Raw genomic sequence first — 72,089 nt, 5'->3', positions numbered from 1 at the left:
AAACTAAAACTGAATTTTGATTTTTTTATAAAAATAAAACCCACAAACGCATTTCTAATTACAGTCTTCTTCCTCAACGAATCGAAGGGCGGCGGGGAAAGGTCGGTGGCCGGAGTTCGTGAAGAACTCGGCCGGAAACTGGGGAAGTTACCCAGAAACCGGCGAGCTCCTCTCGGTTCCGGTGACCTCAACCTGGGGTCCAAACAGCACGAATCTGACGGGATTTTTACCCCTTCGCGTCCCAAATCACCACAGGAACTTCAAAACAATAACTACTTCGCCGAACGAGTAAAATTTCGTCGATTTCGACGAGTTTACCATAAAATCCGATGACATAATCGGAAAAACACAACTTCGCCGTTTCTACACCAAATTCAATGCTTCACATATGAAATTAAAGCTCTGGAGGTTTATAATCAGTTTATGAAATCAAAATTAATCAAACTCATATCAATAATCAATAAAATCGAAAAATAAAAATGATAAACTCAAGAACTCGCTGTAACATTCCAGGACTAAAACAAATCAAATAAGTGCATAATTCGATCCTACTAATCATGGCAAAGCTATTAACATCATTAAAAGCATCCAAAACAGTCCAGAAATCAAACCCCCAATTCGACTTATAAACCCTAGAAATCGGGTTTGAAAATTACCAGTCGTTTGATAAAATTGATGGCAGAAAATGATAGAGAGAATCAAGGGCTTCAAAACGAATATTCACACTTGTGATTTGGTGTTCAATAACACCTTTAAAATTGACTTTGATTTTCAGAATTCTCCAAGAACACATATTCAAGAAATTTTCAGAAAATCAAACCTTAATTTCTATATGATATTGAACTCTATTTTTGAAGTATAATATACCAAATCGACCAGAAAAACATGCTCTACAACATGGAAGCATCAAATCACATCAACAACATCATAAACAAATTTTCATAATTTAATTATCAAATAATTCGAATATAAATAAATAAATAAGAAAATTACCATGATTTCTGGGCAAAAACTGATGATTGATTCAGAAAGAAGATTTCGAGAGCTTCGTTTTGATATGCTACACACCCGAATCGGAGTTCGATAACGCCTTCGTTCATGTGTTTGATTCTCGGCAGCGTATCGGTTTTCTCGGATTTTCTCTGTATTTACGGTGTTTTAACTGGTTGCAAATGAATAAACGGAATAAACGAAATAAGAAATAGGCTATTTATATTTATAAAATATTGGATCGTTCTGGATCGTTTTGGATCGTTAAATTAGTTACTTAGTCGCTAAGTAACTATAAAAACGATATAATTCAATACCAGAATTGGATAATTATCAAAACCGAGCTTTTTATAAAACACTATATACGAAAATAGCGTAAAAATATCTCGTCTTTCGAGAATACGGGTTTTTGTTGATTACCGAAATAACTATCGTATCGAAAATCTTGCGCCGGGCCACGCACGGGTCAAACCGTAATCCGGATCGAAAAAGTCAAAACACGGAAAATGTCCGGAATTACCAGATTAGGTTAGGAAGGAGTTTTCGGAAGAGTTTCGGGTTATAAAAACGCAAAAACGGTTGAAGTCGGACGATTCCCGGCTTTATAAAATAATTTTGGTAATTATTCAGAAAATAATTAATAATTCATAAATCAATATAAAATTATCTAATAGTCCAAAAATTACCAGAAAAATATCACAATTATCTATATTTTATTCTGGACATATACCAATTCAAATACTCAAATAATATCACATTTAAACACCCAAACATCAATTCCACTTATCAGATAATTCACCAAAATTCACATAAAATCACATAAACAATTCCAAATAATTATAAAAATAATATCTGAAAATATGGGATATTACAATCTACCCCCCTTATAAGGATTCCGTCCTCGGAATCAGCAGAAGAAAGCACTAAGGGTTTTCTAACCACTTTCCAAATCTTGCAAACACAACTTTTCTCAAAATTTCTAATAACACTGCAATTCCTTATACCACACAGTTACCACGTGAGCTTCACTCTGCATTATTGTTCCATCTACATCTTTTGACCAATTCCTCAATAGAATCACTTTTACTGATCGCGAGAAAGAAGAATAGATAGAAAGATAGAGAGAAGAAAAGAAAGAAATATAGAGAGAGAAATAAAAGAACAGATTGACTTTGCTATATGCCACTGATATTCTAATCGCATTGCATTCCACTATCGTCCTTGGTAATTCCATCACATCGCCTTACTTTGACTTGACCAAGATAACTCAGCTTAACTTGATTGGCATACCTTCGAATATTTAAGATGATAAAATCATGGAATTTCAAAGAGAATAGAATTTCATATCATAACAGGATAGAATCTGAATTTGAGAAAGATATTATTGAAATAAAAGAATAACTGAGAGATCAATATGACCAAACGAACTTGGTATTGCGTTTCCAAATTAAGACACTACTAAAGGTTGTTAACCTTCATGTATTCACAATACACACAAGTGATGGCGTCCCATCCAACTCCTATCACACAGACAGGGATACCTTATGTCCCCTATAGTTAGGGTTGTTTATCTCAGTCAGAATAAAAGAATATGAAAGAAATTGAAAATCAAATGAATAAAGCTGAAAAGATTTCAAAGCTGATATTTCTGAAGGAAATGAAATCCAGAGTACAAAAATTCTGACACCAAATGAGCAAGTGGTGTCACATTACCAAGAAACTATCCACCAAATAAGAAAAGTGGAATTAATTATCATAACTTGACAGAGCTATCAAAACCTGAAAAAAATAGGCTTCATGACAGCCTCTGGCACATTTAAAACACATATATGATTGAAAATGAGTGTTAGGGAATATATCCTCTAACAATTACTTCTTTTGAGAGATGTCAAAAGGGAATTATAGAAAGAAAAGGTATTGCCAAAGTCTTAATATTTATCTTCAATTTGAACTCTCCAGTTGAATCGTCACCCACTTCTAGACACTTCTTCACGTTCCAAGGATATCGATAATCTCCATCGTCGTCGAATCGTAGTCTCGAAAGATTCCACAATAGAAGTTTGCAACTGCCAGGAGTTCCATCCAGCTGAACACAACCATCTCAAATGAATACGCCTATCTTAACTTATTCGTTGGTACTATATCCAATAGTCCAACTGGAACTCGATATGAGCTTAACGTCCTCACATAGCTATACACACTCCTACACACTCTCGTTTCTAGTTTACTATAACCTCAGCTCTGATACCAACCTGTAACGCCCCCAAATCCGGGGTCAGAGGATTTGGTCGTCACTGTGAAACCTCAATCTAAATTAACCTGTTTAATCAATAAATAAATGCCAGCGGAAGATATTTATCATTTATGACCCCAAACTAATCCAAGATCTTTTAAGGTTACAGTTCTAGAAACAAGATATCCAAATTCCACAAATAATTTTTCTCTTTCTTTTAAAACTCTTTTCAACAAATACAATTCAAAACTAAACCCACTAGTATAACTTCGAAATGAAGTATACTAGGCCCAAATAAAATATACATCTATAATATAATCTAATATAAATAACTTTACACAATAAAACTTACACTAGTCCGCAAACCCTGGACCAACCACCTTCCAAGAGCTTCTTCTTGCTTCCTCGAATTACGCGGCTAAACAGCAAGCTAATCCTCACTGGAGGTTAAATTTAAAAATAGGCAAGTATGAGCGAAAGAAATGCTCAGCAAGATCATTATGACATATATATGGTCATTTTGATATAAAACCGACATCTGCATTAGAGCAGAATATTTAAAATTATAATTGTTGAATCATAAAACTTTAGTTGAGGAATCCCAGATTTAATTCCTTAATTGTATTCAAAACCAATTTGATATTTTTGAGCGAGATGCTTCAGCAATACTTTGAATCTTAACGAGAATAAAACTCGTAAAACAATGCTTACGGAAATATCGTAAACAATAACAACAAGAAGCAATGATTATGGGATGAATCATAAACTTTACTCAAAACTGAACTCTTCAAATTAATACTTATTTTGTTGTCATATCCAATTAGATATCAATACGAACTTTGATGCGCACAACCCCCATACTGAAGTCAACATCAATCATCTATACTAATACCACCTTTGATATTTAACAACAACGTAAGTATCAGCATAAATCAGCATCTGAATCAAAACTGCATTTTACCCTTATCTAAAACAGAAACAGTTGATAAATCATTTATTCTATGAATATCAAAAACGATATGATAATTTGGATTAGGATCATCCTCCGACGGACGTACTATCACATGCTGATCAGCCCGTGTGATAGCACAAGGTCATGATTCGTAGAAACGTGACCCCAAAAACACGAGTACTCAAACAAAAGGCAATATACCTGCCTGTGGCAAAATTGTGTCATAATATTCCATATGGCACTTAGAAATAGCCCTCCGCTGGACCGTCCGTCCCGGTCACTTACGCAATTATGATCCAATCTTAAAACCTTTTATTGAAATGGGGTCATAATAATTGACACCTGAAATAATTTTATTTCCCCAATTTTTGGGTAGGAATATTCGCAACCAAATCACTTTTCTCAAAATCCAAAACATTTATAAATCCGATAATTGGATAAGTAAAATCACTTGACTATTCTTAACATAGAACAACAGACGAGTATTTGCATAACAGAATTATTTAATTTAGCGATATGTAGAACATTTATCTATTACGAACTGAATAGGGAAAGCAATACTTGCATAATAGGATTGAAGATAAATATCACTTGAACAATAAGTGATGATAGGGATACTTGCCTTTGGGTTTTAGCAATTAGTCATACTCGCAAAGACGCATCTATTCTGATATTCTGACTCAAAACATCTCCGTCCTTCTTTTCAACACTTTACTAATATGCTGCTCCTGCGATTGCTAGAAGCCAGACATCCAATACCATTCCATCTCATTCTTTATCCAATGTCTTGTCTTGATCAACTCGAATGATCCGCATCTATAATTAAAATATAGAACTTTAATTGTCTTAATTGATAACCACTCGACGAACTACGCGTCAAAAGCATATCGTCTACCCATACGATAGCCCACACACAAGGAAAACAGTCAAACACAAGACTTATGACCCACATATACACGTAATTCACATAGCACATAAGCACATAACTCATATATCACATAATTCATATCACATAAGACTCGGTTCATCAGAAGGGTTGACTCGATACGTTTAAAACTGAAATCGGGTCCAAAAATATGATTTATTGATCAATAATCGACTTAGAATGACTTGTAAAACAAGTAACCTTTTGAAACAAAATGATTTGGGTCTCGAAAGTATTTTAATGAAAGCGAAATATTTTTCTGAGTCTGTACGCGTTCGTTTCGTATTAAACGGACGAACGGTTGATTTATTATGAATTTTTAAACATTTTTCGGAATAAAAACAATCTCCGAATCATTAATAATTAAATAATAGGGCTCGAACAGCCGAAAATAATTTTATAAGAATTATTGAGCCTGGAAAATAATTCAAAATAATATTTTAAAGCTCGAACTATTTTTCGGAATTTTTAAATCAATTTTAAATAATTAAATCTAATTAAATAATCAATTAAAATTAATTAATAACTAATTAAATTAATTAATCAATTAATATTTAAATTAATTGACTAATTAAATAATTAATTATCAACTAAAATTAATTAACTAAATAATTTGGATTTATTTTTGAATTAAAATAAATTTTCAGAATTAAAAATAATGATTTTTAATATAAAAGAAAATAATTTTTAAAACTAAAACTGAATTTTGATTTTTTTATAAAAATAAAACCCACAAACGCATTTCTAATTACAGTTTTCTTCCTCAACGAATCGAAGGGCGGCGGGGAAAGGCCGATGGCCGGAGTTCGTGAAGAACTCGGCCGGAAACTGGGGAAGTTACCCAGAAACCGGCGAGCTCCTCTCGGTTCCGGTGACCTCAACCTGGGGTCCAAACAGCACAAATCTGACGGGATTTTTACCCCTTTGCGTCCCAAATCACCACAGGAACTTCAAAACAATAACTACTTCGCCGAACGAGTAAAATTTCGTCGATTCCGACGAGTTTACCATAAAATCCGATGACATAATCGGAAAACACAACTTCGTCATTTCTACACCAAATTCAATGCTTCACATATGAAATTAAAGCTCTGGAGGTTTATAATCAGTTTATGAAATCAAAATTAATCAAACTCATATCAATAATCAATAAAATCGAAAAATAAAAATGATAAACTCAAGAACTCGCTGTAACATTCCAGGACTAAAACAAATCAAATAAGTGCATAATTCGATCCTACTAATCATGGCAAAGCTATTAACATCATTAAAAGCATCCAAAATAATCCAGAAATCAAACCCCCAATTCGACTTATAAACCCTAGAAATCGGGTTTGAAAATTACCAGTCGTTTGATAAAATTAATGGCAGAAAATGATAGAGAGAATCAAGGGCTTCAAAACGAATATTCACACTTGTGATTTGGTGTTCAATAACACCTTTAAAATTGACTTTGATTTTCAGAATTCTCCAAGAACACCAAGAACACATATTCAAGAAATTTTCAGAAAATCAAACCTTAATTTCTATATGATATTGAACTCTATTTTTGAAGTATAATATACCAAATCGACCAGAAAAACATGCTCTACAACATGGAAGCATCAAATCACATCAACAACATCAAGAACAAATTTTCATAATTTAATTATCAAATAATTCGAATATAAATAAATAAATAAGAAAATTACCATGATTTCTGGGCAGAAACTGATGATTGATTCAGAAAGAAGATTTCCAGAGCTTCGTTTTGATATGCTACACACCCGAATCGGAGTTCGATAACGCCTTCGTTCATGTGTTTGATTTTTGGCAGCGTATCGGTTTTCTCGGATTTTCTCTGTATTTACGGTGTTTTAACTGGTTGCAAATGAATAAACGGAATAAACGAAATAAGAAATAGGCTATTTATATTTATGGAATATTGGATCGTTCTGGATCGTTTTGGATCGTTAAATTAGTTACTTAGTCGCTAAGTAACTATAAAAACGATACAATTCAATACCAGAATTGGATAATTATCAAAACCGAGCTTTTTATAAAATACTATATACGAAAATAACGTAAAAATATCCCGTCTTTCGAGAATACGGGTTTTTGTTGATTACCGAAATAACTATCGTATCGAAAATCTTGCGCCGGGCCACGCACGGGTCAAACCGTAATCGGATCGAAAAAGTCAAAACACGGAAAATATCCGGAATTACCAGATTAGGTTAGGAAGGAGTTTTCGGAAGAGTTTCGGGTTATAAAAACGCAAAAACGGTTGAAGTCGGACGATTCCCGACTTTATAAAATAATTTTGGTAATTATTCAGAAAATAATTAATAATTCATAAATCAATATAAAATTATCTAATAGTCCAAAAATTACCAGAAAAATATCACAATTATCTATATTTTATTCTGGACATATACCAATTCAAATACTCAAATAATATCACATTTAAACACCCAAACATCAATTCCACTTATCAGATAATTCACCAAAATTCACATAAAATCACATAAACAATTCCAAATAATTATAAAAATAATATCTGAAAATATGGGATATTACACCTTTTCCTCTTGTCTTTCTTGTGTAGATCTTTCAGCTTTTGCTTAAGCTATTTCTGAGTCATTGAACCAGTATATACTGAATTTATGTGAACTTGTTCACTCTTTTCAGTAATTAAGTTTGATCTAGGTGCTGAGGTAGTATCTTCCTCATTATTTGACTTAACAGTATTAGCACTAGGATTAAACTTAATGTCTTTATTTGAACTTTGTTCAGTTTGACCTTGGTATCTGTTTTTATTGGTTCTGTTATCTCAGTTTCTTTTCCACTTTTCTTATCAGAATTAGATCTAGCTGAATATCCTAATCATGATCCCCAACAACCATTCTCTAGAATTTCCTGAGTTAATTTTCCTGAGTTAGTCCAGAGTTTAATGACTTCTCTTTCTTTTGCTAGCTCCTTCTCTAGATAAGCATGTTTTTCTAGCAATTTTCCCTTAACATAAACAACATTATCTCTTTCTTTTTGAATTTCTAGCATGGAAAACCACTTAATTTCTAGGTGATCATTCCTTTTTTTTAACACAGAGTTTTCACTCTTGATTTTATTATTCTCTAAGGTTTGATCTCTAAAACTAACATTCAAAGACTTAAGAAATAATCTTAATTCATAGATATCATTAGTATCAAAAGCAAGAGTAGTCTGAGGTACCTTTAATTCAGCATTGTCAGCCTCAGCATCAGCTTTTGCCATGAGAGCATAATTGACTTCATCATCTAAATCTGATGAATCATCCCAGTTTCTCTTCCTTGAGATCAAGGCTTATTTCTTCTCAGCTCTGGATTTTCTGCAGTCAGCTGGAAAGTGTCCAATTCCATCACAGTTGTAACATCTCTCTTTTGACTTGTCAAGTTTTCCAGATCTTGATTCCTTCCCATCATTATTTCTCCTGTTGTCCCTCTTATCAGAGTTTGAGGAACTGGAACCTTTTCTGGAAAATCTTCTCCCTTTCTTGAAGTTCTTGTAGACCATATTCTTGAAGCTTTTAACTAGTAGGGTAGCCATCTGATCCATATCTTCATTGTTGTTATGATCACTATCAGTATCTGATTCATTATCATTATTTGAGTCATCATCAGAATTTGATGATTCAGTATCTGACTTTGCAATCATGGCTTTCCCTTTGGAGTAGCTTTTTCTCCTAGATTTCTCCTTTGGCTTCTGTTCAACCTTGAGTGCAACTGGTCTAGATTTTGATCCTTTCCTCTTGCTTCTTTGCTCCATCTCTAGTTCATGAGTTTTCAGGACTCTATAGATCTCATCTAGAGATATGATGTCAAGTTGAAAGTTAACCCTTATTGATGTGACTTTATAGTCCTACTTTTCAGGGAGAGCAAGTAGGAACTTCAAGTTTGAGTCCTCCAAATAATATTCTTTGTCGACAAGGGATAAGTCATTCAACAACTTCTGAAATCTGTAATAGATCTCAGTTAAGGACTCATTGTCCGTTGAGTCAAAGTGCTCATATTCTTGAGTAAGTACTGTCATCCTGTTCTTCTTGATAGCAGTTGTACCTTGACACTTTACTTCTAAAGCATCCCATATCTCTTTTGTTATCTTACAACCAATGACTCTATTGGACATAACACTATCAAGACTGTTGTGCAGGATGTGTCTGACCTTAGCATCATTCATGATAGATGAGATATCTTTAGGAGAGTAGTCCTTCCTATCTTTGTATATCATCTTCTCTGGTTCTCCTGCAAGCGAAACAGCTACCTTGATTGGTCTGTGAGGACCATCACAGATCCTGTTCAGATATTCAGGATCTTTAGCTTCCAAGCATATGGCCATCCTGACTTTCCAGATTAGATATTCATGTATCTTCAGGATAGGCACCTTGATTGCTTCGTACCTACTCATGTTGCTGCTTATCTGTTATGTGGCTAGGGGTGGTGGCTTCAGATTTAGATTCTCTGTTTCTTCTTCTTTGTCTGACATGGTTGATTGATTTTCAGATCTTAAACTGTTTGTACATTAACAGCAAGCTCTGATACCAATTGTTAGGCCCTTAATCAACTGTAGAGGGGTTGAATACAGTTAATACAATCAATTCGACAAAGCTTCAACAAAATAAACAATTTTTATATTAACTGATAAGAACTTATTACAAACGTATTCTCTCAAAAGGAAGAAAAAATATCCTTGAGAGCTGCTAGGTTATGCGAAAGATATAACAATGTCGCAATGCTTATAGCATGAACCTAATATGTGCTTTATATAGAGCACAGCTAACAATGTATAAGGAATCTTATTCTATTAACAACAAGGAAACCTATACAACTGATGTGACAAATACTGATTTCATCATCCGCTGATATCATTATCCGTCAATTACTAACATCAGTCGATGTCATCATCATCCGTCGATGTAATCATCATCCGTCGATGCTTCTGATAGTTTTTGTTTGATATCATCAATTGCTCCTAACAACTAATATGGCCCGTTCCTCCATAAATTCTCATTTTCTTTTGTTCTAATGATTTTGTACTCATGGTATAACTTTTATATCTTTTTGCTAATTAATATGGGGATATTATCAAATTTACTCTTTGTACCCCCATATTCGTTAAAATATCGTTCTTTCCAAGTTACCTCTATTAGAGTTCTATAAACCAAATATGTATAATTGTTGTCTTCAAAAATAGCGGGTCAGTTTAAACCCACATTTTTAAATCCTTGTAAAGTATTTAGCTCCATAAAACTGGTCATCATGATAAATTAGTTCTAGAGAGTTTAATCCTCTTGGATTCGAATACTGCAACTAACTCCACTTGGCTTCAAATACTACAACTATTTTTCTCTTTTCATTTCAGTTGTAAGAAACTTAACCCTCCAATGATTCTCTAAATACTTCAATATTTCATGGTAAACAATTTGTAATCTAGCTCAAGTTATCTACATCTTGCCTCCATATTTCTCATTTATGCTTCTTTTTTTGGCATATAAGTAGTGGTTGTTGTATTCTTATCTTAATCACAATCAAACACATAACTTTCTTCATTTTTGCTCTTATATCCTCGGTTTAACTAATCCCGTACACTCCATAATGTTTTTCAACTTAGTAGGGACGTCATGGATCATGCTTCTCAAGTATTAATACTTATTCTCAAAAGATCTTTTCTATCTCAAGAAAATCAAAGGACAAACTTATGAAATGACCCTCGATAACAAATTCACCTTTATCTCAAAGAGACAACCAATCAATATCACATATTTGACCAACACGAAAAGAGTTTAAAAATACTGGTCAGCCACCTCGATACCCCACGGTGGGATCAACTACCATGTCGAAAGTGTCGTTCACCTCCGGTCCTTGCCTGGACATAATCAGTGCCCCCAAGACAAGGCCCACCTAACATTTTATTCGTTGACCATGAGGACTAGTTCAGTATAAGAATCCCAGAGTAATATCTTGAAAGACGATACCGAAAATACGTACACCGTAAAGTTTACTCGTCAAGTCTGACACCAGCCAGCGCTCGTCAAAAAAACTATATTAGCCCGAACAATGAACTAATTAGGAGTCAAGAGAAATAAGTTGTTGGACGACACGAATAATGCACCGCCCTATTTTTCAATAAATTTAATCATCTTGAACGATGAGAATGATTGAGTTCAAACGAAATATATATAGTTATTCCGAAGTAATGGAAATAATCGAAGAAGCAAGACCTAAGCAAATCACGAGTAGGTTATTATCAAGATGATTGCAAGATCCAATCGCTATGAAATCCCTACCCAAATATTCATCTGTATTTTTATTTTAACTGGCCCAAACAATGATGTAGGGTGGTATCAAACTAAGTACCACATCTATAAAAATAGAGATAATTCTCTTGTATATAGAGCAGCCAATTAACTTCATTAGTATGAGATCCTTTCGGATATGCCCAATACAAATCCGTGCGGGCCCTAGCACAAAGTGGACAATATCATACTAGTGTGGAGTTATGGCTCGCTCACGGTCCAACAAGTGGTATCACACCCAAAGGTTCGGACCTGGATCTTGTGGGGTATTGGATTGCGGTAGTTCGATGTGGGTGGTTCCCCTCGATTCGAACGCGGTTGGAAAACTTGTCGGTTCCTTGCGGTGTTGCAAGATGTAGACAGATTAATCGCGATGATTGGGAAATATGTCAGTTTCTTGCGATGTGCAAGATGTAGATAGATAGATAGATTAACCGCGAGCAAGACCACATAATTTGTGATTCTTGTTTTGAGGCGAGGATTGTTGGGTGGTATCAATCCACGTAACACATCGATGAGAATAGAGATAATTCTCTTAGAGTAGCCAATTAACTCAATTAGTATGAAGACTTTTGGGACATGCCCAATACAAATTCGTGTGGGCTCAGTCCAAAGCGGGCAATATCATACTATTGTAAAGTTAAGGCATGCTCAAGGCCCAACAAATTCCACTTTCGATTGAACTAGATTTTTCTTATACCTTTCATGTTGAGGGGGTTGCTCAAAATTTTTTCCTTTTCCCGAAGAACTTCTGGTAACATAAAATTTATTCCAAGGCATGGAGGATGCCTCCATACAGAGTAGAATATCTAGAGAACTTCATGGCTGTCAGTAGAGAACTTTTCCAACATAAAGATATATACTCTTAGCGGAGAACATAGTTATCATCAACTGAGGGAAGGTTAACCCAAGAAAAAATAATGTATATGCATAAACCCGGGGCTTCACCACCATCTTATAAGTTAACATGAACATACCACATAATCTGTATCTTCTATATTTCATGTTAAAATGAATTCAAAAAACTGAAAATTTAAGCATTGTATTAACAATTAGAAACCTTTAACACCAAATTTTTAAATCCTTGAAGATGAAAATTATCGGTCCCTTCAATCAATTTCTCCGAAGTGAGAGTGGGGTAAAACTTTTGGGAGGAAGAGAAAGCGGAAGTCAAAATGGTCCAGATGGAGAAACATATAATATTGCTTTTTCTCATGAAGAGATATTTAGTTAGGGTCCTGCTGTAATGATCCCATCAGGCTTTGTGATTTAGACATGTCTTTGCGCCTAATGGATCATGGCTCTGGCAATGGAAATAGGGATGTAAATTTTTTTGTTGTATTACTTTGAGATGTTTCATGATGGTCCTCATGGTTGGTTTTTCTTATGGATCTATCTGAAGATCTATGAACTATACCAGCTACCAAACGTGATGCCTTGTCTAGGAAGCACCCTTGGAGCTAAGGGTCCATGAACAATGACAAGCTACCATCATTTAATAAATAATTCCGACTCCACTGAACTAAGTTTATCTCCTCAGGATAATAGTTGCCATTGTTTCTCCTACCCGTAAGCAACTCAAGAAGAACAATGCCAAAACTCCAGACATTGCTTTTAGGTGTGAGCAGTCCTTTACTCTTTACCTCCACCAAAAGGCTTTCCGGTGCCTGGACATATATATCAAACGCAAATATAATTACCAAGGATAAAGGGAGTTTTCAAATTCTGCTTGTTAAATATATGCTTTAGGACTGAATTTATATTTAATAGTGTGTTAAACTATTATTATTGTAAGACCCCCAAATTCGGGGTCAGGAATCTGGGTTGTCACGAGTTCCATTTTCCTTAATATCACTTAATCTTTAATCAAAATTACTACTGCATACTGTGACCCCTTTCTTTCACACATACACACACAGGTTAGAGTCTCAGAGAATGCACTGATACAATACTGAACCATAATAATATGTTGATTCAACAATCATTACATTCTTCCAAATATCTCTACAAAACATTTTACTGATTACTACTTCTAATTGAAGCGTAATTAGAAGTCCAATATAGACCTAACTCAAGGGCTATAATGATTCTCATAATTCAACTTAAACAAATCATGCTAGGATAACTAGCCTCCTAACAGCTTAATCCTTTACTTCAAGCCAATCGTATGGACTAATAGATATCGTCGACTTCCTTGCTCTTTTTCGATGGAACGGCCACATTGCTATCTGTGGGGTTGGAAGAATAAACAACAAGAATGAGCAAATAATGCCCAACAAGTTCTCCCAATAACTATCCACTTATATAAAAAAAGGAATATACCTCGATAGGAGTAATAGGGAAAAGAATCTAATCTTTATACCCTTTAGGTCATTCCTCAATATTAACATCTTTTATAAACCTCTAACCTTTATAATTCTCTAATAGTTCAAGTTATTAAAGAATATACTTTTCATTCCTCAACCAATTTATGACAAATCATTTCCCACCACTTAAGCTGTAATATAAATTAATCACAACAATTATACAATCCCTCTTTCAATAATCAATATCAGTACAAGATGTTCCATAACCAAACAATCTTAACAACCCATTATGTTGTTAGATTAACACAATCTAGTATTCTATTTATTGTCATAATTTACATGTGACAATTCAATTTATAAACATTTTAATAATTTCTTTTCCGAGGGACTGGGACTTTCAACCAACTAGATATGATTAAACAATGTTCAGTCGTTTCAATCATGTCCTTCCGAGGGACCGTTTTACTACTAGTATATGGGCAAGAACACTTTTCGAAGTTGACCAGGGCAAGAACACTTTTCGAGCTTGACCCGATGATTGACAGGAACACTTTTCGAACATGACCAAATCATCCTTTGGCAACACATGGGCCAGAATTAAAATGGCTGGACCGGCACCCCGGCCTCTTACGTAGAATTACCGTATTACCGGTATTCTCAATCCGCGGTACCGACGTTTATGCCGGCCGCAATCTCATTTTGAGAGTATGATGACCCCTTCCGGTCGCATCTGCTAAAGCATCATATAAAATGATCCCTGCATTAACCGAGTCCTTTGAGTTATCAAAACTCTTTATTATTATTATTATTATTATTATTATTATTATTATTATTATTATTATTATTATTATTATTATTATTATTATTATTATTATTATTACTATTATTATTATTGTCATTCATCTCATTCTTATCACTTTATTCTCATTGTTATGATTATTCACCTCAACCATCATTTCATTATTGGTTATCCATTAGGAAACTTTATTAACCAACGAACATTCACTAACTGACCAAGAAGCCTTAACAATTGCTAGATTAATTAATAATCTATTATATATTGATTCAAAATAATACTTTTTAGAATACAACCTTTCTTTGAATCTCAATTTAAAGGAAATCTCTTAGTCAATATTTGAAAATAATTAACTAAATAAAATAAATTTAATTAAATAGTTAATCCCAAGATGTCTTAATAAATGTATAATTAATGAAATTACGAATACACCATCTTTCTGAGATTGGGTTGTGATAATATCATTTATTATCCTCAATCTGACATTTAATAATATTAAATACCCCAATATCTGATCCTCAAAAAAAGAAATAATATACAGTCATATAATATTCAAAGGAACAATCTTATATTTATGATGACGATTGTTAGAAGAAAGATCGGCTTTCGGTCGACGTAATAAATACAGAAATAATCTGAAAATACTTCCTCATTTATTTGAGTCTACTTCACTTAATAGTTCTTCCCTATTCTAGGGATTCACAAGTCCTTAAACATATTGTACTTATGTAGTCATGCATACCTCAACAAAATCATCCATTCATATTTAGTCTACGCATATATATACATATGAACACTTTATGATGAACAATATCATAAGGTAGAGAAGTCAACAGTTAAGGATAGAAATCTTGCCTTAACGATGCGAATATAAATGCGACTGCAAATTCCCATGTGATTGCGAGGGTCATGGGTTATGTCGAGGTGCTATAACGCTGAAAATAAAGTAGGGTTAGCAACTAGTGCTAACCTATACCACTTAAACTATCACATACAATCCAATGCATAACTGCTATACACAATTGCCATTTCCACTAGTTCATGCTACATATATCTTAAAGGACACATAAGCATGTTATTTATACTCACATTGCATCCTATAACTTAGCGAAATCCAAGTTCTAACTCAATTGTATTCATTCACGCTTCCCGTCATTTTGCTTACGGTTTTCCATGGATGTTGTTTACTTCATCATTTTTATAAAATCGAAAAATAATCCTTTTAATCCAAAACTTTCACGAGGACTTTCCTAACTGACCCTAGCATGTCATACTAAAGTTTCAGGATTTTCTCAGTCCTTCTAAACGGTGAAATGATAGTCTCAAAACTACACTTAAGCAAAGTTTGGTTTCGCGAAACAACGTTCACTAAAATGGACATAACTTTTAAACCGTAAATGCGTTTTACGCGGTTCTTGCGCTCACGTAAACTACATGACAACCTCTACACATATACACAGCTAGATGGTCACAAATGGACAGGCGTCATTTCATGATCTCGGCAGTTTTAGTGGCTAACAAAAATTTGGCATTATTACGGCTATAAATATTCGATTTCCAAAATCAATCCATGTCTAAAATCAACCCAATCAACAATCACAAACCATAAACTAACCATTAACAATTAAATCAAGCTCATAGCAATAAAATTTCATAACACTCATCCAAACACATACTACTAAACAAATCCAAATCAACACCAAACATCCATTATACTAAGCTCTTAACTTATGCTAACACATAATCACCAAATCATCATCAAAACTTAAACTCAATATCAAGATTCTTGGATTCCATACCTTTCTTGGAGTGTTTTAGCCACCAAAAATCTTTGTACTACCCTTGTATAGCCTTAAACTATCTTGGCTCATCCACGGAATCAAGAAACAAAGGTTAGTTTCTTGGAGTTACTACTGGTCTGATTGAAAGAACTGGAAAAATCATGGTCTTACCATCCTTATCCGGATGAGGCTTATGAACAATAGTTGTAGATCATCTCAAGACCTTTCTAAAGAGCTATAGAACACAATATTTGAGTTAGAAATGAAGGAGATATAACAGTTTTAATGTGCTGGTTCTGTTTTGGCCGAGAGCAATGGAAATGGGGGAGGAAATGCTTTTTCTTTCTTCTGTTGGTGGAATAATGTGGTGGATGATGATGGGTTGTCTTGATATTTTGCTAGGTTAATAATAAACAAAGGAGTTAGTGGAAGATGATCTCACCATTTTCCATGTATTGGTGATTTGTGGTGAGATGAGATCATCCATAGTTAACTAGATAATTAACTAGCCATTCCTTCCTAACTATCACTTGGTTTCTTGGTTGATCAACCATCCACTTGCCTTGACACTTTCAAAGGTATTTGCAAGAGTCATTATTCATTTCTTTGTCCGGTTATCACTCAATCTCGTTGAACGTTTGGTTAAATACCTCAATGGTTTTATTGATAAAATCTTCTTGGTATTTTTAATACCTAAATTAATTCTCCTTTATAATCCTTGGATTTAAAATCCTTCATCTAAATATTAATTCCTTAAATCCCTTAATGTCTGGTGGAAATCTCGGGGAAAAATAAAAGTGCTCATTTTCGAAATCCGACAGCTTTTACATACATTTATTTTCACTCTCCAATACTAATATAAGCTTAGAATTTCCATAAGAGAACTCTTATATACGAGCGTATGATAATATTTCTTAATCAGCAAAAATATACTATTCATCAGGGTTTAAAAAAAGTACTATTCACTAGTGCTTTAATTATTACCAAAAATTGGGGTTATTATAATTATAGTTTTAGGATTCAATTAGGCAGTTTATATATTAGCAGTTATATATTTGTGCAGTTATAGCCACGTTATTAGGAGAAGTTATATTCCCTGTAGTTTAAATATTGTAATATGTTCATCTGTTAATAAAAAATATCAATATTTCTTCTAAAAATAACTTACAAATGGTATTAGAGCTCTCTTCTTAAGGGATCCGTGTTTGTACGTATTGGACAACTAATGGAAGCCGAATCTGGATTCTCTTCGATTGTTCCGTCAATGTTCGATGGAAATAACTACTAGACTTGGGCAATACGCATGGAGGCCTGTTTGGATGCTTTAGATCTCTGGGAAACAGTTGTGGAAGACTACGACATTCATGAACTTTCTCACAATGCTACGATGGCGCATATCAAAGCATAAAATAAGAAGAAAATAAAGAAATCAAAGGCTAAAGCCTATTCGTTTGATGTAGTTTCAACATCCATTTTTACTCGAATCATATCTCTAAAGTCAGAAAAGGAAATATGGGATTTCCTCAAGTCTGAGTACAAATGAAATGACAGAATTCGTGGGATGCAAGTGTTGAATTTGATTCGTGATTTTGAGTTGCAAAATATGAAAGAGACAGAGACAATAAAGGAGTATGCTGACAGGCTTCTTAACATTGGGAATCAAGTCAGTTTGTTAGGTTCTTCAATAGCAGATTCCAGGATTGTCGAAAAGATCCTCGCCACGGTTCCCTAAAGGTTTGAGGCCACAATTACTACTCTTGAAAATACCAAGAATCTGTCAAAGATTACATTTACAGAACTCTTGAGTGCCTTGCAAGCACAAGAACAGAGACGTGCAATGAGACAAGAAGGATCTATAGAAGGTTCCCTACCAATGAAGCATCAAGACGATGGGAAAAATAAGAGGCATGTGTACAAAAAGTATCATGTTTCAAGTGGAGAAGATTCTACAATAGGCAGCGAGATCAGATTCAAAAATAAAAGACTAGGATTTAGGAAAGATTATCCCCCTTTTCGACATTGTGGAAAAAAGGGTCATCATCCGTTCAAATGTTGGAGGAGACCTGATGTTAAATACAACAAATGTAACCATATGGGACATGAAGCTATTATATGCAAGAATGAAAATCAGCAACAAGGTGAGAACGCTAAGATGGCTGATCTAGAGGACGAGGATCTATTATTTGTGGCTACATGGTTTGCAAGTAGTGAAGCAAGTGGGAGTTGGCTAATCGACAGCAGTTGCACCAATCATATGACAAATGACAAGGATATTCTTCGAGATTTAAGGCCAACCAATATCACAAAAGTTAGGATTGGAAATGATGATTACTGAAGGGTTTTTAGCACATAAACGCAATAAAAAAGTAAATTTAAATCTTAAAAAAAAACCGAAACCCTCCGCAGGATCCATGCGAAAAATAATATTTAATTCGTAGTTCAGTATGTTTACCTTAAGAAGCTTTACGTTAATGGAAAGATGGAGGTCTTTAATAGCGATCCAAGAACGATGAACGGAAATCCCTAGTAGCTGCTCCTCAAGTGTGAAGCACTCCACCGGTATCCACCAAGAGTACAATGTGATGGAGGAGGAAGAGGTTGAGAGAATTAGTTGCCTCCCTCTTGTTCTACTTTAGAATTAAGGTTAATTATTTGGGTCGAGGCAAATAGGGTTTATAATAGTATATTTATAGGCAAAATTTTCAGCTAAATTTTTTCCATAAAATATTATTATTATTAACCCTTTAATTGATTATTCTTATTAACCAATTAACTAATAATTAAAACACCTTTTAATCATTAATCCATTTTCTAAACACTTTAGAAAAATAATTCTCTCACTTGATTTAATTTCCAAAATTAAATTCTTAATTAATAATATTAAGAATTAATTAAATCTCATTTAATCAATTATTAAATCTGCTAATTAATTATTTATTTCACAAATAAATAATTACCAGCAATTATTAATTAATTTCTCCACCATTAAATCATTCTCTTTTATGGTGTGACCCTGTAGGTTCAATAATAAGCCGGTAGTAGAAATAAATAATAATAAAACTATTTTATCATTATTTATATAAATTCTCTAATTCATTAAATATGATTAATTAATAAATTAATCATATTTATTCTACATCGTGAGGGATACTTCTCAGCATATCGCGACTATCCAGATAATACGAATTCACTGCTTAGAATACCAAGAACCTATTCAGTGAGTAGTTACCATACAATCAATTCCTTCTACCCTGCAATGTCACGATTAAATACAAGGCATGGAACTTGTGTCAAGCCTATCTTATTTAATCATTTGCTTTCCCATTCACTATGCTTAGTTCTATTTAATGTAAATTAGAAACTCCTTTCTAATTTCATTCACTCTAGCCAGAGATTCCTGAACTAGCATAAGTGAATCAGCATTGAACATTCTCTTCCTTCACTGGAAGGGGTAGATCCTTTATTGATCATACATTATCTTCGTGTACAAATTCCTATACCCAGTAGAGCCCTTATAATTGTCCCTGGAGACTAAGAACTAAACCAAAGCATAGTTCAGTGTACACAAGATGACTATGATGACCTCAAGTCTAAGGATACTTGTACAACTATCACTATGTGAACAACTGCTGACACGTGAGTGAACTCCATCAGTTGTTCAGCTGTGTGAGTCATGTTCAGTGAACTTATTCTATAATAAGCACCTACATACTAGCTATAGTGTCACCACATAAATTTCGATGAGAACAGACATCCTTCATAATAAAGCAAGCATAGTATGTACCGATCTTTGCGAATTACTAATTACCAGTTAGTAATCCTACGACCAGGAAATATTTAAGTTTAGAGTTATCATCTTTTAGGTCTCATTATTATGATCTCATCATAATCCATAAAAAGCTTTACTCTAAACTATGGTATATCTTATTTAAACACTTAAATAGATAAAGCCTGCAATAAAACCAAAACAAATCTTTTATTAATATCAATGAAATCAAAATAGATTACATAAAAGTTATTCCTAAATCATCATACATGATTGGACTTAGGACACATCTCTTTCAATCTCCCACTTGTACTAAAGCGAATCACTCTGGTATCTAATACCCATCTTGTCTTTATGACGATCAAAGTGACTTTGAGAAAGGGGGTTTGTGAGTGGGTCTGCTACGTTGTTATGTATGTCAACTCTCTTGATGTCTCCTCTTTCAATACAATACAAGAAATGTTACCGCGCTCCCACTAACCTTTTTGTAGACACATGGTTCATCTATGTTTTTGATAAAACCAAATTTTTTGATTGTCTCATCAAAACGGATGTTCCATCTACGAGAAGCTTGCTTTAAACCATATATGGTTCACAGCAGCTTACACACTAGGTGTTCATTTCCCTTGGAAAGAAAACCCTCTGGCTGTGTCATATACACTTCCTCTTCAAGTTTCCTATTGAGGAAGGCCGTTTTCACGTCCATTTTCCAGATCTCATAGTCGTAGTAAGCAGCAATTGCAAGTAAAATCCGAATTGATTTTAACAGGGCTACAGGAAAAAAAGTTTCATCAAAGTCAATCCCTTGCCTTTGTCTGAATCCTTTTGCCACGAGCCTGGCCTTATAGGTGTCCACCTGCCCATCTTCTCCAAACTTTCTTTTGTATACCCACTTGCACCCAATAGGCTTAACACCTTCAGGCGCCTCAACCAGAGTCCATACTTGGTTGGTATACATAAATTCCATTTTGGATTTCATGGCACTATGCCATTTCTCTGAGTCAACACTACTCATAGCCTCATTATAGGTCACAGGGTTGTCATCATCAATGATTGACAACTCATTGTCATTCTCAATGACAAGGCCATAATCCCTCTCAGGTTGGCGAGACACTCTCCCTAACCTACGAATGGGCTGTTCCACAGAAGGTTGTTTAGTCTGAACAGGTGTTTCTACTTGATCTGTAGTAGTTTGTGCTTCTTGAACTTCATCAAGTTCAATTTTGCTCCCACTGTTTCCTTCAAGGATAAACTGCTTTTCCAAGAAGGTAGCATGTCTGGAGACAAACACCCGATGATCGGTGTAAAAGTAATACCCTAAAGTCTCTTTAGGATATCCCACAAAATTACATTTTACAGATCGAGATTCTAACATATCTGGGTCAACTTTCTTGACATAAGCTAGACATCCCCAAATCTTAACATGTTTAAGACTCAGTTTCCTTTCTTTCCATATCTCATATGGAGTTTGAGGAACAGATTTGGAAGGCACCTTATTCTAGTAAATATGCTGAGGTTTCCAATGCATAACCCCACAGGAATACTGGAAGATTCGCATAGCTCATCATGGACCGAACCATGTCTAACAAAGTTCGATTTCTCCTTTCAAATACCCCATTCAACTGTGGAGTATATGGAGGAGTCCACTGGAAGACTATAACATTTTCTTTGAGATAAGCTAGAAACTCTCCATTCAAGTATTCACCACCTCGATCTAATCGAAGAGTTATTATACTATATTTGGTTTGTTTCTCCACTTCATACTTATATTCTTTGAACTTTTAAAAGGCTTCAGAATTGTGTTTCATCAAATACACATATCTGAATCTAGATCGATCATCTATGAAAGCAATGAAGTATGAAAATCCACCCATGGCTTGCGTAGACATTGGTCCACATACACCTGTGTGTACCAATCCTAGCAAATCTGTAGCCGTCTCTCCATGTCCACTAAATGGAGATTTGGTCATTTTACCCAATAGATAAGACTCACATGTAGGATATGATTCAAAATCAAAGGGGTCAAGTAACCCTTCCTTATGCAATGTCCGCAGTATATTTTCACTAATATGACCAAGTCCGCAGTGCCACAAGAAAGTGAGATTTTCATCATCCCTTTTTCTTTTATTAGTATGTTCAATTTGTAGTAAATTATGCTCTACGTCACATACATACAGCCCATTATTTAAAATACCACTTCCATAAAGAACGTTATCTCTAAGAATTGAACATTTATTATTCTGAATAACAAACAAAAATCCAGCCAAGTCTAACATGGAATAGAAATAATATTCCTCACAATCGAGGGAACAAAATAACAATTATTTAGAACAATAGTCTTGCCCGTAGGCATATGTAAATGAAATGATCCTACAGCTTTAGCAGCAACTCTTGCTCCATTTCCCATCCGTAGAATCACCTCCTCTTCTTCAAGAGTCCTACTTCTCCTTAGTCCCTGCAACGAATTGCAAATATGAGAACCACGGGAGGTATTTAATACCCAAGTAGAAATTTGACTTAGTGACATATTAACTTCGATCATGAACATACCTGAATCAGAAGCGGTAGTCTCACTACCCTTCTTCTTCTTCAATTCTGCAAGGTAAACCTTGTAGTTCCTCTTCCAGTGTCCCACCTTGTTACAGTGAAAGCAAACAGCTTTGCTCTTGGGGTCTTCAGCTTTTGGTGGAACCGGCTTTTTCTCACCTACTTTCTTCTTCTTAGAAGGGTTCTTCTTCCTTTTCTTAGGATTGGAACCTTCACCAATTAGAAGAACAGAACTCTTCTTAGGGGGAAAATTCGATTCCGCAATCTTCAACATGTTGTGGAGTTCAGGCAGGCTGACATCCAGCTTATTCATATGAAAGTTCACAACAAACTGCGAGAACGAACTCGGAAGTGATTGCAAGACCAAGTCTTGGATCAACTCCCCATCCATGGCAAAACCAAGTTATCCAAGACGTTCAATCAAATTGATCATCTTAAGTACATGGTCATTCACGAATGATCCCTTAGACATCCTACAACGGAACAGTTCCTTCGATATCTCATATCGAGCTGTCCTCCCTGCCACATCATACAACTCTTGTAGATGCATAAGGATAGTGTGAGCATCCATATGCTCATGTTTCTTCTGTAGCTCAATGTTCATGGAAGCTAGAATGATGCATTAAGCAACATTTGCATCATCTATCCACTTACGATACACAACATGTTCATCATTATGTGCATCGCTAGCAGGTTCAGTAGGCTTAGGTGAGTCAAACACATATTCCAGCTTCTCAACCCTGAGAACAATTATCAAGTTTTGAAGCCAGTCAGCAAAATTAGGACCGGTCAACTTGTGAGCATCTAGTATACTCCGGAGTGATAGTGCAGAAGACATAACGAATATAGTAAATCTGTAAATGATGAACACATAACAACACTTAGCAAATCTTCAATTTCATTTCAAGACACTATATGAATGAGATCTTTATTCATAAGTGGCTCCCACTAGTTTATCTAATTTATACAACCCCTAAGTGAAAATTAAGCATTCATAATGCTAGTGGGAATAGGGATCCTACATTCCATCACACAACCTCGGCTGTAGCACGAAACGTCATGTGATGTTCAATAGGCAGACAACTCTTGTCAATTACATCTGATGTTATTCCCTAATAAAACTTTAGCCTCTTGAATAATTGAGTCACGGCTGTAGTACGACAAACTCAATATTCTAAGTCAAGTCTAACCCAACATTTCGTACAATTGAATAAGTCTCCAACGGCCCACGGCTGTAGCACGTAACGACCTTTAGATTCTAATTCAATGTACACATCTCTATGTAATAGACAAGTATTTCTTATTTCAAAATCAAAGCCCTCGGTTGTAGCACGAAACGACAATGATTTAAAAATAAGAACCACTTTCTACCATGTTGGAAGGCTATGACCGACACAAGCCCGTTGTGTCATTGGCCAATTACTACTTGATATTATTTAATTTTAGAGGGATTATATTATGTTACAATCATAATCATATTATAAAGAGATTCTTCCTTTTAAATTAAATATTTCAAATCAATAATCGATAATCAGATGATTCCCAGATCGGGGGGAGCATTGTCAAGATGCGTCACTTAATACCCCTTTCTTACAGATAGAAATCTGCTTTTGACAGAATCATCCTTTCTCTCAATATTGAAAATTCATATTTAATTACGTGTTTCAGAAACACAAGAATCTCATGATTGTATTCATAATATTATTGTTAAGTCAAGAAACGATTCCTATTCTAGATTTTCTAGAGCACGCCTTATATTGATTTAAGTTAACCTAAATCTATCATCGCATGGTAAACATAGGCATATATCTCATATATAAAATTAAATAAACAAGTAAATATAAAGTGCAATAAAGTAAATTTGTTTGGTTATGGCCCCATCCTATGTGATCTTTATCAAGTTCATGATAAAGATCAAGGTCAATCTAATATGGTGATGGAAATAAATACAACTACTTATTACATAAGTCTTCTTCTTTGTTTAGACTTCTTGTATGGCTCGTCTTCTTCTTTGTATCACTTCCATTGGATAGCCTTCTTGAGTCTTCAATTACATTACATAGATTGAAAGTAAAACTAATCTAATGAACTTACAAGAATAACTCGAGTTACATTCGAGATTTATGATTACAAAGATTGACGACATACAAGTCATATTTAAAACCAAAACCAAAACCATTACACTAAGGTCGAAATGCCATAATCATCCACCATGCTCATACAACACATAAAAGCATGTTAAAACACATAATCTGATTTTAACATATCATATTATCCATGATCTAATCATAAAAAAAATATGACAAAAATCAGAAAAATCATAATCAAATGAGAAAAACAAGAATCACTGTTTACGGGCAGTAAACGACGTCAAACGCCTTACAGACGAGTCGTTGATAGCTTTTGCTATCAGTTTTGTTCAGACGCTCGTTTACCTATGGAATAGGGTATTCGTTTGCATAAATCGGACACCAGACCCAGATTTCAACAAATCTGCAGCAGCCAATTCAGAATCCGTATCTAATATGATTCTCATAAGTAGAACAAACATAAATTATATATATATTAGTATATATACAGATTACATAATCATCTTATGATTATACAACTCACATGAATATCATATATTCAAAACCATACATATATAAGCATATTATATCAACATCAAATCATGGCGAATCACGTACATGCTCATATATCGAAAACAGTTAAACACATAAACGAATTAAAAACTTTTCGCAAGTAGCTCTAATGCCATTGAAGGGTTTTTATCACATAAACGCAACAATAACGTAAATTTAAATCTTAAAAAAACTCGAAACCCTCCGCAGGATCAATGCGAAAAATAATATTTAATTTGTAGTTCAGTATGTTTACCTTAAGAAACTTTACGTTAATGGAAAGATGGAGGTCTTTAATAGCGATCCAAAAATGATGAACGGAAATCCCTAGCAGCTACTCCTCAAGTGTGAAGCACTCCACCGGTTTTCACCAAGAGTACAATGTGATGGAGCAGGAAGAGGTTGAGAGAAAATTAGTTGCCTCCCTCTTGTTCTACTTTACAATTAGGGTTAATTATTTGGGTTGAGGCAAATAGGGTTTATAATAGTATATTTATAGGCAAAATTTTTAGCTGAAAATTTTCCATAAAATATTATTATTATTAAACCTTTAATTGATTATTATTATTAAATAATTAACTAATAATTAAAACACCTTTTAATCATAAATCCCTTTTCTTATTATCATTTTCTTATTTTACATGTGTTGGTTTTGTGCTCATGGCTGGTGGGGTTGTGGAGGTGTTTGAGATAATTACCAGTTCGTGAAGATTACTGTACGCCTTGCTCTATTTCAATTATCTTACAAGCTCAGAGCCTACCTCCAATAGTATCATGTTTACAGAATCTTGGGAAATTCATCAATGGGGGTTAAGATGATGGCAAATTCATGACATTCCCAGTTTTTTTTTAATTACCTTCGACTCTCTGGTTGAATGTTGCCCGAATGTGATGGCTGTTTTTTGTAACAAGTCTGACCATCATCGCCCAATTTTTTCCCTAACATTATAACATTCCTCAGCCTCACAAATAAGAATGAGATTGATATATCTAAATAATGATATAATTAAGAATACCCAAGTATCAGCCGTCAAACAATTACCAAAATAAGATCTATGGATCCGAAAACACTTCATAATAACTTGTACATTCCAGTCAAACCATCAAAAGAAAATCTGGAACAAGATAATCCTGCAACACTACTTCGGGACTAAGGTTACATAAAACTAAGCAAAAACTTCTCCTAAGCAACTAGCTATAAGCTTTCCATCTGACTTTGGGATGAAGGTTACATCAAACTAAATAAAAACTACTCCCAAGCAACTATCTTTAAGCTTTACATCTTTTTACTCCAAAAGCATCATCATCTTCATCTGGGAGAGGCTGATTTGCAGCACCACAATAATCAGAAAATGTGTCAGTAACATGAAGAAACTACCAAATTAAGATTATAAATTTCGAGATCAATAAAGTCAACTCTTCATCTCATCTGGGAGAGGCTGATTTGCAGCACCACAATAGTAAGAACACGTGTCACTAACTTAAGAAACTATCATTCTCCCTCCGTCCCTAAAAACGTTTCCTATTTGTGTTGGACACATTTGCCAATACACACTTTTGATTGTTAATATATTTAAATTCGTATAATCACTCATGACTATGTTTGATATTATAGATTAGACGTAAATTAGTAGTCAATCGCTTACCGTGAACAGTACCGAAAGTCAAAAAAGGAAACATTTAACGGGACGGAGGGAGTAGTAAGATAAAAAGTTTCAAGATTAATAAGGTCAACCTTACAATTATAATAGAAATATCCAATTACCAAGATATATTCAACTTATGCTTGTGAACAGACACTATTATAAAAGATACTCCCTCTGTCCCTCCCATTTGTTTACAGTTTCCTTTTTTGGATGTCCCTTCCAATTCAAAACTTTCCAAAAATAGTAAAATTTTTATAATTTTTAAAATAACTACATCCACTACTTCTCTCCACTATACTCACTTTATACATATAATATTAATCGGTCCCACTACTTTACTCACTTTTTTAACTTTCCTCTCCTACTTTATCATTTTTCTTAAACTCCATGCCCAACTCAAATGTAAACATTTGGGAGGGACGGAGGGAGTATAAGATAACTATATGTTGAGATTGTGTCTTGCTAAATTTAAGAAATTGTGGTAGTATAATAATAATAAGGCGGTTCCAAGTTAATATATAAGTCGCAAGACAATATGTCGTGTTGAGATGAAGACTGAAGAGCAGGGCTGCACGTAATCTTGGACAAAAAAAAATCGTACTATTTAGATGTTCCCAAAAAGAAATGGGACTTTGTAATTGGGATTGTTTATAAAATCAAGACTCACTTCAACGCTAAAATTTCATTAGTTTTTGTAATAAAATAAATTCTGAAGTTGAACTTTATATTATCAAAAAGGGTAGTGTTGGTTACCTATATACAGATAATGAAGTGTCATTCGAATCCTTAATATTGGATTTTGAACAGGCAGGTAAAAGCTTGGAGTAACAGCTAGACTTAACCCCCAGCCCCTGTTATACATCATACACCATACACGGCATGCAAATCACTGAATGAAGTATTATACAAGCCTTACTAATTTTCGGAATATTTCAGAAACTTACTTGTATTAAATTATAACCTGCAATCACTCTGTCCCAGTCTACCTGATCTACTATAACTACCATAGTCCATGTTGTTTCTTATGATGGAATCCTTTGCTTTATTTTCATCAAAAAAAAATGTTTTGCTTCGTACAAACACAGCTGGGAATACTGTCCAGCCAAATTATAAACCGAAGATATAGGATTATAGGATAGTCATCTGCAACAGAATTACTCAAGGTACTCTTATCTATATCATTCCTGGATATTTTTAGAAAATCTCCATTGTCACTACAGATTTCTACAAGATGCTCGAGCCATTTAATTTCAAACAAATATCCATATATACAAAAACTCCTATAGATGAATACGGAATGCTTGTGAATGTCTGAAGCTCTCTCTTTTTTACTTCATTTTGTAAATTATAATATCATGTTGTAAATATGTCCATCAGCGTATTCATCATTCTTAATTGTTTACTCAGTATTAATGACTTCTGAATGTGAAGGTAGTTTATGACTTGGTATCATCCAGTGGTAAATTCAAGCTGCTTCTGCTAAAAGGGTTCAGCAGTGGAGCTCCGTTCAATGGTTTTGTAGGTCTTTTATCGCACTATTCACTAAATATTGTGATACTTACCTATAGTTTTGCCGCAGTAGTTTGCAGGGGGGTTTCAGGGAAATTAGGATCGCAGCCCACCCTCATCCGATGTGGTTCCAGTTTTGATTGTAACTAGATTTCTATAACCGATACTCTACGTACAATTCTCAAATTATGAATCATGCCAATAGACGAGCTATTGACAAAAATACACGTATATCAAGGAGACAAGTGCCGATGCCAGCATACTAGTGACCAGAACATTTTAAATATTTTACCACAAACTTCAAAAAGCCTGCCTTATACTTGAATCAAGTTCCTAAGAATACAAATCCTTGAGCCAGCAATACTAGTGACCACAACATATTTAAATATATCACCACAAACCTTAAAAAGTTCACCTTCTACTTATTTAAATCAGGTTCCTACAAAATATAGATCCTTAAGCCAGCATACTAGTTGTTATTCCCAGTGGACTAACAATGAGATTTATAGAAGGGGGTTGAATGTAAATCTCAAAACTTTTTTAAGTTTTGAGCAGTTTCTAAGCCTAAGTGTTTTTGAGAGCAAGTGTGTGTGAATTGCTTGAAGCTAATGCAGACAGATATGTATACAAACACAAATGTAAAAAACACAGAGAACTTAAAAACTTTTCTGGTGGATTTGTTGTTCCACCAGAGATGTGTTATTTCAGAAAATCTGTGATTCAAAGAATTAAATCACAGTTGTTTCCTAGTACAAACTAGATGATTTTCTCTCTGAATTTTTCTAAACAGCTGTGGAAAAATTCATTTCTAATTACTAGCTGCTACTTGGTTTATATATCACCAAGTTTACAAGTGAAGACAAAACTGTAAAATACAATTAAAAAGGCTCTTCACATGTTTCTTCTTCATTTCTCTATCCAATGCAATTTAGGCTTAGCTGTTAATCTTTGAATACTTCCTTGTTTGCACCAGAATGGAAATGCTGCATTTTCTTGATTCCTCGTAGAGGCTTCCACATTCCAGTTTGTCTATGTCAACCCATGTGCCTCTGTCAGCTTATGAATTGTCACTATCAACTGCTAATGAACTAAGCATCCGTTGAAGCTTTCATCCGTTGATGCCTTATCCGTTGAGGCTTTATCCGTTGAAGCTTTATCCGTTGATGCATTAGCAGTTGAAGTCTTTATCCGTTGAAGCACTTATCCGTTGATGGATATTATCCGTTGAAACTTTAGAGACATCCGTTGAAGCTTTATTTCTTATCCGTTGAAGGTCTTCAATATCAGTTGATACTTCTTCACTTATACAAAATTACAAGGCATGAAATATTTACAATTAGCCCTCCTATTTGCATATCCACTAGTCGTCAACATGACTGATAATTTCCTACAACATCTAAGAATTACAACTTGAATCCAGAGAATGAAATGTGCTACAATATTGAACTTATTGCTAAGTAAAGCTACTCCTTCAACGGATAGCCAAGATGGTCTTATCCGTTGAGGCTACAAACACTAGATTTCTACCTAAGTGTTTTGTTTAACTTATCATCAAACTAATACACATATTCCTAACAATCTCCCCCTATTTATGTCTACTAGAACTGTAGGCATAAATTTGGGTTTAGCTTGATGATAACAAAACACTTGACAAATATATTAAGTGTAATAAAGCAGAAATTTAAAAGAGCTGCAAAAAGTGTATGCTGAGATGGAATTGAAGAATTACATTATTTTCAAGGATGCTCCTTTAACCTGAGCAGATTAATTTCTTTTCCTTTGATCCCTTGTTTTCTTTCCTAGTCTCCTGTCATTCTCCTCTATTTGAAGTTGAAGTTGTCTCTGAAAAATCTTCTGACTCCTTTGTTGTCTCTGAACTCCATCAACCAATGAGGTGATTTGTGAACTGTAATTCCTCTTTCTTGAATGAGTAATGTTCTAGGCAAGGCATTGGGCTCCCACCAAGTCTTCCTTATGTTGGCAATCTTGTTGAGAATCTCAGTCTTGGCAGTCCTGGTAAAGCCAAAATCCCTTTGTATGGCTGAGTAGACTCTAACCAAGGTAGAGTAGCCTTCATTCAGAATCCTGTAGAGAGGCCAAGTTCTTTCCCCACTTCCTTTGTATTTGAACACTAGTCTTTCTGGTAGTTGTCTGTAGGCAGCTATTCCCCTTACTTCCTCCAGCTCATCTAGATAGAGTTCAATGTCTGAAAATTCTTTTATGTCACAAATATGAACATAATCATCCTTAGAGGCTTGTGGCTTAGGCTTAGGCTTCTGAGTGAATTTGATTGAGGTTTTAGGAGGTGTTGATTTGATTCTTCTTTTCTGTTTCTTTGATGGTGGAGAAGAGGTTAAGAAGGTGGGTAATTTGATGGTGTCCCAATCAATTGGTTCCTCCTTAGGAATGATTGTTTCACCATGAATGTTTATGAAGGGGTCAGGCACAATGGGTTCAGGAATAGAAGGTAGTGGTTTGGATTTTGATTGGGTTTCTTTAGTCTCATCTACCATCTTTCTCTTTGCATTGGCCTTCTTTCTATTCCCTTACTGCCATTCCTCTCTTTCCTTACTTCTTTCTTCCATATCATTATCAACCATGTCCCCCATACCTCCATCTTCACTTTTGTCTTCAATTTCTTTCTTTTCTTCAGCTTGACTTGACTTTAGCTGTTTTTCAAGCTTTGCTTGTGCTCTTTTGTCAGCCTTTAGCTTTTTGGCTTCTTCCTTCAACCTTCTGGTTTCTTCCCTCTTGGCTATTGAGAATTTGGGATGTCCTTGCATCACACAGATGCTCTTTCCCTCTCTAAAAATAATAGTCATGTTCCTCCTTTCAACAGCATCCATGGTCTCTTTGTGCTTTATGATACTTCCACCCAAAACCTTGTCTTCATCAGGCTTTGGAAGAGGAAAATCCACTTCTTTCATCTGAGCAAGGCTTAGAGGATTCTTTGTAGAGTCCTTATTGGATCTGTTGTTGGGCTTGAGAACCATAGGTTTCAGATTCTTGGAAGAAGTCTCTCCAACCTTATTCCTCCTTACTAGCTTGAGCTCCATAATAATTGGTTCCACCTTTGTGTTATGCTTCACAGATTGTGATTTAGAAGTTATAGAACCAAAAATTTGTTGCATCTTTTCATCAATTTTCCTCCTTTGCTCTTTGACTTGCAATTCAGCTGATGCTATCTGGATTAGATCAATTCCATCAAGCTTTCCTTTGATTTGAATAATTGGAGAAGTGGTGATGGCAGGAACTAGCACTTGAGATATTTGAACTGTTGTTGATGGCTCTCCTTCACCTTCCCTTTTATTCTCCCCCTTTTTGTTATCATCAAGGGTATGGGTCAAGCCTTGTGCTTTAGCCAGCTGCATTAGGAGATTTGTCTGAGTTTGTTGATTCTGAAGAATGGTGACCATAGAGTCTTCAATGATCTGAACTCTGTTTTCCAATCTGGCCAGCCTCTTGTCACCATCAGATTCTTTCCTCAGTCTCCCCAACAAATCTTGCATAGTACCATAAGGCATGACTGAATCCAACTTCTCAGCATTATAGGATTTCAGATCAGCGATGTCCTGCTTGAGTTCATCCACACTTAGAGTCTGTTTGAAATGCTGCAACTGCAAGAGATGCAGAGAGTCCAGATGAGCTTGAAGAATTGCCTTGGTACCAGCATATGTAGTCTCCTGAAGGGCCTTTTGAATAGTCATTACTTGCCTGACCAAAGTGACACCAAATTCTCCTGGTGTAGATGCCTTTGCCCATGCCCAATCAGGTAGACCTAGAACAGAACTTGGGCCTGCTACTCCCCCTAAATTCATGCTTTCATCCAAAGAATTAGAGTCATCATCATTAGAATTTACTCCAAATTCTTCAGATGGCTCACCAGCTTGAGAAGGCAGCCTGTTAACAGCAGCTTTGTCTCTGAGAAGAGATTCTGAAGTGTGTACAATGTGCAAAGTCTGTTCTGCCTCCACATTGCCTTGAGCAGCCAATAATTGATAGGCTGGAACAGGGTGAGTAAAAGTGTCAGCATCCAAGGAAATGTTATCAATTACAGCTTTGTAATTTTATTGAAATTGTCTTTCCTTTTCTGCATCATCCACTATCATTGACTCACTAGCAATGGCTGGATCCATCCTTATAGCTTCTGTACCTACCTTTCTCTCATTTTCTCTATTTTCTTGTATCAGGGGCTCCCCCTGGCTCACACATACCCTCACACCCTCACCCTCACCTTCTAAGGTGGCATTCCCCTCACTCACTTTTGCCATGCTGGAAGAAATAGCATGCATATGATGACTCTCAACCTCTCCTTTTGCCTGGGAGCAACCCAGACTCTCACTCAAAATATCACTCCCTTCCCTCAAACCTAAAAGTGATTGTACAGTAACCATGTCTTCTACAGTTGGAGTTGTTTCTGTTATATGTGTAGAGACCATCAACGGATAGGGAGTATCCGTTGAAGTGGAAACTGATGGTATCAACGGATAACTGCTGTTAAGCTTATCCGTCGAAGAACAACCACTTGTCAACAGATGAGCGATATCCGTTAAGAAGGAAAAGATGTAGATATAAAAAGTGACATAATTGTTAAATCTATGTGAATTGATTTTAAGTGAGGTGACACAGATTCTTCAACCATATCTGAAAGAATTGGCTGATGATCCAACAAATCATCTAAAAGATGATGATCATCAGGTTTTGAGTGGGGCTCCTCCCTGAGTTTTAATGAGGGAGAATCAGGAAATGATGTGAATATCATATCCACATCCAGAGAGGGTGATGGAGAGTTTGATGATGAATGTGTTTCTATTATGAGAGAATGGGGCTGTGACTCCACATTTACTAGAGTCACATCAAGCTGAATTTGAGAAGGCAAAGATACAGGTGTATGTATATGTGCTGTGTGTGCCCCTTGTGTGGAAACTAGGGTCTTGGCCTTCTTCTTTCTTGAAAAGGCTTTGATTGGTGAATTTGTGGCTTCAGTGTCCCTCCCTCTTTTGTTCTGTGTCTCTGGTTGGGGACTATTTTCAATAGTTGCACCCTTTTGGGAGGATGCAATTAGGGATGTGTTTGACTCCTTTTGAACCACCACAGTCTTTTGAGAGACTGTGGCTTGGCTGGCTGGGGTACCACTCACCTATCCCACCTTATCCTGGGGTTTTCTTGATGTTCACTCCTCCCCTCACCACTCACACCCTGTTCACTCCCTTCAGGATTTATGGTAGTTGTTACAACTGTTGTCTTTTGAGAGACAACAGATGTGGTTTTCTTTGACTTGTGTTTTGAAATTTTAGTTTTGGTGGCTTTGGTAGGAACCTGTTTGGACAAAGACACATATTCCATTGCCACACTGGAAGGCAAAGAAACAATGGGGTTGAAAACAGTAGGAGTTATAGAAGTGTTTACCTCACTTACCTGTGGTGCATTCATGATTGGCAAATATACCAATGGCACCTGGCTGTTGAGGTTCATTCCCAAAAGGTCTGCAAGGACCCTTTTCTCTTGTGCCCAACACTTGAGTTTATTGTTCTCATTAGATATAACCAATCCTTCAGCAACATGGTTAGCCAATAACATAAAGAATCTAGCATAGTAGATGTTATGTGGTCTATTAGCTTTGTTACCTAATCTGGAACCTAATTCTAGCATGACATAGTTGCTAAAATTAAAGTACCTATCAGAAACTAGCATATAGAGCATATTAACAAGAGATGAAGTTATGGCATCAAAATTGCTAATCTTCCCAGAGAAAACCTTGATAAAGGCATCTCCAAGAAAACTCCATTCTTTCCTAAGACCCTTCCTTCTAATACTACCTAAACTAGCAGAATCAAAAGCATAGCCTATGGAATCTAACATAGCAGATACAACTTTATCAGTGTGTGGTGTCATGACATTATTCTCAGGTAACTTAAAGCAAGACTGTATATCATCACAGTTAATGCAATAATCCTTACCTTTGAGAGAGAAGGCAATAGTCATATCTGTGGAGTTGAACTCTGCAGTTGTCCAAATCTCTTCAATCACCTCACAGTAGATGGTTGGGGCTTCCAGCATTGCATAGCTTAGTTTGCAGTTTTTGATGAAGTCCATCATCTTGTGATAATCAGAATGGGCTTCATTCTTTTCAACCAAGGCTATAAAATTATTCTTTTCATAAACAAATCCAGATTGAGACATAATTTTGACTACAGATGCCATTGTTGTGAGTAGATGTTGCAGAGAAAAAACTTGAGAATTTTGGGAGAGAAGGAGAATAAAAATTGCAAGAAAGCGTAAAGCGAAAATAAAAATTCAATGGGCTTTTATACTTTCTTGAATTAAAACATAAATAAAATGATTAATTGATACTTTTGAGTAAATTACAGCCGTTTAAGAATAAAGAAAACTGTAGAAATTCTGAAAACTGCCTTTAATACACATACATACAACAGTGTATATCTGTATCAACGGTTAAGGAAAAGAATCAACGGCTGTGACTCACTTAAAGTAACTGATGTGACACTTCAACGGATAAGGTAAATAGTTATCCGTTGATGATCAACACTATTTTATCCGTTGAGGGATAAAATTACCAGAAATGTATTTGTCTTTCAACGAATAATGAACATCCGTTGATAGAACAATTTTGGCTTTCAACGGATAGGGAATATCCGTTGATAGGATAAGTCTTACTTAATGCCAACTTTGTTCTTGCAGCAAATTTATTTCAGGCTTTAAGGCAGATTATAAAGAGGACATAGATTTATGAATAATTAAGCATACCTAGCTCACTTACTAATCTTGTAAATGTTTATTCATCAAGTGGCTTGGTAAATATGTCTGCAATCTGCTTTTCACTTGGAACAAAATGAAGTTCCACTGTACCTTTCATCACATGTTCCCTAATGAAGTGGTACTTGATATCAATGTGTTTGGTTCTTGAGTGCTGCACTGGATTTTCAGTAATGGCAATGGCACTGGTGTTGTCACAGAATATTGGAATTTTGTCAACAGTTAAACCATAGTCAAATAGTTGATTCCTCATCCATAGCATCTGTGCACAGCAACTACCAGCAGCAATGTACTCAGCTTCAGCTGTTGATGTAGAAACAGAATTTTGCTTCTTGCTGAACTATGACACAAGCTTGTTCCCTAGAAATTGACAGGTGCCAGTTGTGCTTTTCCTTCTATTTTGCAGCCTGCATAATCTGCATCTGAGTAGCCAATTAGATCAAAACCAGACTCTATGGGGTACCAAATTCCTAGATTTGGAGTCCCTTTGAGATATCTGAAGATTCTTTTAATAGCTACTAAGTGAGATTCTTTAGGGTCAGCTTGAAATCTTGCACAGAGACATGTAGAAAACATTATATCAGGTCTACTAGCAGTTAAATATAAAAGTGAGCCAACCATGCCTCTATAACTTGAAATGTCCATAGACTTTTCAGCCTTGTTTAATTCAAGCTTGGTGGCAGTGGCCATGGGAGTTTTTGCAGATGAATAGTCCATTAAGTCAAACTTCTTTAAAAGATCATAAATATATTTAGTTTCACTAATGAAAATTCCACCACTAACTTGTTTAACTTGTAAACCAAGAAAATAAGTTAGCTCTCCCATCATGCTCATTTCATATTTACTTTGCACTAACTTAGCAAACTTTTTGCAAAGCTTATCATCTATAGATCCAAATATAATATCATCTACATAAATTTGAACAAGTATTGTAGAGCCATTAACATTTCTAAAGAAAAGAGTTTTGTCAACAGTACCTCTTGTGAAGTGATTATCTAGAAGAAATTTTGACAAAGTCTCATACCAGGCTCTAGGTGCTTGCTTTAGTCCATAAAGTGCTTTCAACAGATAATACACATAGTCTGGAAAGTTTGGATCTTCAAATCCTGGAGGTTGGCTTACATAAACTTCTTCTTCCAATTCCCCATTTAGAAATGCACTCTTGACATCCATTTGATAGACTTTGAAATTGGCATGGGCTGCATAGGCTAGAAAGATTCTGATGGCTTCAAGTCTGGCAACTGGAGCAAATGTTTCATCAAAATCTATTTCCTCTTGTTGAGAATAGCCTTTAGCAACCAATCTGGCTTTATTCCTTATGACAATGCCATTTTCATCCATCTTGTTTCTGAATACCCATTTTATGTCAATAGAACTCTTGTTCTTTGGCTTGGGTACCAGCTTCCATACTTTGTTCCTCTCAAATTGGTTTAGCTCCTCTTGCATTGCTAAAATCCAATCTGGATCCAATAGAGCTTCTTCTACTCGCTTAGGTTCCTCCTGTGATAGAAAGCTACTATACAGACATTCATCTTGAGTAGCCCTTCTAGTTTGCACTTTAGATGTAGCATCACCAATGATCAGTTCAAAAGGGTGATTCTTGGTCCATTTCCTTTGAGGTGGTAGATTAGCTCTAGATGAGGTTGCCTCAGTATTGTCATGATGTGTGATAGAAGTTGATTGGTTGACACTCCCCCTGAGTTGCTGATCCTATGAAAGGAGTTGGGAGCTCTATCAACTGATGAAGTGAATTGATTATCCGTTGACAGACTGTGATCAACGGATGCTTCATTATGAACTTCAACGGATGATGCACTTTGTCTTTCAACGGATGCTGCATTGCTTCTTTCAACGGAAGCAGAATTATGACTTTCAACGGATGCAGCATTCTGTGCATTATCCAAAGGCAGATTTTGAGTTCTTCTTGAGATGCTGTTATGGATAAAAAACTAAGGTTATTACTTGCTGTATTTAATACTAAGATTCGGGAGCTCAAGGCCTTTAATGGCTGCTCTCGTATTTCGTGACTCGATCTGCCTTTACGAGATGCCTACGTATCTCTGTGAATTAGAGAATCAAGCCAAAAAACGTAGTTCTGATTGGTGGGGGTGAGACCCCTTATATAGATGTTGGGAGTCCTTGAATTGGACTTGGTATAGGAGACTTGGTGGGCAAGTCCTTGAATTAGAATGGACTTTGGAGTCCTAGATAGTAGGAAACTGATTCCTTATCCTTTTAGGTCCCCTTGAGGCTAATCTCCAAGGATTTATATCCTTATCGGGACTCTTTTCAACATCTGATTTATCCCTTATTAATTAATTACGAAATTAATTAATAATCAGGGCTTTTGGGCCTTTTTTATTCCATCAGGCCTGATCTGGTCCATCAGGCTTAACCTTTCTGGTCTGAGTATCATATATCTTTTTATTGGGCCTAGCAGCCCACAGCTTGTACAATTAATGCAGTAAATAAATTATACAAGCATAATTTATTTATCCCTATCATTTGCCCCCCAACTTTTGGGAAACATTGATTAGGTTTCGCAGAAGTTAAGTCTATTTGTTCCCTTACAGGGTTTCGTTTTTCCGTAAAGTGTGGAGCGACCTATACATTTACAATGAATTTTTCCTTTTATTCAGGAATTATCTTAATTTCCAGGAATTTTTCCCTTATTTACGGGATTTTTCCCTTATTTTCTGGATTTTTCCCTAATTTTCTGGGATTTTCCCTAATTTTCTGGAATTTTTCCCTTATTTACGGGATTTTTCCCTTATTTTCTGGATTTTTCCCTAATTTTCTGGGATTTTCCCTAATTTTTTGAAATTTTTCCCTAATTTTCTGGGATTTTTTCCTAATTTTCTGGGATTTTCCCTAATTTCCGGGATTTTTCCCTAATTTTCTGGGATTTTCCCTAATTTTCTGGAATTTTTCCCTAATTTTCTGGGATTTTTTCCTAATTTTCTGGGATTTTCCCTAATTTCCGGGATTTTCCCTAATTTCCGGGATTTTTCCCTAATTTTCAGATTTCCAGCCCTTTTTCGACCAGGATCCTAGTCGAAATTTCGACCTGGATCCTAGTCGAAAATAGGGGTCAGCCTTGCCATCCTGGTCGAAAGAATTCGACTAGGATCCACGACCTGGAACTCGACCAGGATCCTAGTCGAAATTTCGACCTGGATCTAGGACCTGGAATTCGACCAGGATCCTAGTCGAAAATTCGACCTGAATCCTGTTCGAAAATTCTTTGATATTCTTGCTTCCTGGTCGAAGGATTTCGACTAGGATTCACGACCTGGAATTCGACCAGGATCCTAGTCGAACTTCGACCTGAGTTTTTAATCCCTTTTTTTTTTTTTTTTGAAAGATGCTTGGTTTATTCGACCTCATTCCTGGTCGAAATTTCGACCTCAATTCAGTCCCGTTATTCCAGCTTCTTGCCATGAGCCTATCGACTAGGATTTCGACTAGGATTCTAGTCGATATTTCGACCTGAATCCTGTTCAAAAATTCTTTGATTTTCTTGCTTCCTGGTCGAAGGATTTCGACTAGGATTCATGACCTGGATTCTGGTCTTTTTTACCCGTTATTTTCAGGTGTCTGCTCGAAAGATTTCGGGCAGGATTCACGACCTGGAATTCGACCTGGATTCTGGTCTTTTTTACCCGTTATTTTTGGGTGTCTGCTCGAAAGATTTCGGGCAGGATTCACGACCTGGATTTTGACCTGGTTCCTGGTCTTCCACTAGTCTTCTTTATTTAGCTTTAATTTAGGGTATTGTATTTTCCAAATCCTAATTGGATTTGGGCCTGGCCTTTTTTGTTGGGCCTTATTAAAATTTTCTGAGCCTCTATTATTGGGCTTTTCCAAATCTTATTGGGCCTCTTTTATTGGGCCTTTTCAAAATCTTATTGGGCCCTCTTTTATTGGGCCTTTTCAAAATCTTATTGGGCCTCTTTTATTGATCTGGGCTTAATACACCCTGTTTAGAATGCTCTAGAATTCCTAGGAATATTCTGGAATATTCTTTTTTCTGGGCTTTTTCCTATGGGCTTTTGTCCTCAATGGGCTTTTCGTCCCTTCAACTTCCTTTTCCTCTTATATAAAGGAATGAGGAAAGGCTATTACTCCTCACTTTCTCATTTCTGAGTTTTCTTCTTCATCTTCCTGTTAAGATTCTCAGAGGAATAACAGCAAGCCGGAGCTCAAAGCCTTTTTCAGGAGCGCTTCTTCAGGTAAGATTCCTCCCTTTGCTTTTCATGTCTATTTTTCCATTGTGTGCCACTTTAAGATAGCCTATTTACGTGCCCCTTACTTTTTCTCAGATGGCTGACAAAAGAATGACCCGTTTGGCCAAGATGAACGTGGCTAGAAAGTCCAACGATTTTCCTATTCGATCGAGGTATACTTTCTTAATCGACATGATCAACACTCGAGGGGACGAGTATCCGTCTGATGCGCATCTGGACGCGCACGATCATATCAGTGCTTTACGGGATCCCAAGGAGCTGGAAAAGTTGAGCAGCTGCTTCAAAATCAAGGAGCCTTTTAAGCTGGTTCTTGCGGGTCCGGCCGACAGGGCCTGTCAGTGGAAGAAGGACGCGCTATGCGTCTATAGGGATACTCTAAGGGCAGGTATTAGACTCCCTTTTTATCCATTCATTCCTTTGCTACTGGCTGATGTGGGCATCAGCCCTTGCCAACTTCCCCCTAATTCCTGGAGGTTGATTCTGTGCTATCTGTCGCAATGCGCCAAGCACAACGTCCCCACATCTGTTGCTGTCTTCAGGAAGATTTTTCAGTTCAAAAACAGCCCTGATAAAAGTCCGGGTTGGGTTTCTATCAACCAGCGCCCCACTATCCCCCATATCGTGAATGGGAAGTCCATCCCTGACAACAACTTGGGGTGGAAGAAAGATTTTTTGTTTGTTATTTGGGAAGGTGGAGATTGGGGCTCCCTGTTTCGATCATCCTTTGGGCTGGCCGTGGACGGGAGCCCGAATGACATAACTTTGTCTGAGGAGGAGGCTAGAGGTAAGACAACGGCACTTCCCATTGTTGGGACCTTATCCGGGAGACCGTCCTGGTAGAACGCGGCCTTTCGCCCGTTAATAAGAAAAGTAAGTTCCCTTTCTTATCTCCTTTATTTCCTGCACTTTTATTTCATTGATTTTCAACTGACTTTGTTTGTTGCAGTGGCTGAGAAGATTGAGGAGGCTACCAAGCCGAAGGACCTGGAGACAACCAGGATGAAGAGGGCCGGGAAGATCTTCAAGGACCCTCGACTGGGTGACCGCTTCCCGGAGTTCCTTCTTCAGGCAACGGAGCCAGATGAGGAAGGCCCCAGCCAAGTTCTGCGCACCAAGCAGAGGCCAGGTGCCTATTTTCAACCTGCTTGGGGGATCCGGGGCAAGGACTCAATTGTGGGCAGCACGGCGCTGTCCAAGGAATGGTCTAAGCATTCCATTTCCCCGGTGGATTATCAAGATTTTGTCCTTCAACAGGACTTGGAGGGGAATGAGCTGTTTGGAGCCCAAGCTCTGGCGACGGTACGTACTTTACTTATGCCTTTTACAATTCTCTTTTCTTTCTTTTCTAAACCTTTGCTGTTTTCTCTTACAGGCTAACGCCCATTTTCAAGGGGCAATTCACCAAGCCAAGGCTTGGAAGGTTGGCCTGGAAGATGCCAACAAGAAGTTGGAGGAGGCCAATCAAAAAATTGAGGCCCTTGAAGCTCAATTGGCCTCTTCCACTTCTGACCTGGAGACGGCCCGGGCTGAAAATGTCATCTTGAAGGCGCAGAAGGAAAAAGCCTTTGATGGCTGGATGGACACTCAAGAATTCAAAGACTTGATGGTGGAGCATGACGCCCTTCTTCATCCTGTTAGCTATAAGGAAGGCTGGGACGCTGCTGTGGAGGCCATCCAGGATGAGTTTCCCGAGGTCCTTGAGCAGTCGCCCTTTCCTTGCCCAGTGCGGGGTCCAGAGCTTGGAGGTGTTACTGAAAAGCTTGCTGGCATGATCAAGGATGGAGAGGAGGAAGATTCCTCCGAGGAGGAATTCGAGCCTGTCGCTAAGAAGGCCAGGGTGGAAGAATCTCCCAAAGCAGCGCCTCAACCGCCATCATCTCCTGCCGAGGGAACTTCTACAGGGACTTCGGAGGGGACGACCGAGACGTCCGAAGAAACGACTGAAACTTCCGAAGAGACTTCGGATAGTGGTTCTGAGGAATCTCAGCCTTCCAAGGCCTAGCTTTTTGTATATCTTCTTTTTGAACTTTATTTATATCAGAACTTGTTACCCTTCGGGGTTATGTTTTATACGTTGCTTTTCTTGCCTTTTTCTGTTTTAACTTTACAATCTTAATACGCATTTGAACTTTAAACATCCTTAGATAGAAATAATTTCAAACTCTTTAATGTGAAGTCTGGTTTTCCAAAACCTTACATAGCATGGGTTCGACCCTAATCAACAATAACTAGACAATGTAAATTCTACTGGAATATAAAATCCTATGCAAGCAAATCTTCAAGGTGCTTTTAAACCTTCTTGTCAATGTCAAGTGAGAATCGTACTTCACCTATCTTACACGTAGTAAACCTTCAGGTTTTGTGCATGCCAGGTCCTCGGGACTTCAAAACCATCCATAGTTTCCAGCTTATAGGTTCCTCCACCCTGAACGCTCTTGACTCTGTACGGCCCTTCCCAATTCGGGGCGAGCTTTCCTTTCTGTCCGACACCAGAAGCCTCTATTTTTCTCAAAACTAGATCACCTTGTTTAAAAAACCTCTCTTTAACCCTTAAGTTGTAGTAGAATGAAGCTTTTTTCTGATATTCTACTATCTTTCCATGCGCTTTATCTCGCACTTCATCGATTAAATCCAGGGCTAACTTCTGCCCTTCTTCATTTTCTTTTTCATCAAAAGCCTGAATCCTTGGAGAGGAATGTGATATCTCCACGGGAACTACTGCTTCTGCCCCATATGCCAACATGAAAGGAGTTGCATCTGTCGTGACTCTACAGGTAGTCCTATAGGCCCATAATATGGGAAGTATCTCATCCACCCAATTATTTCTTGACTTTTCGATCCTCTTCTTTAGTCCATCCAGGATTATCCGATTTGCTACCTCCGCTTGCCCATTGGCTTGCGGGTGAGCCACAGAGGTGAACCGTAACTCAATTTCATTTTCTTCGCAATACTTCTTGAATTCCTCGTTGTTGAATTGTGTTCCATTGTCAGTGACGAGGATACAGGGAATTCCATATCGGCACATAATGTTTTCCCACAGGAATTGTGCAACCTGCTTAGTTGTGATTTTGGCCAAAGGTTTGGCTTCGATCCACTTGGTGAAATAATCAATGGCTACAATCAGAAACTTCCTTTGTGCTGTGGCCATAGGAAAAGGCCCTAGAATATCCATCCCCCACATAGCAAAGGGAATAGGTGAGTTGATAGAGGTCAGCATCTCGGGGGGTTATCTGGCGACTGGTGCATGCTTCTGACAGCGATCACACTTCTTTACATATTCTTTGGCATCAGCCATCATTTCTGGCCAATAGAAGCCTAAACGGGTTATCTTATGAGCCAAGGCCCTGCCCCCCAAGTGTTGCCACCAAATACCTCCATGCACTTCCTCAAGAGCTAAGCGTGCCTCATCGGGCCTGAGACACCTCAAGTAAGGAACCACGAAAGATCTTTTATATAGAATCCCATCTATCAAAGAGTACCTTAGTGCTCGAACAGTTAACTTCCGTGCCTCAATTGCATCGCTTGGCAACCAACCGGTCTGAATGTGAGCCTTGATGGGATCAATCCATGACGTCCCCAAGCCTATGGGAGCCACAAGCTTAACATCTATGCTTCGTGTCTTCAAAACACGGAAGTACACACTTCCTGAACTTTCTTCAATGTCAGATGAAGCAAACTTTGATAGCGCATCTGCTTTAGCATTTTCTTCCCTTGGAATGTGTTCAACATGGCATTCATTAAATTGGGTCATCACAGCCCTTACTAGGCGAACATACTTAGCCATCGTATCATCCCTTGCCTCAAATTCTCCCTTTACCTGGGATATGATCAGCTTCGAGTCTCCACGGACCTTTAAGTTTTTGACTCTAAGTGTCCCAGCTAGACCAAGGCCAGCAATCAGGGCTTCATACTCTGCCTTATTGTTTGTGGTTGGGAAGTCTAGCTTCATGGCATACTCAATTAAGAATCCATCAGGGCTTTGCAAAACCAACCCTGCTCCACTGGAATTTGTTTTTGATGCTCCATCAAAATAGAGAACCCAATATTCTTTCTCCTTGTCCCCATTGTCGACTCCCTTGTCTTGAGGTATGGTATCTTCCTGCCCCCCGACTTCTTGGTTGGGTATGGTACATTCCACCACGAAGTCAGCTAGTGTCTGGGCTTTTATGGCCGTACGTGGCTTATACTTGAGATCGAACTCTCCCAACTCTATTGCCCATTTAATCAGTCTCCCACTTGCCTTGGGACTGTGAATGATATTTCTCAGTGGCTGATTTGTTAGCACTTCAATTTGGTGAGCTTGAAAATAAGGACGCAGCTTTCTTGAAGCCATTACCAAGGCTAAAGCGAATTTCTCAATGGCTGAATAATTCAACTCAGCACCATGCAAAATTTTGCTGACATAGTATACGGGTTTCTGGACTTTCAGTTCCTCCTTAACCAACACGGCGCTCAAGGCGCTCTCTGAAACAGCCAAGTACAAGAATAAAACTTCATACTGAACTGGCTTGGCCAACAACGGGGCCTGGCCCATATACTTCTTTAACTCTTCAAATGCCTTCTGATTTTCCTCACTCCATACAAAGTCTTTGATGTTCTTTAGTGACTTGAAAAATGACAAGCACTTGTCTCCTGACTTGGAGATGAATCGTCCTAACGCAGCAACCCTTCCTGTGAGCTTCTGAACATCCTTGACAGTTTTGGGGGGTTCCATGTCCAGGATTGCCTTTATTTTATCGGGGTTTGCCTCAATTCCCCTCTTCGAGACCATCAATCCCAAGAATTTTCCAGATCCTACTCCGAAAGCACACTTCGTCGGATTCAACATCATCTTGTGGTACCTCAGGACCTCAAAAGCTTCCCTTAAATGGGCTATATGATCAGTCTTTACTAGACTCTTGACTAACATGTCATCAACATAGACTTCCATAGTCTTACCAATAAGATCCTTAAAAATTCTATTCAGCAACCTTTGATAGGTGGCTCCTGCATTCTTGAGACCAAACGCCATAACAAGATAACAATAAACACCAAAGTCAGTGATAAATGATACCTTTGGAATGTCATCCTTATGCATTTTGATCTGGTTGTATCCGCTAAACCCATCCATGAAACTCAGCATCTCATGTCCAGCGGTGGCATCAATCAAAGTATCAATTCTAGGCAGCGGAAAACAGTCTTTGGGGCATGCATCATTCAGATCGGTGAAGTCTATACACATCCTCCACTTTCCATTGGCCTTTTTCACCATTACAGGGTTTGCTAACCACTCCGGAAATTGAATCTCCTCAATGAAACCAGCCTCTAAGAGCTTTTCCACTTCCTGCTTTATAGCCTCTTGTCTTTCCGGGGCAAAATTTCTTTTCTTTTGTTTCACTGTCTTCCGGCTTGGATCTACGTTTAGCTTGTGAGTAATTAACTCCGGGTCTATGCCTGGCATATCAGCTGCTGACCATGCAAACACATCACTATTTTCTTGCAAAAATTTCACTAACTTCCCTCTAAGGGGCTCCTCTAATGTGGCTCCAATGAAAGTCGTCCTTTCAGGATTCTCGGGGTCTAAAGGAACCGAAACCAATTCTTCTGCTGGCCTTCCTCTATTCTCATCATTTTCTCGAACATCCATATCTTCAATAGGAAGAACCTGCCCCCCGACTCCATCTGCCCTCAAAGAGGCCACATAACAGCTTCTAGCCATTTTTTGATCTCATCTCTCTTCTCCAATCCCGTTTCGGGTGGGAAACTTCATGACTGAATGGTAGGAAGAGGGGACTGCCTTGAAGGCATGTATCCCTGTTCTCCCCATGATAGCATTATAAGTTGAACTAGCCTTTACCACCACGAAATCCAGCATCTGCGTTGCTTGCCTTGGCTCCGTACCTATGGTGGTTGGCAATTTGATTATCCCTTCCACAGGACATTCTACTCCAGCAAATCCATATATCTGCATGTCGGTTGGTGTTAACTGGGAGTCGTTATACCCCATCCTTAGAAAGGTGTCATGGAGCAAGATATCCACAGAAGCACCATTATCCACAAGGACCCTCTTAACCGGGCTATTTCCTATTATTGGTGTTATGACCAGCGGGTCGTCATGGGGAAACTTTACACCCTCTAGGTCGGAATCATCAAAAGCCAATGTTACTTCTGTCCTGGCCCTCTTCGGGGCTTCTCCAACAATATGCATAACCTCTCTAGTATATGCCTTTCTGGAATTTTTGGACAATCCAGCAGCAGTTGGACCTTCAAAGATCGTGTTTATCACAGGCCCTCGAGGTCTCGGCCCTCCATAAATGGTGTTTATAACTGGTCCTCTAGGCTGGGGGTTTCGCCCCTGATCGTCTTGGTCCCTCCTACGATCTTCAAAGTTCTTCCTTCCATTATTATTTCTGTCCCCTCCATCTCCAGTATACTTGTTTAATCTTCCTTTTCGAATCAAAAACTCAATTTCATCTTTCAATTGCCTACACTCATCGGTGTCATGGCCAACATCTTTGTGAAACCTGCAATACTTGCCCTTATCTAGCTTGGCGGGATCAGCCTTCAAGGGCTTAGGCCAGCGAATATCTCTGTCTTTCTCAATCTCCATCAAAATCTGACTTCTGGGAGCATTCAGCTTAGCGTATTCAGTGAACTTTTGCCCAGGTCCTCCCTTCTTGGGGGTTGAATCAGGGTTTTGTTCGGTTCTAGGATATTTGTCCTTAGCGATATACTCTAAATCAGTTTTTCGTTTCTTGCCTCCAGTGGGCTCATTACTTACTACGGTCTTCCTCATACTTTCTTCAACCTTGATATACTTCCCAGCCCTCTCTTGGAGCTGCAACATGCTCTCAGGGGGTCGTTTGGCCAAAGACATCTTGAAAAACTCATCCCTAGTTCCTTGTTGCAGTGCTATCATGGCTACCTTATCATCAAGGTCTGGGACTTTTAAAGCCTCCTTTGTAAAACGATTCAGGTAATCTCTTAAGGATTCCTTAGCTCCCTGCACAAGACTCATAAGAGATGCTGAACTTTTCTCATGGACTCTTCCACTGATGAATTGCTTAATAAAAGCCTGACTTAATTCTCTGAATGATCCAATAGAATTTGGGGGTAGGCGACTGTACCATCTTTGAGCCATTCCCGACAGGGTTTGAGGGAAGGCCCGACATTTTATAGCATCATTCACGGGTTGCAGCAGCAGTGCATTAGAGAATGTCCTAACATGATTAGCGGGGTCTCCCGTGCCATCATAGGCTTTGATAGTGGGCATCTTGAATTTCCTTGAGATATGGGCATTCATTATCTCTTCTGTGAAGGGTGGAGTTGGATCATCAGGATCTCCAAGGGGAAGGAGATTGCTTGGATCAGTTCTTGGGACAGCAGCCCTTCTTCTTACCGGACCATCCAGGTCTATGATAGGAGGAGGATTTCTCCCCCTAGGAGGTATGTGGGGTCTGGTGGCTTGATGAGCCTCCAAATCACGCCTCAGCCTTTGGATTTCAGCCTCATGAGCCCTGATCTTTTCCTGCACTTCTTGGGGATTCGCCCCTGGGGTGCTTTGGGGGCGTTGCCTTCCATCGGCCATTGGCTCTTTTCCAGGACGCCTCCTTCTCGGGGCCACTTCATCATCCGAAGATTCGGAGTCTCTCTCAGTGTATGGACCAGAAAATTCCCGATCCTCAGGGATAGGATCCAAACCTCGTATATAGGGGGGCGACCGCCCTCGTGCTTCGTTTCGCCCAGCATATCCGCTTCCTCCAACCTCAGGGTGAAGGGGCATCCCATAAGGGGGGTTAGTAGTAACAATAGTTGAATATTCATACCCGACGGGTCGAGAATTCACAGGTATATGTATTTGTTGAACTTGAGGATTCGTACCTTGAATCGGGGGAGTTGTCCCTTGTAGCTGGGGTTGAGTTGCCCCTGTCTGGGTTTCCTCCTGAGTAGATGCATAAGTTGAATGGGGAGGAACCTCCACGGTTGATGAAATCACCTGGGTTGTCTCTAATGGTGTTCCTTCCTCTAGAGCTCCAATTGTTCCCCGTGTTCTCGCCATGGTTGTTGTTGTGTTTCCCACAGACGGCGCCAAATGTTATGGATAAAAAACTAAGGTTATTACTTGCTATATTTAATACTAAGATTCGGGAGCTCAAGGCCTTTAATGGCTGCTCTCGTATTTCGTGACTCGATCTGCCTTTACGAGATGCCTACGTATCTCTGTGAATTAGAGAATCAAGCCAAAAAACGTAGTTCTGATTGGTGGGGGTGAGACCCCTTATATAGATGTTGGGAGTCCTTGAATTGGACTTGGTATAGGAGACTTGGTGGGCAAGTCCTTGAATTAGAATGGACTTTGGAGTCCTAGATAGTAGGAAACTGATTCCTTATCCTTTTAGGTCCCCTTGAGGCTAATCTCCAAGGATTTATATCCTTATCGGGACTCTTTTCAACATCTGATTTGTCCCTTATTAATTAATTACGAAATTAATTAATAATCAGGGCTTTTGGGCCTTTTTTATTCCATCAGGCCTGATCTGGTCCATCAGGCTTAACCTTTCTGGTCTGAGTATCATATATCTTTTTATTGGGCCTAGCAGCCCACAGCTCGTACAATTAATGCAGTAAATAAATTATACAAGCATAATTTATTTATCCCTATCAGATGCCTTCTTCATCATTCTCATCTTCACTATCATCACAATATATCTCAATATTGTCAAATTTGAGTCCTTCATGATGTCCCTCATCTGTTAGTCCATCAATCTTTTTATCATCAAACACAACATGCACAGATTCCATGACAATGTTGGTTCTTAGATTGTAGACCCTATATGATTTTCTAGCAGAATAACCAACAAATATTCCTTCATCAGCCTTTGCATCAAACTTCCCTTTGTGATCAGATTGATTCCTTAAGATGTAGCATTTGCAACCAAAGACATGTAGAAAGTTTAAAGTTGGTTTTCTTCTCTTGAATAATTGATAGGGAGTCATGCCTTTTGCCTGATTGATTAGAGAAATATTCTGAGTGTAACATGCACAGTTAACAGCCTCAACCCAAAAGTAAGTTGGGAGTTTTGACTCTTCAAGCATTGTCCTTGCAGCTTCAATTAGTGATCTATTCTTCCTTTCTACCACACCATTTTGTTGTGGGGTCCTTGGAGCTGAGAACTCATGCATGATCCCATTTTCTTCACAGAACAACTTCATGGTTGAATTCTTGAACTCAGTTCCATTATCACTCCTAATATTCCTTACTTTGAAATCAGGATGATTGTTGACTTGCTTGATATGATTGATAATGATTTCACTAGCTTCATCCTTTGATCCAAGAAAATAAACCCATGAAAACTTTGAGAAATCATCTACAATCACTAGGCAATATCTTTTCCTTGAAATTGACAATACATTGACTGGTCCAAAAAGATCCATGTGTAGCAGTTGTAATGGTTCATCAATTGCAGATTCAAGCTTCTTACTGAATGATACGTTCTTTTTCTTTCCTTTCTGACAAGCATCACACAGTCCATCCCTTGTGAATTCTACTAGAGGCATTCCTCTAACTAAGTCCTTTTTGACTAGATCATTCATTGTCTTGAAATTCAAATGGGACAGCTTCTTGTGCCATAGCCAACTTTCAACTGGACTTGCTTTGCTGAGAAGACAAGTAATGGATTCTGCATCTGTAGAGTTGAAGTCAGCTAAGTACACATTCCCTTTTCTAACTCCAGTTAGAACCACTTTATTTTCCTTCTTACTTGTGACAATACAGGCTTCAGAATTGAAGGAAACATTATTCCCTCTGTCACATAGTTGACTGATGCTCAATAAATTGTGTTTGAGACCATCAACCAATGCAACTTCATCAATGATGACATTTTCTTTTGAAATTAAGCCATATCCCATAGTGAATCCTTTGTTGTCATCTCCAAAGGTTATGCTAGGGCCAGCTCTCTCCTTAAACTCTGTGAGCAGGGTGAAATCTCCTGTCATGTGTCTTGAACAGCCACTGTCCAAGTACCATAGATTCCTTCTTTTTCCCTGGTTGCTTGATGAACTAGTTTCATTTTCATCAGAATTAGCCATCAGGGCTAGGTTGACATATTCCATATCATCATCTTCACTGACTCCATCTGCTGCCCAATCATCTTGAGTGAGAAAAGCTCTTTCTTTTTGTTTGAGCAAATCAAAATACTTGTTTTTGTAATCAACTTGCTCAAATTTCTTCTTATCAGAGGTTGGCTTTCTACACTCACTTGCAAAGTGTCCACTAATGCCACAGTTATAAAATTTGAACTTGGATTTATCCACCATGTTTTTGTTTGGCTTAGTGAATTTTATATTTTTCCTGAACTTCATCTTTGCAAACCTCCTGGACAGAAAAGCCAGATGTTCATCAACATCATCAGAGTCATCCTGACTGGAATTGTTTTCATCCTCAGCTACTTGCTCTTTACCCTTGCTTGATTCTGATTTGCTTGTGCCAATTTTGAGACTTGGCATTGTCTTCTCCTCATTCCTGGCTTCAACCTTCTCACTGTCAACTACAAGTACAACTGATCCTCCTTTTCTCTTCCCCTTTTCCAACAGCTCATCTTGCTCCATCTCAAGTTCATATGTCTTCAAAATTCCATATAATCTTTCAAGTGTGAAGTCCTTATAATCTTGAGAATTTCTTAGAGAAACAGTCATAGGCTTCCATTCCTTTGGTAGAGACCTTAGAAATTTTAAATTGGAGTCCTTGACTTGGTACACTCTCCCATACAGCTTCAATCCATTCAACAGTTTCTGAAATATGTTGAAGGTATCATTCAATGATTCTCCTTCTTCAAAATGAAAATATTCATACTGTTTAATGAGAAGCTGCATTTTGTTTTCTCTAACTTGCTCAGTGCCTTCACAGATAAGCTGCATAGTATCCCAAATTTCCTTAGCAGTTTGGCTGTTAATGACATTGTCAAACATATCTTGATCCAGGCCATTAAACAAAATGTTCATGGCTTTCTTGTCCTTGTGAACCTCTTCAATATCTTCAACAGTCCATTCTACTTTTGGTTTGGGAATAGACTGTGCAACAGCAACTATTGCAGTAGTAGCTGTGGCCACCTTGTGAGGGATGTGAGGACCATTTTCAATGCAGTTGATGTAGCTTTCATCTTGAGAGAGAAGATGTAAATGCATCTTCACCTTCCAGTGATGATAGTTATCTCTTTCCAAGATTGGAATCTTTACACCAATATCCTTCTTACTCATGATGTTAGTAGAATAGATCTTTAAACTCTTTGTATGTTAAGAGCTTGCTCTGATACCAATTGTTATTCCCAGTGGACTAACAATGAGATTTACAGAAGGGGGGGTTGAATGTAAATCTCAAAAAAATTTCAAGTTTTGAGCAATTTCTAAGGCTAAGTGTTTTTGAGAGCAAGTGTGTGAATTGCTTGAAGATAATGCAGACAGATAGGTATTCAAACATAAATGTAAAAAACACAGAGAACTTAAAAACTTTTCTGGTGAATTTGTTGTTCCACCAGAGATATGTTATTTTAGAAAATCTGTGATTCAAAGAATTAAATCACAGCTGCTTCCTAGTACAAACTAGATGATTTTCTCTCTGGATTTTTCTAAACAGCTCTGGAAAAATTCATTTCTAATTACTAGCTGCTACTTGGTTTATATATCACCAAGTTTACAAGTGAAGACAAAACTGTAAAATACAATTAAAAAGGCTCTTCACATGTTTCTTCTTCATTTCTCTATCCAATGCAATTTAGGCTTAGCTGTTAATCTTTGAATACTTCCTTGTTTGCACCAGAATGGAAATGTTGCATTTTCTTGATTACTCCTAGAGGCTTCCACATTCCAGTTTGTCTCTGTCAACCCATGTGCCTCTGTCAGCTTATGAATTGTCACTATCAACTGCTAATGAACTAAGCATCCGTTGAAGTTTTCATCCGTTGATGCCTTATCCGTTGAGGCTTTATCCTTGAAGCTTTATCCATTGATGCATTAGCAGTTGAAGTCTTTATCCGTTGAAGCACTTATCCGTTGATGGATATTATCCGTTGAAGCTTTAGAGACATCCGTTGAAGCTTTATTTCTTATCCGTTGAAGGTATTCAATATCAGTTGATACTTCTTCACTTTTACAAAATTACAAGGCATGAAATATTTACAATTAGCCCTCCTATTTGCATATCCACTAGTCGTCAACATGACTGATAATTTCCTACAACATCTAAGAATTACAACTTGAATCCAGAGAATGAAATGTGCTACAATACTGAACTTATTGCTAAGTAAAGCTACTCGTTCAACGGATAGCCAAGATGGTCTTATCCGTTGAGGCTACAAACACTAGATTTCTACTTAAGTGTTTTGTTTAACTTATCATCAAACTAATACACATATTCCTAACACTAGTGACCAGAACATATTTAGATATATTACCACAAACCTTTAAAAGTTTACCTTCTACTTGAATCATTCCTATAGATTATAAACTCAAGTAAGAAAAAAGAGGATTATCAGTCAAAAGGAAACACGATCAACCCATATCAACTTGAGTTAAATATTTAACAAAAACATATAGGTACTAAACATTAGATTGATACCGATATTTCCTTACATTCATCTGCGCTCCGCCTCCAAAATCGCTTTAATCTGTGTACTGCAGCATAAGTCCAATTTCTTAGCCTCCAACTGAATCTCCATCAGGCGAAAATCTGCCCTTTTTTCCTCCAATTCGCTTGCCTTTTCCCTGCCCATAGAATTAATTACATCCATCACACACTTCTTGGGCATCCCAGATAGAATTTGCAACTGCAACTGCAGCGCATTAGTTAATGTTGGATACATAGACGTAACATCTTTCCCTTCGACAGCCACAGTATCATCACTAATTACAACCACATCACTGTCTTCAATATTCTGACCATCACTAATTACTTCATTTCCCTTGTTCTTATCTTTAACTACCTGCACAATCTTGCTACCATCCCCATCAAATTCATCTACAAACAGATTAGCATTATTGATGTTCTGATCTTTCACTACTTGCTCGCCCTTTCCAGCATCAATACTTTCTACAACCACAACATCCTCTTTCTCCATTTGGCCGTCACCAACTATAACTTTCCCGTTTTTATAATTTTTCTCTACTTCCAAACACTTCTCTCCATCAACATAATCCAAACCCACATTGAGCGCTCTACCATTTTGATCATCCCTACTTACAAGCTTCCTCTTTTTCTTAACTAGTTTCACTAAATCACAAAGAACTTCATCATCATCATCTAAAGCTACATTATCAACATTTTGAACATCATCATCGTCATTTATAGCCTTATTATCCATATTCCGAACATCATCGTCATCATCTATAGCCATATTATCCACATTCCCGTCAACATTTATTACCGTATTATCCATATTATGAACATCATCATCATCAATAACAACATTATTCACATTCTGAACATCATCATCATTTACAACCACATTATCCGCATCATCTACAACCACCATATCCACATTCCGAACATCATCATTTATAGACACATTATCCACATCCCGAACATCTTTATCATCTACAACCACATCATCCAAATTCCGAACATCACCATCATCATCATCATCATCTATAACCACATTATCCACATTCCAAAAATTTTCATCATCTATAACCAGATTATCTACATTCCCAACATCATCATCATCTATAGCCACATTATCCACATCCCGAACATTTTCATCATCTATGACCGCATTATCTACATCATCATCATCATCCATAGCCAAATTATCCGCATTCATAACATCATTACCATTAATAGCCACATTATCCACATTCCGAAAATCATCATCGTCTATAGCAAAATTCTCCACATCCCGAACATTTTCATCATCTATAACCACATTCTCCACATTCCTAAAATCATTATCATCTATAGCCACATTATCAACATTTCTAAAATCATTATCATCTAAAGCCACATTATCAACATTCTTAACATCATCTATACCCACATTATCCACATTCCCAACACCATCTATAGCCACATTATCCACACTCCCACCACCAGCATCTATACCCACATTATCCACACTCCCACCACCATCTATACCCACATTCCCACCTCCATCTATACCCACATTATCCACACTCCCAACATCATCAACATCTATTTCCACACTATCTAAAGCCACATTATCCACATTCCGACCATCACCATCATTACCTAAAGCCACACTATCCACAATCTGAACATCACCATCATCATCTAAAGCCACATTATCCAAATTGCGAACATCATCAAAATCCATATCCACATTATCTGCATTCCAACCATCACTACCTACAACATTCTCACACTTATCACCATCGAGACTGACATTTTCATGAACTTCCCACGCCTTAATCAGTTTCGAAAGCTCTAAGTAACTTTTCATCATTGGGTTTGGAGGTATCATACATAGAGTTAACATAGCTAGTCTTTAACCTCCAAAGCCTCCGAGAAAGTGGTATTCTCTTAACTTTAAAGTGAAAAAGAGGCCTAAAAAAATCAAGAAACTTACTGATTTAATGAAAAGTGAAAAAAGGCCTAATATATTATATAGTAAATCCTGAATCCAAAATACAGCTTTTTTACATCCCCTGCCCCATATTTTCATATTTATTTACGTTACATGCCATTCTGTTTTATACCTAGCAATATCATTCATGCTTTTAAACTTTTCTTCGGTACCCTTTTACCCATCTGTCAATGCAATTAAATCTACTACTTCCGTCCCTTTCATTTTTTACCATTTTTTCACATGCTTGACACATATTTTAATGCAACTATAAAGTATATTTCCCTAATTTATTTTTAAAATTTTCTTTTTTTTGTATAAAAGTTTGAATATTATATTATTATTTAAAACAAAAAATATTTTAAAAAAACTATGCAACTACATTTAATAAGAGTATTAAAGTGAGTGCTGAACCCCGTCCTCCAACGTAAAGAATTGAGGGGGACGGAGGGGTAACACTTTTTACACACAAAGTACTCATATATTATTTAAAAAAATGCTTACATACTTTACTGTACGAAAAGCAGAAAAAGTAAGAAAAGTATGGCCTTTTCAGCTTGTGAACCTCTTCTAATTTGAATTCTGATTTTCAAAATACCCTGCAACTATTATCCAACTATTATCTGTATCACTTTCAACTCATATCATCCAGATCTAAATTTCAAATTCTCTTTCCCCTCAATCTCTTTCTCTCTCTCCCCCTCTCTCATCCGTTCAAATTCCATTTTGTTATATCTTTCCTTCAAAGTTCAAATCTATTTTATAAATTGTAACATTCAAACCCTATTTCAGTATTTGAATGTAATTAAATTGGATAACCTGATGAGCCTATATCTTTGTCTATAATTTTGTTACAGAAGATCTTGCACATTTATTTTTTAATTTTACTAAATAGTTACCTATTTGGTGACAGATCTTTTTTGACAATATTTCTCTATAATTTCGTGGGAGAGAATGAAAGCTCTGTGATATTCTTTCATGTTTTTATGATTTCTTATTTTCTCAAGTTCAAAAATATATTTTGATATTTGCACGTCGTAGTCATGTTTTTTTAAAATGAATCAGGTACATTGTTTCCATTTATAGTTTTCTAGCCATGTTTATTTGCAAGTTTTTAATATCTTGAGATGAAAAAATTGAAGCCACGTGTATATACTTTCATAGTTCATACTGTATTAATGATTCCATACACGACTTAGACTTATCTCATCTAAATTGTTAGGAGAAATTGAACCCGAGTCTTTGCATTCACAAACACACATCATCTTACCACTACATCATTTGAGTGTCCTAAATAGCAACAATTTATTTAACTTTAAACATGATTACTAAAATATATGTAGAGTTAGTTTTGAACAATTGAATTTGAGATATAAAGTTGAGCATATTATATAAATGGATCATTCCCTTATTTATTAAACAATTTTTAATTTGAAAATATGTCTCATACATTTTTAAAATATATTTTTTAATAAAAAAATGTTCATATAATTAATTTTTTATATATTGAAAAGAGATACACTTATATAAATATTATATATGTGTGCTACATATGTATATAAGTTATAATTAGCGTATTTCGATTTATTTCGAATTCAAAATTAGAGCTTGACCCATTTTTCAAAAAATACTCGAAATATTACTAAATGACATGCCCGTAAATAACATGTCACTACCTAGGTTTAATTAAATTATGAGTTCGACTAGAAAATCTTACCAACAAAGAGAAGTTTTGTGATATCTTATGTTGGTAAAACTTAAAATGTTTGAGGTCTTTGTTGAATCAAGTCAATTGATAATATGTATCAAAATTACTAGCTTCAAAATTAGAATTTTAGCCATTTTGAAAAAATACTCAAAATTTGACTACATGACCCAGCCGAAAATACATCATCACTATCTAGGTTTAATAAATTTAAATTACGAGCTCGACGAGAATATCTTACAAATAAGGATAAATTTATAATATCTTATATTAATAAAAGTTAATATTTTTGAGGTCTTTATACAATCAAGTCAATTGATATTATGTATCAAAATTACTAAGTGACTGATTTTACATTATTACATCTGGAACTTGACCCAATATTTAAATATATTCAAAATTTGACATGAGATGTCACGAGCTCCGTTAAAACTACGAAGATATACTAAATCGATTTATTTTTTAATGTTTCACTTTAAAGAAATTAGGTTTAAAATATTATTCAATGATGGTGAATTTATAAAGAGGTGCTTCTAAAGTCCTATTTTTTTCATTCTCTTTAGAAAAAACTAAACTACAACTATAAAGTAAAAATAATAATTTTCATTAACATGTTATTTGAAAAATGGTAAGACATTTGATTTTTCTTCATAAAAAATTAGTTTATTTGTTGCATTATTTAATTAAAGATATATTTATATTCAAATATTTATGAGACAAATCCTAAATTTTATATGGTTATTATAAGTAATCATATACATAAAGTCCATAATTTTTGCGTGGAGTTCTAGAGTCTAAAATCCTAACTTTATATTAAAATCCAATCTAATGGTTCAGGTTTTATGTTTCTAATAATTTAAAAACTAAATAATAAACTACATGATATAAACGTGTGTTATGGTGTTATATCATTAATGTCCAGCAAGTTGAATATTTACGTATTCTACAACGTATGTTCTTCAAACTGATCATATTTTATAAAATCATATATTCTGCAATGTTCAACTTGACAAATGTATGAGATTTGCAAGATATTTATTAAAACAGTGATATTTGTAGAACATGATTCACATTATAATACGTTTTACAAAATATTTTATACTATTTTACTTGTAGAAATATATGGACTCCCGTACTCAACTAAAAACAAGGACTCAATATAACTTAACTCATATATATATATATATATATATATAAGAAACTTGAAAAATTATAGAATCCAATATTTAAAAAAAATTAATATTAGCAATAATAAATTTACAAAAAAAAATTAGTGTTGGAAAATATTGTACAACTATTTTGAATTATTTGAAAAAAAAAGTTAAAACTATAATGTATTGTACTATTTGATTTAATCCATGTTATGCTATCTAAATAAAAAAATTAATATTAGTTGATATTTTGAAAGGATTAACAAGTTCAACTAATATTGAAAAAAAATCATCAAATTGAATATATTTAGTTTTAGAAAAATAATATACAATGTTATCAAGTTATTATAAAAAGAAATATTAGAATCATAAATGAAAGAAACTTCAAAATAATTTGAATGATGACATTAGTACAAATTTATCTTTAGATTCTTAAAAAAAACTTCTAAATATCAGTAGTTAGTCTTAATGATATATGAATTATTTTTATGTCACATCCTTGACTGATGCTCCGTTGAGTAAAAATAGACATTGTTTGATTTTCAGTGATACTACCACTACAATATATAAATAATTGTAATTTATTTATTAGATAATTAAAATTTTTGAATAATCATAAATACATGTTATTTGAGTAATTTACTGAATAATAATTAGATATATACATGACCAAGATTTCTAGCATATAAATAAACGAGACCAACATAATTTACTCGAAAATATAATAAATAATAATTTACATAAATATACACGCATGTGACTTTATCTTTACCAAGATTAAAAGATTCAATTTTAATGGTGTATTTCAGAGTTATTGATATATATATATTAGAAGAAAATAACAAAAGTCTTTTATGTTCTGAAAATAAGAATGAGCAATTAAATTTAAGTTTTTTTCAATGTGTTAAAAACTAAATAGATTATGTCAATTTTAATTTATGGACTGACAATTATATGACATCTTTTAAAATTAACTTTGTATAATAGAGAGGATTAAAAGCTAAGTACACGCCTGAGATCAACTTTAGTTAATGAATTAAGACATTAGCAATGATATTAAATCAACATAAACGATGAATTAAAAAAATAACATTTTTCTTAAAAAATAAACTTATATTAATTGTAATGTAAATTCAACTTTGTTGAATATTACGATTACAGGTCTTGACCACTTTAATTATGCATTACTAATCCTTTTTAATTAAGCAAGGTAATTGTAAATTAGTAATGACTTTAGTAATAAAATATCTCATTACTCCGGGTTTATTTGACCAAAACTCAAAAAATTTACTATACTCTGCAATATACATATATGTCAATTTTTTGTTTTTTTATAAACATATTGAAAATATTTGATGGATTAACTTCAATCTTTTCCTTTTACACGAACACTGACTACCCTGCTTGTATTCATTTAGTAAATACAAATTACACGACACAAACAAGAAAATATGTATTATGATTAGTGAGATATATTAGAAACGTTATGAACGTTATTAATATTTTACATGAAAAATCATACACATTGATAATACTCAACTTGTATTTGATATATTTTAGAACGTTATACAATATTTATCAATAAGAAAACGATAAAGAATTTTACTAATATAATTGTATGGTGTACAAAAAAAAATCTAGAAAATGACCCGTGCCTCGTACGGGTTATTATGATATTTTTAGAGTTATATTTTAAATGGACGATTTTTATATATCATTAAATGTTTGATTTAAATGTCCAAATAAGTTTATTTGTTGGTACCCCAGATAAATTCTTTGCGGATAAGATTGTTAATATTAAAATTTTGTTTCTTTGTTTCATGTTGCAGGGAAAGATTATTGATAGGGATGAATAAATCCTGATTGCATAATTAGTTATTACAGTTTGGGTTCCAAGGCCCAATAAGAAGATGTATGACATTCAGACCAGAAAGGTTAACATGTTGATCAGGCCTAATGGACCGGATCAGGCCTGATGAGACAAAGAAGGCCCAAAAACCCTGATTATTTATTAAATTCGTAATTAATAAATAAGGGAGAAAAACAACTATTAAGATAAGTCTTAGTGGGGATATAAATCCTTGTAGATTGGCCTCAAGGGGACCTAAAAGGATAAGGAATCAGTTTCCTACTATCTAGGACTCCAAAGTCCATTCTAATTATGAGACTTGCCCACCAAGTCTCCTATACCAAGTCCAATTCAAGGACTTCCAACATCTATATAAGGGGTCTCACCCCACAAATCAGAACTACGTTTTTTGGCTTGATTCTCTAATTCACAGAGATACGTAGGCATCTCGTAAAGACAGAGTTAAGCTACGAAATAGGAGAGCAGCCATTAAAGGCCTTGAGCTCACGTACCTTAGTAATAAATACAACAATTATATATATTAGTTTTTTATCCATAACATTTGGCGCCGTCTGTGGGAAAGCACAACAACAACCATGGCGAGAACACGGAGAATAATTAGAGCTCTGGAGGAAGGAACACCATCAGGGACAACTCAGGTGATTTCATCAACCGTGGAGATTCCTCCCCATTAAACTTATGCATCTACTCAAGGGGAAGCCCAGATAGGGGTAACTCAACCTCAGCCACAAGGGACAACTCCCCCGACTATTCAAGGTACGAATCCTCAAGTTCAACAAGTACATGTACCTATGAATTCTCGACCCGTCGGGTATGAATATTCAACTGTTGTTACTACTAACCCCCCTTATGGGATGCCCCTTTACCCCGAGATTGGAGGAAGTGGATATGCTGGGCGGAGTGAAGCACGAGGGCAATCCCCCCCTATATACGAGGTTTGGCTCCTATCCCCGAGGATCGAGAATTTTCTGGTCCTTACACTGAGAGAGACTCCGAATCTTCGGATGATGAAGTGGCCCCAAGAAGGAGACGTCCTGGCAAAGAGTCAATGGCCGATGGAAGGCAACGCCCCCAAAGCACCCAAGGGGCGAATCCCCAGAAAGTGCAGGAAATGATCAGGGCTCATGAGGCTGAGATCCAAAGGATGAGGCGTGACTTGGAAGCTCACCAGGCCACCAGACCCCAGATACCTCCTAGGGGAGGAATCCTCCTCCTGTCATAGACCTGGATGGTCCGGTACGAAGAAGGGCTGTCGCCCCAAGAACTGATCCAAGCAATCTCCTTCCCCTTGGAGATCCTGATGATCCAACTCCACCTTTCACAGAAGAGATAATGAATGCCCATATCTCAAGGAAATTCAAGATGCCCACTATCAAAGCCTATGATGGCACGGGAGACCCCGCTAATCATGTTAGGACATTCTCTAATGCACTGCTGCTGCAACCCGTGAATGATGCTATAAAGTGTCGGGCCTTCCCTCAAACCCTGTCGGGTATGGCTCAAAGATGGTACAGTCGCTTGCCCCCAAACTCTATTGGATCGTTCAGAGAGTTAAGTCAGGTTTTTATTAAGCAGTTCATCAGTGGGAGAGTCCATGAGAAAATTTCAGCATCTCTTATGAGTATTGTGCAGGGAGCTAAGGAATCCTTAAGAGATTACCTGAATCGTTTCACAAAGGAGGCTTTAAAAGTCCCGGACCTTGATGATAAGGTGGCCATGATAGCACTGCAACAAGGAACTAGGGATGAGTTTTTCAAGATGTCCTTGGCCAAACGTCCCCCTGAAAGCATGTTGCAGCTCCAAGAGAGGGCAGGGAAGTATATCAAGGTTGAAGAAAGTATGAGGAAGACCGTAGTAAGTAATGAGTCCACTGGAAATAAGAAGAGGAAAACTGATTTAGAATATATTGCAAAGGACAAGTATCCAAGAACCGAACAAAATTCTGATTCAACACCCAAGAAGGGAGGACCTGGGCAAAAGTTCACTGAATATGCTAAGCTGAATGCTCCTAGAAGCCAGATTTTGATGGAGATTGAGAAAGATAGAGATATTCGCTGGCCTAAGCCCTTGAAGGCTGATCCCGCCAAACTAGATAAGAGCAAGTATTGCAGATTTCACAAAGATGTTGGCCATAACACCGATGAGTGTAGGCAATTGAAAGAAGAAATTGAGTTTTTGATTCGAAAAGGAAGATGGAACAAATATACTGGAGAAGGAGGGGACAGGAATAATAATGGAAGGAAGAACTTTGAAGATCGTAGGAGGGACCAAGACGATCAGGGGCGGAATCCCCAACCTAGAGGGCCGGTTATAAATGCAATTTTTGGAGGGTCGCGACCTCGAGGGCCTGTGATAAACACGATCTTTGGAGGTCCAACTACTGCTGGATTCTCAAAAATTCCAGAAAGGCATATACTAGAGAGGTTATGCATATTGTAGGAGAAGCCCCGAAGAGGGCCAGGACAGAAGTAACATTGGCTTTTGATGATTCTGACCTAGAGGGTGTAAAGTTTCCTCATGACGACCCCCTGGTCATAACACCGATAATAGGAAATAGCCCAGTTAAGAGGGTCCTTGTGGATAATGGTGCTTCTGTGGATATCTTGCTCCATGATACCTTTCTAAGGATGGGGTATAACGACTCCCAGTTGACGCCAACCGATATGCCGATATATGGATTTGCTGGAGTAGAATGTCCTGTAGAAGGGATAATCAAGTTGCCAACCACCATAGGTACGGAACCTAGGCAAGCAACACAGATGTTGGACTTTGTGGTAGTAAAGGCTAGTTCGACCTACAATGCTATCATGGGAAGAATAGGGATACATGCCTTTAAGGCAGTCCCTTCTTCTTATCATTCAGTTATGAAATTTCTAACTCGAGATGGGATTGGACAAGAAAGAGGAGATCAAAAAATGGCAAGAAGCTGTTATGTGGCCTCTTTGAGGGCAGATGGAGTCGGGGGGCAGGTTCTTCCTATTGAAGATATGGGTGTCCGAGAAAATGACGAGAAGAGAGGAAAGCCAGTAGAAGACTTGGTTTCGGTTCCTTTAGACCCCGAGAATCCTGAGAGGATGACTTTCATTGGAGCCACACTAGATGAGCCCCTTAGAGGGAAGTTGGTGAAATTTTTGCAAGAAAATAGTGATGTATTTGCATGGTCAGCAACTGATATGCCAGGCATAGACCCGAAGTTGATTACTCATAAGCTAAACGTGGATCCAAGCCGGAAGACAGTGAAACAAAAGAAAAGAAATTTTGCCCCGGAAAGACAAGAGGCTATAAAGCAGGAAGTAGAGAAGCTCTTAGAGGCTGGTTTCATTGAGGAGATTCAATTTCTGGAGTGGTTAGCAAACCCTGTAATGGTGAAGAAGGCTAATGGAAAGTGGAGGATGTGTATAGACTTCACTGATCTGAATGATGCATGCCCTAAAGACTGTTTTCCATTGCCAAGGATTGATACTTTGATTGATGCCACTGCTGGGCATGAGATGCTGAGTTTCATGGATGGATTTAGCGGATATAATCAGATTAAGATGCACAAGGATGACATTCCAAAGGTATCATTTATCACAGACTTTGGTGTTTATTGTTATCTTGTTATGGCGTTTGGTTTTAAGAATGCGGGAGCCACCTATCAAAGGTTGGTAAATAAAATTTTTAAGGATCTTATTGGTAAGACTATGGAAGTCTATGTTGATGACATGTTAGTCAAGAGTCTAGTAAAGACTGATCATATAACCCATTTGAGGGAAGCTTTTGAGATCCTAAGGTACCACAAGATGATGTTGAATCCTACAAAGTGCGCTTTCGGAGTAGGATCTGGAAAATTCTTGGGATTGATGGTCTCAAAGAGAGGAATTGAGGCTAACCCCGATAAAATAAAGGCAATCCTGGACGTGGAACCACCAAAAACTATCAAGGATGTTCAGAAGCTCACAAGAAGGGTCGCTGCGCTAGGACAATTCATCTCCAAGTCAGGAGACAAGTGCTTGTCATTCTTCAAGTCACTAAAGAATATCAAAGACTTTGTATGGAATGAGGAAAGCCAGAAGGCATTCGAAGAGTTAAAGAAATATATGGCTCAGGCCCCGTTGTTGGCCAAACCATCTTTGAATGAAGTTTTATTCTTGTACTTGGCTGTTTCAGAGAGCGCCTTGAGCATGGTGTTGGTTAAGGAGGAGCTAAAAGTCCAGAAACCCGTATATTATGTCAGCAAAATTCTGCATGGTGCTGAATTGAATTATTCAACTATTGAGAAATTTGCTCTAGCCTTGGTAATGGCTTCGAGAAAACTGTGTCCTTACTTTCAGGATCATCAGATTGAGGTGCTAACGAATCATCCACTGAGAAATATCATTCACAGTCCCAAGGCAAGTGGGAGATTGATTAAGTGGGCAATAGAGTTGGGAGAGTTCGATCTCAAGTATAAGCCACGTACGGCCATAAAAGCCCAGGGACTAGCTGACTTCGTGGTGGAATGTACCATACCCAACCAAGAAGTCGGGGGCAGGAAGATACCATACCTCAAGACAATGGAGTTGATAATTGGGACAGAGAGAAGGATGATAAGGAGAAAGAATATTGGGTTCTCTATTTTGATGGAGCATCAAAAACAAATTCCAGTGGAGCAGGGTTGGTTTTACAAAGCCCTGATGGGTTCTTAATTGAGTATGTTATGAAGCTAGACTTCCCAACCACAAACAATGAGGCAGAGTATGAAGCCCTCATAACTGGCCTTGAACTAGCTGGGACACTTAGAGTAAAAAACTTAAAGGTCCGTGGAGACTCGAAGCTGATCATATCCTAGGTAAAGGGAAAATTTGAGGCAAGGGATGATACGATGGCTAAGTATGTCCGCCTAGTAAGGGCTGTGATGACCCAATTTAATGAATGCCATGTTGAACACATTCCAAGGGAAGAAAATGCTAAGGCAGATGTGCTATCAAAGTTTGCTTCATCTGAGATAGAAGAAAGTTCAGGAAGTGTACTTCCGTGTTTTGAAGACACGAAGCATAGATGTTAAGCTTGTGGCTCCCATAGGCCTGGGGACGTCATGGATTGATCCTATCAAGGCTCACATTCAAACCGGTTGGTTGCCAAGTGATGCAACTGAAGCACGGAAGTTAACTGTTCGAGCACTAAGGTACTCTTTGATAGATGGGATTCTTTACAAAAGATCTTTCGTGGTTCCCTACTTGAGGTGTCTCAGGCCCGATGAGGCACGCTTGGCTCTTGAAGAAGTGCATGAAGGTATTTGTGGACAACACTTGGGGGGCAGGGCCTTGGCTCATAAGATAACTCGTTTAGGCTTTTATTGGCCATAAATGATGGCTGATGCCAAAGAATATGTGAAGAAATGTGACCGCTGTCAGAAGCATGCACCTGTTGTTAGACAACCCCCCGAGATGTTGACCTCTATCAACTCGCCCATTCCTTTTGCTATGTGGGGAATGGATATTTTGGGGCCTTTTCCCATGGCCACAACACAAAGGAAGTTTCTGATTGTAGCCATTGATTATTTCACCAAGTGGATCGAAGCCAAACCCTTGGCCAAGATCACAACTAAGCAGGTTGCACAATTCCCGTGGGAAAACATTATGTGCCGATATGGAATTCCACGTATCCTCGTCACTGACAATGAAACACAATTCAACAATGAGGAATTCAAGAAGTATTGTGAAGAAAATGAAATTGAGTTACGGTTCACCTTTGTGGCTCACCCACAAGCCAATGGGCAAGCGGAAGTAGCAAATCGAATAATCCTGGATGGACTAAAAAAGAGGATCGAGAAGTCAAGAAATAATTGGGTGGATGAGATACTTCCCATATTATGGGCCTATATGACTACCTGTAGAGTCACGACAGGAGCGACGCCCTTCATGTTGGCATATGGGGCAGAAGCAGTAGTTCCAGTGGAGATATCACATTCATCTCCAAGGATTCGGGCTTTCAATGCAGAAGAAAATGAGGAAGGGCAGAGGTTAGCCCTGGATCTAATTGATGAAGTGCGAGATGAGGCACATGCAAAGATAGTGGAATACCAGAAAAAAGCTTCGTTTTATTACAACCTAAGGGTTAAAGAGAGATTCTTTAAGCAAGGAGATTTGGTATTAAGGAAAGTGGAAGCTTCTGGTGTAGGACAGAAAGGAAAACTTGCCCCAAATTGGGAAGGGCCGTACAGAGTCAAGAGCGTTCAGGGTAGAAGAACCTACAAGCTGGAGACTATGGATGATTTTGAAGTCCCGAGAACCTGGCACGCACAAAACCTGAAGGTTTACTACGTGTAAGATAGTCGAAGTACGGTTCTCACTTGTCATTGTGACAAGTAGGTTTAAAAGCACTTTGAAGCTTTGCTTGCGTAGGATTTTATATTCCAGTAGAATTTACATTGTCTAGTTATTATTGATTAGGGTCGAACCCATGCTATGTAAGGTTTTGGAAAACCAGACTTCATATTAAAGAGTTTGAAATTATTTCAATCTAAGGATGTTTAAAGTTTAAATGCATATTAAGATTGTAAAGATAAAATAGAAAGAGGCAAGTAAGGAAAGCAGCATATGTAATAACCCCGAAGGGTAAGAAGTTCTGACATAAACAAAGTTCACATATTGTCTAGGAAGAAGATATACATAAAAAACACTTAGGCCTCGGAAGGCTCGGATTCTTCGGAACCACTATCCGAAGTCTCCTCGGACGTCTCAGTCGTCCCCTCAGAAGTCCCCGTAGAGGTTCCATCAGAACCGCCTTCGGATGCTTTGGATGATGCGGGGGACACTGGACTGAGGCGCAGTCCTTGGAGGCTCCTGCACCCTGACCTTCTTCACAGCAGGCGCAGAATCTTCTTCGGAAGAAGTCTTCTCTTCCCAAGAGCTGGACTCGAGTTCTTTTCTCTTATGGCTTGGGCTCCCTGAAGGGCCGTCTTTGATCAGATCAGCAAGCTTGTAAGTAACACCCCTAAGCTCCGGAACTCGCATAGGGCAAGGAAAGGAGGACTGCTCAAGGATTTCTGGAAATTCATCTTGGACGACCTCCACAGCAGCATCCCAGCCTTCTTTATAGCTAACTAGGTGTAGGAGGGCATCGTGCTCCACCATCAAGTCCTTGAACTCCTGGGTGTCCATCCATCCGTCAAAGGCTTTATCCTTCTAAGCCTTCAGAATAACATTTTCAGCCCGGGCCGTTACCAGGTCAGAAGTGGAAGAGGCCAGTTGAGCTTCAAGGGCCTCTATTCTCTGGTTGGCCTCCTCCAACTTCTTATTAGCATCCTCCAGGCCAACCTTCCAAGCCTTAGCTTGGTGAATCGCCCCTTGGAAATGGGCGTTAGTCTGCTAGAGAAGCAGCAAAAGTATGAGAAAAGAAACGTAAAAAGGCAAGTATGAAGGGCATAGGAAAAGGACGTACCGTCGCTAAAGCCTGGGCTCCGAAAAGCTCATTCCCCTCTAAGTCCTGTTGAAGGACAAAGTCTTGATAGTCCACCGGGGAGATGGAATGCTTAGACCATTGCTTGGACAGCGCCGTGTTGCCAACGATTGAATCCTTGCCCCGGATCCCCCAAGCAGGTTGAAAATAGGCCCCTGGCCTCTGCTTGGTGCGCAAAACTTGGCTGGGGCCTTCCTCGCCTGGTTCCATTGCTTGAAGGAGGAAATCAGGGAAGCGGTCACCAAGGCGTGGGTCTTTAAAGACCTTTCCAGCCCGCTTCATCCTGGTTGTCTCCAGGTCTTTAGGCTTGGTAGCCTCCTCAATCTTCTCAGCCACTGCGACAAGCGAGATAAGTTGAAGAATCAGCGGAATAAAAAAATAAAGGAGATAAAAAAGAGGTGAGGAAGGAAACTTACTTTTCTTAGGGACGGGCGAGAGGCCGCGTTCTACCAGGACGGTCTCCCGGATAAGGTCCCAAGAATGGGAAGTCCCATTATCTTACGTAAGGAGGTTGAAAGATCTAGCCTCCTCCTCAGACAGAGTTATATCATTTGGGCTCCCATCGACGGCAAGCACAAAGGACGATCGAAATAGGGTGCCCCCATCTCCCTCCCAAACAACGAACAAAAAATCTTTCTTCCACCCCAAGTTATTGTCCGGGATGGACTTCCCGTTCATAATATGGGGAATAGTGGGGCGCTGGTTTAGAGAAACCCAACCCGGACTTTTAGCAGGGTTGTTTTTGAACTGGAAAATTTTCCTGAAAATGGCTACGGAAGTAGTGACATTGTGCTTGGCACATTGTGACAGATAGCACAGAATAAGCCTCCAAGAATTAGGGGGAGTTGGCAAGGGCTGATGCCCACATCAGCCAGTAATAGAGGAATGAACGTATGAAAAGGGAGTCTGATACCTGCCCTTAGAGTATCCCTATATACGCATAAGGCGTCCTTCTTCCACTGAAAGGCCCTATCGGCCGGACCTGCAAGAACCAGCTTAAAAGGTTCCTTGATTTTGAAACAGCTGCTCAACTTTTCCAGCTCCTTGGGATCCCGCAAAGCACTAATATGGTCGTGCGCGTCCAGATGCGCATCAGACGGATACTCATCCCCTCGAGTGTTGATCATGTCGATTAAAGAAGTATACCTTGATCGGATAGGGAATTCGGTGGACTTTCTAGCCACGTTCATTTTGGCCAAGCGAGTCATTTTCTTGTCAGCCATCTGAAAGGGGGGGCATATAGACATGTTATCCTAAAAAAAAGGCTTTTACCTGAAGAAAACACAAGAAGTAAAGGGAGGGATTTTACCTGAAGAAGCGCTCCTAACAAAGGCTTTGAGCTCCGACTTGCTGTTATTACTCTGAGAAACTTAGCAGGAGGAGAAAGAGGAAAAACTTAGAAATGAGAAAGTGAGTAGAAGTAGCCTCTCTTTACTCCTTTATATAAGAGGAAAAGGGAAGTTGAAGGGACGAAAGCCCATTAAGAAAAGAGGCCCAAAGAAAAAAGCCCAGAAAAATGGAATATTCCAGAATAATTCCAAGGAATTCTAGAGAATTCCAAATCAATAAAGAGGCCCAATAAGATTTAAGTCCCAATAAAGAGGCCTAATAAGATTAAAGGCCCAATAAAGAGGCCCGCTAAAATAAGGCCCAATAAAGAAGGCTAGGCCCAAATCCAATTAGGATTTGGAAAATATAATAACCTAAATTGTAGCCCTAAAAGTTGTAAGGCCCAATGAATTTTGCTAGTGGAAGACCAGAATTTAGGTCGAATTCCAGGTCATGAATCCTGCCCGAAATCTTTCGAGCAGGCACCCGAAAATAACTGGAAAAAAGACCAGGAATGAGGTCGAATTTCAGGTCATGAATCCTGCCCGAAATCTTTTGAGCAGGCACCCGAAAATAACGGGTAAAAAAGACCAGGATTCAGGTCGAATTCCAGGTCGTGAATCCTGCCCGAAATTTTTCGATTAGACACACAAAAACAACGAAAATAACAGGACTGGATTGAGGTCGAAGCTTCGACCAGGAGTGAGGTCGAAATGAACCAAGTATTTTTCAAGAATGGGGTTTAAAACCTAGACTAAAACCCAGGTCGAAAATCGACTAGGATCCTGGTCGAAAACCAGGTCGTGAATCCTAGTCAAAATTCTTCGACCAAGAAGCATGAGAAATAGATAATTTTTGAATAGGATTCAGGTCGAAACATCGACTAGAATCCTGGTCGAAATCCTAGTCGAAAAGTTCAAGACCAGGAATTGAAAATAGGGGTAAGTTTTAGACCTAGATCCAGGTCGAAAGTTCGACTAGGATCCTAGTCGAATTCCAGGTCATGGATCCTAGTCGAACTCCTTCGACCAGGATTGCAAGACTGACCCATATTTTCGACTAGGATCCAGGTCGAAATTTCGACTAGGATCCTGGTCGAAAAAGGGCTGAAAATCTGAAAAATCCCAGAAAAATAAGGATAAATTCCAGAAATTAAAGGAAAAAATCCAGAAATTAAGAAAAAATCCCGGAGTCAAGGGAAAAATTCCTGGAAATTAAGATAATTCCTGAATAAAGGGAATAAAATAAATCGTTGTAAACGTGTAGGTCGCTCCACACTTTATACAAAACGATACCCAGTAAGGGAATAAGTGAACTTAACTTTCGCGAAATCTTATACGATTTCTCAAAAGTTGGGGGGTAATTGATAGGGATGAATAAATCCTGATTGCATAATTAGTTATTACAGTTTGGGCTCCAAGGCCCAATAAGAAGATGTATGACATTCAGACCAGAAAGGTTAACATGTTGATCAGGCCTAATGGACCAGATCAGGCCTGATGAGACAAAGAAGGCCCAAAAACCCTGATTATTTATTAAATTCGTAATTAATAAATAAGGGAGAAAAACAGTTATTAAGATAAGTCCTAGTGGGGATATAAATCCTTGTAGATTGGCCTCAAGGGGACCTAAAAGGATAAGGAATCAGTTTCCTACTATCTAGGACTCCAAAGTCCATTCTAATTATGAGACTTGCCCACCAAGTCTCCTATACCAAGTCCAATTCAAGGACTTCCAACATCTATATAAGGGGTCTCACACCACAAATCAGAACTATGTTTTTTGGCTTGATTCTCTAATTCACATCGATACGTAGGCATCTCGTAAAGGCAGAGTTAAGCTACGAAACACGAGAGCAGCCATTAAAGGCCTTGAGCTCACGTACCTTAGTAATAAATACAACAATTATATATATTAGTTTTTTAATCATAACAATTATCAATGTTAAAATCACGTCACATGTGTAGATTGTTGATGTTAAGCATTTGATCATTTTGACATCATAATTAATAAAAAATGGTATACGATTTAGACAACATCTGATCTGTGTGGGTGATATTAAATGATGTAGATTCATTTTTATTTTAGAAAATTTTGATGCGATATATTGTTATATTTGGTATTATATGGATTCCATATTATACTTAATATTTTACATTTGTAAGAGGAAGTTGTAATATCCGGAATATATCATATAATTATTTTTGCTAATAAATAATTATTATATGTGTTCAGTATCTATTCTGTGAATTATTTGTTAAGTGTTAAATGTGTTGGGATGTTTAAAATATTATTAATCGAGTATTTTATTTTTATATGTCCAAAATAAAATATAGATAATTGTCATATCTTCCTAATTATTTTTATGTTGATTTATGAATTTATAAGAATCATATGAAATTTATAAAATCTTTTTCCGGGTATTTAAAATCTATTTTATAAAAACGGGAACCAACCGACGTCATCCGTTGTTATATTTTTGGAACCCGAAACTCTTCCGAGAACTCCTTCCTAACCCAATTGTAATATTCCGAGCATATTTCCATGTTTCGACTTTTTCGATCCGGCATACGGTTTGTCCTGCGCGGGTCCCGGCGCAACATTTTCGATACAATATTCGTTTCGGTAAATCAATAAAACTCGTATTTTCGATAAACGGGAGATTTTTATTAAACTATCCTAATTATCACCTCGTAGTATGTGTAACCAGGCGCTGAGACCAAGATCGTAGTACAAGTTGTACTGATTTGGATAATTATCCCGAAAACCGATACCGTTTGGATCAGTTTTTACAAATAAACGTATTGTTTTATATCCGGAATGTTCCAACGGGATACTAATTTTCCGTAATTATAAATAGCCTTTACCGTATTTTATTTCGTATCAAAAATCATTTGCAGTCAGTAATTATATAAATTTCTAGAGAAAATTCATATATTCATAAACCTTTCTGAGAATCAAACCAACAATCGGAGGTGTTACTGGAGTCCGTTTGAAAAGCTCGAGTACTCAAAACGAAGGTATTGAGGTGTTCTATCAGATTCTGTGTTCCAAATCACTGCAGATCAAGAAGAGGCAAGGCGTAGGAAAGGGAAACAGGTAGTCGAGGAGTAAGACAGTCGTGGCTGAAAGCGAGTGCAGTATAATAAGCTAGTACCAGGCAAGTGTTCTGAACTTTCTCGAGATATTATAGTGATTGATAGTCCTGTTTTATATTGGAAGTGCTTTGAAGCACTGAACCCTAAACCCTGATTCCAGTTATTGATCTTGAGCTGTAAACCTGATTCTTTCTAAACCATTGATTGTTGTATACCCAAATATGACCCTCAAATATACGATACTACTCCACAAATACATACAAACTAATTATCAAACACTGAACCAAGACTACTTATACACTCAAACCATTGTATCTTATGCTTTGAAAGGCCAAATCCTTGAAACCCTGAAACACTGATTCTTTTGTTATCCAATTCTTTCACTACCTAGCAGACAAGCTTTGGAAAGGCCATATTGATCTTTATGTAGATTGAAATCATTTTCATTATTGAACGTCCAATGTTGTTAATGATCCTGTTTATTGTTTATTACTGCTTATTCTGTTATTATTGTAGAATTGGATTGTTTTATAAAATTGTGGACCAGATTCGTGGTCAGACCATATAATGGTCAAGTTAGGCCAATGTGTGCCTTGGATCCAGTAGTTAGAGCAGTTCTGTGTGCTTTGCTCGGGGTTAGTGCATGACTGATCAGCAGCCTAACCTTGGTTTTTAAAATGAAAATATAATATCCAATTCTAAATTATAATCTATTGTTCACTTGTTATCATAACCATATTTACCTGATGATCATTATTCTCAGTTTTGTCATTGTGACTTGCTGAGCTAGTTAGCTCATTTGTGCGATGTTGTTTATGTTCTTTTCCAGTTAAGAAGGAACATGTTGGTAACGAGGATCCCCAGTCCAGCGCGAGAGCTAGGGGTTCAGGTTGATCGAACTAAGCTAGTAGGCTTCTTTTGGGATACTTTTGAGTTTGTAAAAGTTTGTAATAATGTTTAATACTCGGTGTTGAGTTGGAATAGTTGTGATTTGAACGGTTTGTAATATAAGTGTGTGTTTGGCTTGTGTGCATACTTAAACCTGTTGCGGTCCGTGGTAGTTGGTAAGTAGGGTCACTGCATATCATTATTATTATCTTTATCATTATTATAAGCAGGTTATAAATAAGGTGTGTGTGGACCCCAAACTTCTGACCCGGGTTTGGAGGGCACCACAGGTTTGGTATCAGAGCTACAGGTTATAAGTCATTGACACAAGCCTAGATTGACGGGAATGGGTAGAGGGTTAGGATTAGAAGTAAGGAATAGAAAGATAGAACGTCGAGAGGTTGAGTGTTATGGTATAACATGTATTAGTGTAATTCGCGTCATGGTTCGAGATTCTTATATTGTGATATGATTTCAGATAGCAGCGATGGTCGACTCTTTTATCCCCGTATCAGCTGATCACTCAGAGCCTTCAGTTGGAGTACCGTCTTCGGATCCACGTCCTGTTGTTCTACCGGTGTTGGCGATACTACCTCCACTTGTGTTGCAGCCCGTACCATTGCAGGCTATTCCACCTCCAGGCATGAGGCCACCTATCAGAGGACCCC

This window comes from Apium graveolens, chromosome 10 (genome assembly GCF_009905375.1).
Source record: "Apium graveolens cultivar Ventura chromosome 10, ASM990537v1, whole genome shotgun sequence".
In the NCBI taxonomy this organism is placed as follows: domain Eukaryota; kingdom Viridiplantae; phylum Streptophyta; class Magnoliopsida; order Apiales; family Apiaceae; genus Apium; species Apium graveolens.
This window is presented reverse-complemented; position numbering follows the sequence as displayed.